At 43.9% G+C, this 68,975-nt stretch overlaps 1 pseudogene; it reads left to right on the top strand.

Moving 5' to 3' along the window:
• Positions 1-9,327: 9,327 nt before the first annotated feature.
• LOC140214429 (venom metalloproteinase antarease TserMP_A-like) lies at positions 9,328-44,524 on the top strand (annotated as a pseudogene).
• Positions 44,525-68,975: the final 24,451 nt, after the last annotated feature.

Raw genomic sequence — 68,975 nt, 5'->3', positions numbered from 1 at the left:
TATGAGGCATGCCCGTAGTGATGGAGTGCGGATTAATTTTGACCACCTGGGGTTCTTTACCGTGCGCCCAATGCACGGTATGTACGCTTCTCCGTCTACGTGTCGTATCTTTGTGGGCTGCTGTTACAATATGCAGCTATGATAGGCAACTTTACCTTTATGTGGTAAGTCATACGATATCGCGAGACGTTACCTCGACGTGCACTATAGCTATAGCGTTGCGATACGTAACGCTTCGAAAGCCTAGCTATTCTCAATATCATTAGTTTAAGTCTATGTACGCGGTGTCTATGTACGCAGTCTATGTCTATAGTACGCGGTGACGCTATGCTCAAACCTTGACTTCTCAGTATATTTACTGCGGTGCCGCGGAGATGTGGCGTATGCGCAGTGGACCTACCGGATCACGTATTAATAAGTATGACGTAACTCGTAACACACAAAGCTAAAGCACTTATACCGGCACTACTCACAGCGTCTCCAATTCTTTAAAACGAATTTTGACTCGTCAGGGAGCCTTCCACTGGCGTCTCGGGTAGCGCAGTAAGAGATAACTTTACTGATAGTAAACTCCGATTCCCTAACTCTGCTGCATGTGAAACGTAGAGATGGTCGACTTTGGCAAACGCTGAAAAAACTTATAAGAAATTTGCTACACTAAAAAAAAAAAAAAAAAAAAAACTGCCAGCTGCCGGAAACAAAGTTTTGACTGACGACCACAAACATGTGTGATTTACGAAAAGTACTGATGTAGTATACTTAATACTCAGTAGCATCGTGCCCATAACTTATACTGTTAGTCTACATCGTATAGTATCTAAAGCGCAAAAAGATAGCACATTATTTTGGCGAAGCAGCGCATACGATGATAGACAAAAAGAAAGATAATATAGACAAAACGATGCGTCGCCAACTAATTTTTTATTCAGTGCCATACAATATACAAGGAAGAGGACACAAAAATGCACAACGCGTTATATGAGTGACTCAGGTACATTACTTAACAAATTACGAGAAATTGTTTTAGTTACATCTATTTGGAAAGGTACATTAAGAAATCACTGGAATATTTCTGAAAAGTGAATATCAAACTTTGTCCACGTTGGTCTTGAAATGGTGCGCTTTCCAGTTATAAACTTCTGGCAGTTTTTTAGAGAACTACAAGTTTTTTTTTTATGTGAACAGTCTTTAAATTCGTTTAGAGGGGACTGCTGGACACACCCACATGTAAAGAAAACGTGTTATACTATTATTGCTTATATCTGTGCAACCGCACTACCCACGCACCTTACATTGGTATCCTTGTTTAGAGGAACGAAGCCATTATTAGATCGTACATGGGTTGTGTGTGCAGATGGCGCCACTGTCGCGTCACGCATAATGCCGTCGAAACTAAATTTATCCTCTCATTCAGCGTTCAGAGAGGCATAGCTCGGCAGTACGCTTGTCGATCCGAGTGGGAATAGTCGTGTTTCAAAGAGCTCACTCAGCCATAGTATGTGTAATCCATCAAACGTAAACCTGTTCTCATCAGGAGTTATATGAAGGCAAGGGGAGAAGAATAAATGAAAGGTAGGGAGGTTAACCTGGACTGAGCCTGATTGATTGACCTCCAATGGGAGAAGGAGAATGAAGAGGAAACGATCAAAAGAAGAGACAGTCCACTGTTGATATGATCAGTGTAGTGACAGTTCTTTATGTTATCTCAAAGACAGTCACTCAGTTCGATAGTCTTGAGAAATCACCGCAGCGTTTTTGTGGCCTTTTGCAGTGGTCACAGGCGAGGCCCCCCATCACTAGAAAATTTTGTTACATGAGCAAGAGCTTTCTGGTTGGTTTAGAACTGTGCGGAGGTGAAGTGCTTCATTTTCAAAGGACAGGCAGCAGTAGCCAGAGAGATGATTTATAGTCTCCTTGACACCACAGGCATGGCACTCGAGACCATCGGTCATGGAAGACGTCATCGAGAGGCACAACCAGGCAGCCTACCAAGCTTAGCGTACTTTACCCTTCACGCCTTCGATTAATAAAGTTCTTACTCGCTCACTGAATCACTCCTATAAAAAATTAACATGCTTTGGCGAATGCAGCGCCCAGGCGTAAGCGACACAGCACTTTTTTTTTACTTCGGGAACGACCAAGTAACAGGCGCAGCTGCGCAGATGGGGCGAGAGTCCGAGGTGCGCCGCTTCTGTAATGTCATAAGGCGCGCCAGCTTGCTTAGGTGCTGGGCTACCACAGCCCTCGATGAAGGCATAGAAAGGAAGATTGTTCCGTCAAGTGCCTTTCTCAAATAAATAAATAAATAAATAAATAAATAAATAAATAAATAAGGAAATGTTATAAATAAGCCTTACAAGTACGGGATGTCTTGCGGAAATTTCACGCTTGTTAGGCTGTGGCTTTCCTGCGTCGAACATAGAAGGTCCAGAAATCCCTACACAGGGATGATCAACCCCTTTTTACCACAGGAGAATGTGTCCGTCTTCTCACGGAGCGCAAACGCCGGAGCCCCAACATTTTACGAGTCCGGCAGGCTCGAGTGGCGCAGAACTCTTTCGGGCTCCACCAGTGCTTGGGTCATTTTTTGTTTCATCCTAGTGCCCAAATACCCTTCTCAAAACAAACGGGTTCACTACGCACAGGGAGCGAGCCTGGTTGCGAAATTTGACCGCAAGACACCCACCATATGTAACATAAGTTAGGCACGGAAGCTTTCTGTTGCTTGAACAAATGTAGCTTGCGTATTTGGTTACATCATTTACGCGCTCCAGCGCCCATATACACCATCTGCAGCACGTATAAGATGCTTCAAGTGCCTCACTGCAGCTGTGCTCATTATGCAGTCTACCCGACTTTTATATCTCGCATACATTAATTATTTGCTCCATATGGACTGCATTCAGAATTCCTTTCTTTTAGGTGCCACGAAGTTCCTAGATTGCTTGTGTGAATACTAAGCGATAAAATTTCTCCGATCCCTTGTATTTTGTGATCCGCTGCCGAGACTTCTTCCACATCTGGGCGTCCGCTCTTCGCCAAAGCTCCCGTTGCCCATGTAACGTCCTGAGATGTCGCCTTTTACAGCGACTGATAGTGAACACAAAACACTTAAAACTAAATACTGAACCCAGCTTTACACGTCTTTATTACCACTGCAACAAAACGAATGCAAAAAGTTTCGCATTTGAATGCACGTTGCTTGACAAGTGCGGTGACATATGTGTTCAGACCACCATGACGAACGCCATGACAGAGGCATGGAGGCAGTGTAGCTCCCGACGTTTCGAAAGAAAACTCTGAACGAGAGTTATACCGAGAATATCCAAGACATTTTCCTTATTTACTTTTCTTTCTGTACGTGTCGGTTGTCGAAAAAATGGCAGTTAGCCTTCTTTTCTGCGCATTTTAGTAGTAATGCTTGTTCTGCTCTTTTTCTATTTTAACGAGCCAATTTTCAGCGAAGATTTTCTGACAAGAGGAGGCATAAAGAACATTTCAGTTATTTTTTATAATTATTTTGTTTTGCGTGCGGCGTTGCCACAGTTCTTGCGTCTGCTTCACTCCTGAATCAATATTTTAAAAGGCGGCCTGTACTGATTGAACAGCCGATTTTACTTAGGGAACTTAAAATCAGCATCTTCAATACGTGAGTAAAAATGAACGACTTCGGCTTAAGCCTTCGCGTTAAAGTTGGAATGGTACCTATTGCGCTGTCTGCTTTTTATGTAAATAAGTAAATGTTAAAGCGTTCTCGATGTCAAGCACCTAACAGGTATGGTAATTAATCATTGACCCCTGGCCATGTGATTTTATTTTTGTTCTTGTCACTTTTTTTCATCACTGAACTGAAAACAGAAAGAAAGGTTTCTGAACTGTGATAAATAACTTTACTTTTGGTAAAGGTAAACGCCATGAAGCACGAGGATTAACCTTTCGTGTCTCAACGTAAGCTGACGGATCGGTAATAACATCCCTTCCTCAAATGACACGCCGTCAAGCGCTCCGCTTGTGGATATAAATAAATTGTTGCTGGTCGGGTACAAGAGTCTGCAGTTTAAGCTCACATTCATGAGATGATAAAGAGAACCATGGGAACATTTTATCGGTCGACGCATTGGAGCATGCTCCGCTTTGTCTATTTCGTGGCTGCAGTGATACCCTGTGTGGAAGGTAAGCTGGTATCTTTATTCGCTCTTACTGAAAAATGACTTTGCTCTATGGAAATCGCTATACTAGTGATGAGGGGCATAGCGACACCCATAGAAGTAGAATAATTTTTGAGTTAGATCGATAGCCTGACTGACTGACCGACTCATTGTTCCGTTCATTTATTAATTAGCTCAATTGATTTCCATTTAATTAACCTTAATGCTGAGTGGCTTAGGGTGGCGTCACAAGGGGATGGGGAGGGGGGGGGGCGACCCGCTCCGGGTGCTGCTGACCTTGCCGCTGGTAGCATACAGCTTATGACCTTTAACCAAGAAGTGTTCGCACTAACGGCATAGCGTCTTCTCGGTAACATAGCGTGACAAGATCAAGATGACGCTCGAAGCAACACTGCCCTTCCAGGATATTTTGCCACATCCGACAAGTTTTTTCAAGATGAATACGCACAACATATATCAACCACGTGGACAATCTACCTGGTTAGATTAGACATTTGCTGAGTGATGCCATCGGGACAGTCGTCTGAAGAGCGAAGAGTATTCGCACCAAAGTGATGCTCCATCATTTGTAGCATGTTCTCGATCCTAATGAGCAATTGTGGTCAACGGCAGTCGTTGCGAGGAAAGAAAGCCGAGGTGTACTCAGCAGCTAAGACATCGGTCAAACATCATGTGACTGCAATAAATGTGACAAACAATCGGAGCACACCACTTCTGTGCCAACGCAAGAGAATCCTACCACGGCAGTCGGGCAAGGTAGTATGACGTCACGGATTGGAGTGCACCGTCCTTGTGCTGTCTAGGAGGCGCTGGGCAAGCGTCTCAATGCGCTCGCTAGCCCGCGAGGAGTGATCTCGAAGGCCCACTCATAAACTTCAAAACATGAAAACGTAAAATTCAAAACTCGTAAGAAGTGCTTATGTTTTCTAGAATTTTTCACAGAGAAGCTGTTAGCCTCTAGTTGGCAGAGATTTTTCGCGGCGCTGCTCTCACGGAAAAAAGAACTTCAGCGATCGAAGCGAAAATTATACACATTGTTTGATATCACGCATACAACATACAGCACAGTATTCATTTCGATAAAGAACAAGCACATAACAAGCATCTAAACCACATAATTGATGAGAAGGTGCTCCTGCTGATAATGCGAGGCAGATATCGCTCCCCGCATTCGTTTCTTGGTAAAGATTATTGTTGGGCAAGCTGCCAGGGCGACGACAGCTTGCGACGTGGGGAGTGACGTCACTAGTCTTTCATATATAAAAGAACCAGCCTAGCCACTGATTTCATTGTTGTTGGAGTACCGATAGGTAGGCAACACAAAGGATTCCCGTGGACCAGCGTGAACATGAGGAGCGGCAAGGGGAAAAGAAAAGGCAATATAACCAGCGACGGCGTGCTGCCGCTGGTCGTATTGCCGTGGAATTCCAGCACAGGGGAAGTCCGCATCCCCACATTCTCCTGTGGCTGAGTAATGCGCAGGAGGAGGAACTGAGCAATAAAGCATTGCATACCCTCCTCAGTAGTTGTGGGGGTGGTTTTCAACAGCTTCGATGGATATCCACTTGTAAAGATTTCACTAGGGTACTGCAGGTAGACCCCATTTATTGCTACTCTTCTCAGGCTAACCTCGTCCTCTTCTCTCTCTCACTACCCCGCTGGCGATGTGGATCCCCACACACTCCCAATCGGCTGTCCTGGCCCCCACGGTGATAATACGGCAGCATATTCCCGATTGAAGCCTTTTCAACGTTTCACTGGAACCTTGGTAGTAAATTGTCTTCAGCAGTCCTTGCTGTCTAGCTGTCTTGATGACGTAGTAAGGTCCTGTAAACGGCGTTTCTGAATCAAGTCCGTTTCGGACCAGAATCCACGAGTCTGGTTCAATCTCCGGCATCTTTGAGCAGTGTCTGTGGTCGAAACTGTTTTTCGTTGTCGCTCTATATTTTTATCGCTGATGAGAAGTCTTGGAATCTTCCTTTTGATCAATATGTTTTACTATGAACAATTCGCGGTCCGCTGGTAGCCTTGAGCTCGTGCCAAATGCTGCAATATGTGGGCTGCATGCCAGGCCCGCTGCATATGATCAGTTGTGAGGTGCAATGGCGGCTTCCCAGGAGCATTTCCAGCCACCTTTGAATTCGGGGTATAATCGTATGTACATTTTTAAGTCCTTTATCCTTCGCTCTGCAAGGAAATTCGCTTTTGTAAGGTAAGGTGCTGGGATGCGAAGGGTGATGTTTCTTTTCTCAGCCCAAATTCGCAGTTTATCGCTTTTAAAGGCTGGGCCTTTGTCTGCGACGACGACTGTGATGTTCTTGAAAGTTTCTTGTTCCAGCAATGATATCCCGCAGTTTGCGTCCTCCTTTCCAGCTTTGACTGCGACATAACGCGTGCACTCGTCCACCGCGACAAGGAATGCTTGCGTCCTCTTAACTCCCTCCCCCTCCTTTTTGATTTCAGCGAAATCAAGATGCAGAACCTCGAAGGGGATATCGCAATACTCTGGCAATACCATACTGTTGCTTCTGGGCTTGTACTTGGCTTTAAGAAGCTGACACATGGTGACAAGTTTTCACATAATTTGTGATGTCTTCTTTCATCTTTTTTCCAAGCGAAACGCTGGGCTATATTGTGGTATGTCTTCCATAATCCGTCGTGCCCTCCTGACTCTGGACTAGTGCGGTAATGCTTCAGGACTGTTGGCACTTTGGTCTCCGGGATGTATAATACACCATTCTTTACTTCGATCTCCTCTGTGCCTTCTCAAAGCTGTAACAGGTTTATATTTCTAGTTGAGGTTTCATGCGGCACGGGGAGTCGAGATAGGGCATCGGCATCTTGATGTTTTGGTCCCGGGGAATGTATGATGTCAACGCTGAATTGTTGTACTTCGCGCGAACCCATCGAAGTATTCTGCCCTTCGGCTACGATAGATCGAAAAAGTACGTCAACGCCTGGTTGTCTGTGAAGAGTTTGAAGTGGTTGCTTTCCAGGTAGCCTCTGCAGTATCTCAAGGCAAACACTACCGCCAGTGCTTCTTTCTACGTAGTTGAATAATTTTCGTGTACCTTCGCAAAAGTGGAAGAGTAGTAACCTACTGCCCTCAGCTCCTTTCCTTGGTGCTTTGTAGCATCCTTTCCTTGGTGCTTTGTAGTATGGCGCCTACTCCATAATAAGATGCGTCGGTATAGAGCTCAAAGGGCGCAGTCGAAAACAGGAACCTGTGGAGAAGAAGATGAACGTCGCGTTCAACGAGCGACGAACTACCATCGAGGGCTACAAAGCAAGTGACAAACATGCCGGACCACTGGAGACTGGAGGATGTCACCCCGCTTGATGTTCCATGGAGCGTTCCAAGTGCCTCCGGTTTACGACCGACAACCCCGTCACTAACGGTACCGTTCCTGCCTACAATAAACAAGACGAGTCTGAAACTTGTTTTGAAGGACCCATCTTAACCCATGAAACTCAGCCAGCTGTAACACCGCCAGAAAGTGATATAACTGTTGTCAACGCACTGCTTGCCCTTCAGAAATGCCCGATGAAGCAGCAGCAGCAGCTGGTAGATCTTGTTACGCTGTCACGATCTGGAATCCTTCCTTAAAACCGAACATATTTGATGGAGATTCGTCCGGTGCACATACCTGGCTTCATTTTTATGAGTATGCTTGCTCCATGAATAAATAGTTGACTGACGAGGATCGCATAAAGAACATGCAGGCATTTCTGTGCGGCAACTCACGGAGATTCATGCTAGCATATAAGGCTAGAGATCGGGCTAGTCGGTGTCGTCTTCACGATAGTTGTGTAGTGTTTTGGCTACTCTGGTCGTCTTTACCTTCACGTGTTGAGTGCCTCCGTGTCCCTCAGACATATAAGCAGTGCGCTTTACATTGTGCTTTATCGATTCATATTTGTGGAAGGCGACCCGGCAGCATAAAAAAAGCGCCGAATGGACCACAAATAAATATGTATACCAGCGCGCACGCATGTATACAAATACATAAGTAAAAAACACATTCTGCCTACCTCAGAATTTTCATGCGTTTACAAATAATTTCGGGAGTACGTTTTAAACAATTCTAACCATTTAGCTGACAACGTAGGTACTGATTTCATTCGTAACGAAGTACTTTAACAAACCACACAGGCCGCACATTGGGCTCATTGGACGGCTCTGAATGCAAGTAAACGTGCGCATAGCGTTCATCTTGCATCTACACATACTTTCATTCCCTATTTGTCAAGGGAAGCGCTCCTGACCCGTATGCCATTTCAGCGTCAGTCGAAGCGCACTCCACTAGTAAGTGGGCTTCTCTGGCGCAAAGCGTATTTCTGCTGTTAACGGATCAGTTCACATATAAACTCATCTAAATCACTTTTGTCTTGCAGCCTGACTGGATGCAGTGCATGTCTAAACCACCCCTTTCATGGTAGCATGGTCATGGTAGCAGATGCCTGCCACATAACACAGACTTGTCCAGCCTTACAACCCGGATAGGCTGGCCTTGTAGACTAAGACACAAGATGATACTACTAAAATCGCCAGTGCGTTCGTTTTGTCCCGATCATGGTGACGCGAAACAGTAATTGTCGGGCTGCCCAGAGCTCTATGACTGACGGGTTTTCCTTGGCGTCCCGGCACTTGGAGTGGCTCCATGTGACCATGAAGGACTTAGTGTTCCCGCAAGAGCAATGCATTTCCTGAAGTTGGATATTTTGGCTCCTGCTTAAGGTTTTCGAGAGAGGTCACATTGTTCAGTACATATTTCAGTACAGTTCAGGAGTACATATTTCTCGTCAGCAGCCACTGAATGTTGTCGGACTGGCCGCTCAGTGGATGTGGGTTGATTTGTCGGAGCAGAGGCTCCGTATCTTCTCTGCGTCTAGTAGAATTCTCAAACAACTTTGCAGCGTCAGTGCTAAGTAACAACCTTTTGCATTTCTTTACTTTACATTTAACTGTGCGGCAAGTTTGTCTATTGCAAGTCGGAACAAGATGCTCGGGCGGAGCAATTATAGTCCTGGTTATCCAAAGCTAAGTTTACCCAGCTAACGCCATTCACCTCCCGCACAGCTTGAGACATATCAGTCACCGATGCGTGATTAGAGCTTTAGGCTGAGTTGAGAATAGTCAATGAATTGCAAATATAGAAGGCTTGGCTGGTTATATTGTCCTTCTTGCACGCAAAGCGGGTGAAACTGTGAAGACTGCCAGGTCTGTTTTCTGAATATGTCAGTGGGGAAACAAGAAAAGGAAATATTTGTTAGCTCAGCGAGGGACATTACATTTTTGTAAAAAAATCGAACGATACAATATTCATGTCGTGGGCGCAGCGAATTTCGTATCACATTTAATATCTACAGAAAATATATATCCGATGTGGACATACCGAGTGGACATACATATATACTCTTTATACAGAGTGGGCCCTTGCAACATCGAACCCCGCACATCATCATCAACACACCGTGACCACAGCCTTTGTCATGCAGGTAAGGGCAGTGCAAGGCTCGTTTACCCAAGGCTCCTTGAGGAGAGGTCTTCCGACGGGAGGATGGTGGTCCACGTGCACGACGACCTCACGCTGAACCTCAGGAAATCCTCGGTAGCAGCCGGTGAAATCCGTGTGCTGACGGAGGAAGACGGGCGCCGGGTCACGCGATTCGTGAGTTGAACACGTAGTGAATGTCAATAAACTATGAAAGTTACTGTAGTGAAATGTTTATTATGATTACTTGCCCCAATCTCACGAGATGTGCACTTGTTTTTGAAACCCCATAAGGAGGCCCTATAACGGCAACTATTCAGAATAAACCAGTATCAGGACTTCTTTATCGTTGTTGGCATATCACCTGGGGCCAAATTCACAAAGCTTTCCGTTCATAAGTGCTATTTTTCATTGGCTGATTGCCTTCGCTCATAATATGTCCTACCTCACTATTGGCTGGCACGAACGCTTTTAGCTCAAGAATGTTTTGTGAATACGGGCCCTGATTCTTATAGAAAGAGCCAGAGATCTTTCACTCAAGAATGTGTAATTATAATAATCGCGTCTTGCCTTACTGCAACGCGATACTAGTGGCAGCAGACATCAGTAACGGTCTGATAGTTACTGGATATTTAAATATCTTATCAAGATTCTCTAATCACTTTGTTTAGAACAAGTAGGACGCGCGCAAAAGTGGCGTCACCAGCCCCCAGCGGCAGCTAGTGGCGCTCCATCTTGGACGGTGGTTTCAATCAAGCCTGAGACATCTTCGTGCTGCAATAGACTGCCATTTATTCATCTATTTTTATTATTTGCAAGTTTTTACAAAGAATTGCTTAAATGTTTATTTACTTTGAGGTGAGGGTGGAGAACAAATTGAATAACAGATATGTGCTCAACACTACCGCCCATCAGTTGCACTAGCTTCCACGAGGCTCTGGTGATGGCACTGAAGAGCTCGTAATTTTCCTTCTTTAGAACTCTTCAAGTCAACATGTTATAGCTGTAGAAGTTTTAGTGGTCATTGCTCAGTACTAAGTAGGAATTGTGAAAATAGCAGCAGATCCTAGATATCCAGCCTTCAGGCTCTCGGAATTGTGAATCGACTTTCAAGATGAGCATCTTAGGAAAAAAAGCTTACCTCTCTTAAGGTGAGACGAACCTAAGCGTAACGCCAATGTATTTGATGAGCGAGTAACAGAAGCAAGCTTATGATTTTTTTTACTAATGATACATCCCGACTGCAATTCGGCAACTGCAAGAAGTGAACTATAGCCTAGGAAGTAAGAAAGTACAATATCTTTTATACTATTGCCTAATTACCGATTACTACTGAATATCTGAGGCGCTTGTTCACCGTTTTCCTTGCCTGAAGGTGTCGTTATTATGTCTACTTATGTTTAAATTTGAAAATGTTGACTCTTCACACAGAGGAGGTAAATGAAGGCATGTCACTATTGAGACCTTTCGTAGTGAAATCGCTTGAAGAATATCTGTATTACTCATTTACTTATTCAGTCATTTCAGTTTTATGTGATTTTGCAGTATAAAAATACAGCTGCCATAGAAGTGTTTTTTCCTAATAACATTCGGCAGGGACCCTTTAACAAATTTGTTGGGTCCCAAAGTTGTGTACTTTGCCATCGTATACGTTAATTAGGTTAAATAAACTTTCGAACTTTCAAACCATTGCAATGTGTGTCTTCGCGCCACTAGCATCAGAAAATTTATTCCGCTTTGTAGACGTGGCTGCGCAAAACTTGTGAAATCAAGTATCACTTTCACAGAAACGATAACTATAATAACCATCCAGCACACAAGAGCAACTGCAAAAGAAAACCTGGATAATGCGATTCATTAAAGATAATAAAGCGAATGGATTCAAAATATATCATTAATTTCAGGAGTTTTAAAGACGCCTACGTTTTACAACAGATATGGCGGGCGCAGCTATAATATGAAACATTGGTTTAAATGTCGCCACGTTGAAGACTCGTGCAGACACAAGAAGTAAATGTCGCTCAAACGTCCACGCGATTAAAAAGTCTAAAGGACACGAGCGCTACTTCAAGCGACATTTTATAGAAAAGACCAGCGAGTATACGATGAACAATGAAAAATGAAAACGGCCAAAAAGATTGCGGAAAACGTCTTATCGTCTTACTCACTTGCCTGCAATCCCTAGATGGTGCAATAGCTGCCTGTAGTTAATACTCCGTGCATGTTCTACTTGGTACCTCCATCATCTTATTTTATTATTGATGGAAAAGGAAATTTTATTCCATCTCAGACTATCCTAGAAAATTGCCCATCCAGCTTTCTGTTGCTCAATACATGCTAACAAAAGATTTTCCAAGCCAATCAGAAAGCCGGGAAAGTACTAAGAAGTGAAGCAACACTTTTTCGTATTTCGCGGGCTTTCTTTCACGTACATGTATATAAATATGTAGCCAATGCCTGTTAAGGCAGCCAATAATATTTGTTTTCAAAGGAAACAACCGTGACGTCTTATGAATGTTTGACTGAGGTATTCGAACAATGCTGTGGGTCACCGCCCGATGCTTCCGTCGGTGGCACAGTAAATTTGAGACCTGGAGACTAAATGAAATCAGATTAGAATAGTTTTGCCTTATACGACTATTGCTGTGTTCAAGTCACAGCTGACCAACAATCACTATAAACGTTTCTTGACCGATTTTTCCGTCGATGTTACGTCGATACAGTGGGACAGAACGAGTAAATTTTATATTTATGATACAAGATCAAATGCATGCGTATTGCCTTCAACTAAAGTAATGTCGTATGTATACAGGTGACAACACTCCTTCAAGCACGGTAGATCAGTTCTGCGGAAGCCTGCAAGGTGGAGGAAGGATTGTGAGTGGGAACAGACATATGGAGAAAACTTTTTCCATTTAGAGACGTTCCTACGGGCTTCGGCGATACTGATATGCCTGTCGTATTCAGTGTCGCTGTTCTTTGAGTTGTCGATCAATGCGGCCTAGCTCTGCGATGCGCTTGGCCTCCTGCTTAGCTCAAATAGTAGAGTGACCTCCTCGGAAACAGGCTGGTCCTGGATTTGATCCCGGGTCCAAGGTAAATTATTCTTAACTGCGAAGAAAGCTGAACTAGTTGGTAAGGATTCATAATGCAAAGAAGGTGTAAAGCGTGCAGACATGGACGCAAAAGAAGTGGCCACGAACGCTGTCAGCGTTCGTGTTGTCCGCATCTCAACTTTTGTGTCCGTGTATGCATGCCTTACCCTTTCTTTGCAGTAAACAGGTTTGCTTTGTAGCTTCGTGATCGATTAGGAATTTTAGGCAGAGAACAGGACAAAGTTAGTCACACTAGCTATAGCTTCGTAACTTGCTGTTTTGGTATTATATTCGTGACACTTTACTACGTTTCTTCCTTTTATTTTCATTGTGATAAATGGTTGTAGGCAAGGCAAATCGCTTGAAACTTTGACACATTTAAGAGGGCCTGATTTTTTTTTTGCTTGCGACAAGTGTCGGATGATGAAGTTGTTACGTCGGCTGCGCTGAAAAATAGCTGTGCTGAAAGGCCTCAGATGCCTACACTTATAACAAAGCTGTCATAGTGACAAGATGTTATTGAGATCGTGCACTCAAAACGGTCATGCAAAATGACGACGGAAGTTTATTGAGAAAATTGTTCGAGCTAGAGCGTTAAGCTTAAAGGGCATGTTGAGAGAGAGAGAGAGAGAGAGAAACAAAAGGCAAAGGTAGGGAGGTTAACCAAAGACTGGCTCGCTTGGCTACCCTACACTTTGGCAGAAGGAAAGGGGAGGGATAGATATGAAGGAGAGAAAAAAAATAATAAAGAGTCAGTCATTCACAGAATCTGTCGCAGAGGAAAGTCAACTGTCACAAGCGCTCGCACAGTCCAGTAGCCTTCAAGATGGGCAGAAGGGCTCTTTTGGCCTTTCGCATGCAAGAATGCACAGACCGTTTTCCGAGGATCTTTTCCTCCGAGAGCACTCTATTATATTACAGGCTGAGTTTAGCTTGTAGAGTACGTCGTTGAGCGTCAGACGATGGGCAATGAAACAGAAGGTGCTCTAGAGTGTCAGCAAATTCGCACAAATTGATCGCCGCACTGTTGGTCATTCCTATAAAGAATTAATAGGCATTTGTGAGTGTGACGTCCAACTACACATGACACAGTGATGTTTCGCGATGGGAGAGTCCCGGTAGCAGCCGAACTCACAAGTTAGGGTGGAGACAGTGCAAGCGCGAGTAAGTGAAACTCGGGGAATTCCATTGTGGAAGTGTAATGTGACGCGCAAGTGATTCAAGTTTCCGCTCAGCATCTGTTGCTGACAGTGGCATAGGCACCCGCTGATGCGTTTGATGAACCGAGTGAACAGCTTCATCTGCGCCGTCGTTGCCGGCGATTCTGCAGAGGCTCGGCAACCACTGAAATAAAATTTTTCCTCTATCGAGCGTGTGGTGATGGACACAGTTGACGCATGTGGGGCAATAGGCGCATGTCCCCGTTTACTTTGCATCAGTAAAAAAAATAAAGCGTTTTGACGCATTGGCGCACTTGTTTATGTCAATGAGTACAGCGGTCGTTTTATAGCATGAGTAATTTGAACGAAGGTGAAAGTATACAGCTGGCTGAAGCCACGCCAATCCACGCCAGTGCCATGACAAGGCTCCTCCCGTGTAACCATAAGCTAAGCTTTCATTTACTGATATTGACAAGCAGTTTCAAGAACACTGTCGAGATAACGCCTGCACATTGCTGCCCGAGGTGAAACGAAGGCTTACTAATATGTACACGACTCACTTTCCGCCAACAGGGCAAATGGGGCAGGAATGGCGGCTGGTTCGCTCTGAAGCAGGGAGGCTGGGGCGTGCTATGCCGACCACGATGACATATAGTTTTCGTGAAGCGGAAGCGACCAATAATGAAAAACAGCTTATGCAGTTAAAATTTACATGTTTAGGACAGTGGAAGTTCAAAAAAGCCATCGGATCATTTAAAATCTGCTTTCGAGGAATGGCACGAATTTTAGAGTTTAGAATTTTGCTGCAAATTAACCGCTCAGCATTATAGCTTCTGAAATTTTCCGCTTTTTGAAACTTTTCAAACGTGAACGCATACAGGAGCGAACCTCTAAGCCGCAAATCAATTGTTGAAAGGGTTTTTATAATTTCAGAACTCTTTATTCGTGAGCCTGAAGCGGTCACGTGTTCAAAAGCCGCCGGCGCAACAGCCGTGGCGTGGCGCAAGTAGACAGTGAAGAAGGTGCACTCAGGCTGCGGAGTATTGTCGCGGGAACTAGAAGGGCGTCTTCGCCGGAAAACACTGAATCGACACTCAAACATACGCCCACTCTCGGCCTTTTGTGGGTTATCACTCGCATACATATATATACATATATATATATATATATATATATATATATATATATATATATATATATATATATATATATATATATATGTATATATATATATATATATATATGTGTGTGTGTGTGTGTGTGTGTGTGTGTGTGTGTGTGTGTGTGTGTGTGTGTGTGTGTGTGTGTGAAAATAGTGATTTTTGAGACCGAATAGTGTGAGACCCGAATCGAGTCGAGTAGTTTTCGAATAGTGATCAGACGTTATAACTATTATTATAAGTAATGTTCACATCCTCATCATTTTAAAGTTAGCAAGTTTCTGTCTTTACAGAGTATGTTATGAAGCGTTGTTTATTAAATTGTCAAATGGAGGATTAGGAGCAAAAAAGTAGTTCCTTTGCATGCACAGAACTCTCCAGCCTCTGAACAGCCTCTGAAGTACGGCTACATAAGCGAAATCGCCTGCTACACTTCGCAAGTTATGATGCTTCATGTGTGTGCTATGCCCACGGGGGTGAAAATGTACCGTACTTTTGTTAACACTTTCCTTAACTTGGCGCAGTGGACGTTATGAAATATTTGAAAAGTATGCGAAAAAGGATTCCTATATACGAATAGAACATTGTCCTATTCAATTCAGGATTCAAATAACATAGGACAATATTCTATTCGTTATTACAAGTTTCGAATGTTCGCGCACTCCTAGAGTTATAACTCAAATAATTTTTCACTGTTGTTCGTACATCTGTACTCTTCGCAGTAAGAAATGAAGGTCAATATGTTATTTTTTTCTTGATGTGGTACGACTGTAGGAATTGCTGGGTTAAGTAACATAATGCCATGTCCACTGTGCAATAAAAACATTAATACACGAGCACACATGAACGTGATTCTTCAAGTAGTCCTGTGAGTAAGCACTCAATTCAAGTTTGCTGGCATTCTTCCAGTATAATCATGCCCCAGCTAGCCGAACAAGCCACTCTTATGAACTCAATGTAAGCTTTTCTGCTATAGACTTGTAACTATGAGTTATCGCTGTGAAAAACTGAATCGGAGTCGTGATTATAACTTTGAAATATTCCGTCTAAAAGCGCAGACACAAAGGTTTCTAAATGGGGAACGAAATAGGTTCTTGTAGATGTGTTTAGGTGTAACACTTGAAACCAGGAATCCTTACGAAGTTTCTCAGTTTTCCGTCTTTACCGTATTCGATTCTCTATTTCTGACAACACCGAAAATCTTCTGTTCATGCTTTCTCTCAACCAAGCTCATGACTGATTTCAGTACAACGGGGAAGATATTGAGAAACATCTTTACGAAGACGAAGAAAAAATTGCTTCTGTCATGCTCACCACAACGGAAAACGGTGTCCGGATGGTAAGAAAAAAAATGCATGCCACAATATATTCTAACATACACGCTTCCTGCGCAATATGCTTATGCTACTGGGAAAAAAGTTCGGGTAAAAAAATTTATATATCGTATGGCTCCGACTGCTACAATTGAGCCAGCGCTGAAATAAAGCGACTATCTGAATTTACGCTCACAAGAAAAGCCTGGTAATTGGTTTGATTTATTACGAGCAGACGTATAAGTGCTAGTTAACTTGTTTTAGCCCGTAAAACACTGATAGCCAATAGCCTCCGCTATATGGTTTGTTCCATCAGTCTAAACTTAAATATCCTGCGGCCTTTGCTTTATCTTGCCCGCCTTGTTATCTCAGTGAATATGTATGGCGTTGTGCTGACGAGCTAGAAGTCGTTGGCTTGAACGCTAACGCAGTGGCCGGATTTCCATAGGGACGAAATGAAAGAACTCTTTTTTTTCTTAGATTTATGCGCATGTTGAAAAAAATCACCAAGGGTCAAAACTTATCCGCGGTCCTCCTGTAGGACGCGCGCCATAATGAGCTGGGAGTTCTTTGCACGTAAAAGCCCTTGAACTTATTAAATGATCGATTCATTATTTGATTTATTCTTTTCCTGCACATTGAAGGAAGGACTAGTGGGACCTAGACACAGGATCCAGCCAACGCAGATTTCTGACAGATCTGAAGATGGCGTGGTGCCTCATGAGATCCACGAAATTGAGCAGAAGGAAATGCTGGATAAAACTCTCACTTACAGACGCGAAGGAGAGGCTTATTTCTAGCGCCATTAGAGAGTTTTAGAATAGGGGCCCCAAAGGGCTTTGCAGGTGTTGGCGTTGGGGCACGTAGGAGTGAAGAGTTTTAGAGTAGGGCTTTGCGTTTGCGTATAGCGTCTTGCGCTGACAACGCCACTACGGCGTCAAAGAAAAGCTATTAGAAATAATTAAATAATATATACCATTTTATGATAGGAATAGCAATTTTGACTTGCGTGTATTCGACTTTAATTACAATTTAGAGGTTATTCTGTAAGCAGCAAACAATTAGTTGCGCTAAGTTTTGAGCAAACCAACTTTACATGCCTCCACCAGCCAAGCTTAGCCGTGTTAGCCCTACGAGTCATAAAATCCACAATCGAATTTGGAACCAGCGGCGTCTAATGAATCAACCTTCGTAACACACACTAGTTGAGGGAAAGCGATAACCACAGTGCTTCTCCTAGCTTGCGAATTTCACGTGTTACCACGAATCGAACCCAGTTTGGTGCTAAGTTAGAGCCGTCGCTTCGATGGGTGCCGCCATGTTTGCTGACGCAAAGATTTTGGGGCCGCTATTTAGGCTCCCGCGAAATCGATGAAATAGCGCACCCAATGCAAAACTCAAACGCCTTTCGTGTATCGCGCATGCGCAGTGGCTTCGACGTTATTTCTTTGGGGCCCCAAATCGTTTGGTGCTCCTATTCTACAACTCTCTATTTTTTAATAAGCGTTCTACGAAGATAAACTTTCCCATGATGCTCTGACGAAAAACTTCTTGTTGTTAGGTTTGGTCTTTGAATGTGGATATAATTTCAATTGAAATTTTCTTGATTGGTTTACCTTTGATAAGACTACGCCGTTCATCAACTTTAATTTACAAGCATGTCCCTGTATAGGAATCATCGGTATACGATATCTAAGGAACTTGTGGAAATGAAAGCGAAACATGACAACTGGGCTGAGAATTTCGCCACACAAAAGTGAGTCAAGTACAAGGAAACACGAGGGCAACATAAGGCACGGTGGGCACACAGGCGCTGCTAATCAGCAACGGTATTTGTTTCCTTCTCCGAGCCGAACTAAAGTACCTTCAGGAAACGAAATTACAAATCACGTGAATGCCCTTGATAATAAAAAGCAAGCTAAACCAGATAGAGCACAAAAAACAAATTCAGACGAGTCGAAAACCGTAAAGAAATGCCTAGAAAGTTTCGCTCGTTTTCAATCATAGAAAGGCAAGATTTACCGATGCATGCGACAAAGAAATGGTCAATTTGCTCAGCTTCAATTATTAGGCTAGTGGCTTCAGACTTATTTCCACCCAAGGTAACTATATTATGTGCTGTAGGCCCTTCGGTTCAATGCATGTACGTAACAAGACTATTTCGCATTACAGCTGCAGATGTTCCTAGTGAGAGAGCATCGTTGTATGGAGGCAACGTTCCGGACTCCGTAACTGTGGAAGTATTCATAGTTTCAGACAAAAAACATCACGGCCACTTCAGACACACGGAGCACCAACTGTGGTATTTGTGCGTTATGATGAATGCTGTAAGTGTTTGCATATTGCGTGTGCCGTGCTCGGACACATTCAGTGTATATGCACGAAATATGAATTAAGCCGTGTGTCGTGTGAAGTGCCGTTTTATTTTCCAATGCGAACTGCATTTGGTTTGGCTGTAATAACCCGGCGACCGGAGGAAGTCCTCATTAAGAGGGTGCCTTTCGTGGACTAAACAAGCCACCTTGTTTATATTTACATTTAGTGGAAGCATGTGGACGCTCATGAATGATGCGTAGGCAAAGTTTTACGTTTGCGGGTATAATGTGGCCTTTGAAGTAAATTATTTAAGCAAGCGTTCCAGATCGTTATAAGTGTGTTAAGGAACTGTGTGAATTTATTGACCTGCAGAGGAAGAGCTAGCTGACACCGAGGTGAAATTTGGTGAAAATGATGGGCAAATTATGGCTCGCTCAACTCAACAGAAGCTAAACGTGCGTGGGTGAATGAAGTGCGGCCTTTTCTAAATATTTCTTAAACAAGGTCTCGTAAGCGTCAGACGCAAGCAACATTTCAAACGGTTGAATCGTTTGGCAAATCGATTAAAGTGCGTTCTAATCACGGGGAACTCAATCTCCCAATGTAACTGCTCGAAGGAAACTGATTCGTCAACGATTGAGCTGTGATCCTGGCTGTGTCGCACTGGTATGCGCTTTATTGTTTTTCCTTGCTCAAACGATTAAAGGGCGCAGTGACTTTCGCGTGGCGCATGCAGTTATTTCTCCACGTCGTTTCTGCAGTTTCTTGCGGGTTCTAGCAAGCGCCTGGAAACTAGTCGATGTACAGTGCCCAACAATTCAAACGCGATAACCAGCCCGCATTGCGGTCTGTGCTTTTTGGGCCATCACTGGGCACTGGGGTGCCAAGTGCAATCACAATCTGTCACAAATGCCTTCGCTTTAATTGTATACCACAATGCACTTGCCCGCTGTCTCTAGCGCCCACTGGAGGTGGAATAAAGCTCTGACCGTTATGCGGACCGATTATTGCATTGCTCAGCACTGCGCGTGCCATATCACCCTTGCCTCTGTCATCTCTTGCTTCATCAATTGCTTCAAAGATAATTCTATAGTGAGTGAGGGGCTAGGAATGTATGAAAGGCTACAACTACAAAAGGGCGCTAGACCTGCTCTGCATCCTTCCATTACATGGAGGGCACACATACGCGATGAGGGAAGATAACCGATTGTCATTGAGGGTTGCGGACTGGATTCCAAGAGAAGGGAAGCGTAGCAGGGGGCGGCAGAAAGTTAGGTGGGCGGATGAGATTAAGAAGTTTGCAGGGACAACATGGCTACAAGTAGCACATGACCGGGGTAGTTGGAGAAGTATGGCAGAGGCGTTTGCCCTGCAGTGGGCGTAGCCAGGCTGATGATTATGACGATGATGATGATGACACATACGCAAAGAGCAGGTGTCAATTGAGAGAGAAACAATATATAAATGGGAAGTGCAAAGAGAGACATTTGCCAGTGGGCATTTCCCATTGGCTGCCATGGTCGAAATGAAACGTGCACTCGCCTAAGGATGGAAAGAAAGCACACACACAATTTACGTTTCGGGAACGCTTCGGATCCCTTGTTCGCAACGAAGAGGAACGTGAGAGTGTTCGATTATTTTTTCGTAAGGTGGCGCAAGAGAGAGAGAGAAAGAAAGTGCACGTGTATACATCGGGAAGGTTACCCATTCCCCGTCGCGATAATCGTGTGTGTTGTCGATAGAATATATAAAGAATAGAGGTGGGCGAATATCAACTTTTAATGCGATAGCATTATACGCCCCATTATGCAAAATGGCATCAAAAACGGGAGACACCGCAATCAGTAAAGACTAAGAACACGTCATAAAACGCTCTGACTGACGTGACATTTCTCCGATAGGCTGCTGTAAACAAAGTAAAGTAATGGCTTTGAAATTTAGTACTTTATGGTCTGAGTGAGAATCAAGCCTGGGCTTCCGTAGTTCGAGACAAGCACGTTTCCCCGACGCCACCATGGCTGATTGGTTCTGGCTTACTGAAGTTGTGCCTAGTGTGTGCGTTCTTGGCGCGTTCATGAACTTTTTTTCGGATAGGAATAGTAAGTATCGAATAGTGAATCAAATATCTAAAGGTCAAACGAAGACGCATGCATTTACCGCAGGAATATTACGAGTGAGCCGTCTAGTGCGAAAAGGACAGCTATCAGGGACAAGGGATCAGTTTTAAACACACCTTCACTAGTTGTCAATAAAAAACTATGCGAAAGGACTCACCACATGTTTAGAGCTTAGTTACCAAGGTGCTTTCCAAGAATGACTCGCCGAAGTGGCTTATCGGATATGGTGTCGCGCTACTAAGCACGAGGTTGCGGGATCCGATCCTGGCCGCTGCGGCTGCATTTTAGAGAGGCGAAATACAAGAACGCCTGTGTCTCGTTCATTTGGGCACGTTCAAGATCCCCTGGTGGTCAAAATTATTCCGGCGTCCCCCACTACGGCATGCTTCATAATCGAATCGTGGTTTCGGCACGTACAACACCAGAACTAAATAATTTCCGAGAATGATCATGGCTGCTCTATTACTCGCTTTCCAAAAAGACGGTGGTCTATTACTCGCTTTCCATGAAGACTGCAGAGAAGGTGGTTTGCGAAAAGAAAAGATGGACGTCGTCGAGAAGAAAAACACTGGTGAAGCACTTGTGTGCCGTAGAAATACTTGAAATGGGCTGTTGCGAGGAAAACATCATTGATAGCAGCATGAAACATAAAACTGCTACATCGTGCGTGACTAGACTGACATTAGTAAATGACAGACTAGCAAAAATCACAGGTTGTCATGTAAGTTCTCACCTCAACACAATACACAAAGCTTGTAATACCATATTTTTGCATTGCTTTGAACATCTTTGTCATTATTTCACTTGCGATAAATTGCGATACTTTGTTTAACAGACAGGGAAGGTAAGCAGCCTTTAAAAATCCTTTATTGCGCAGTATTTTGTTAGTTGCAATTCTTCGAAAACAGCGAATAGTTCTTTTTTGAATACAAGTATAAACTGTTCAAGTGTGGTACTCGAAACCTCGAATACTCGCCCACCCCTAATATATATTTGGAGAATGTCGGCGAAGGTAGACACTTCTAGGTCTCGATTGAGGCAGCAGAATCCCATGCAGTGATGTGGCTAGTAGACATGTCATTTTACGCCAAGGCACTCGAGCTAGGGTCGCCTTTCCTAACGTCGTTACGGTACTGCTGAATCATTCTTGTGAAGTTGGATCATGTCCCGGCCAAAAATTAAAGGGGTAGAATAAACCAGCAACAGCGAATCTGTGAATTCAGGGATTTTACATGCCAAAACCGTGATTTGTTTATGGGGTACGCCATAGTAGGTGGGACTCCGTAATAATTTATACCGCCAGGGAATCATTAACGTACCACCTATGCAAGGTACACGGGTGTTTTTGCGTTTCATCCAGATACAGCTAATACGTGCTCAGCAATCACGAACGACATGAACGGGCAGCTACAATCGGGAAGTGCGAGCAAGCGGAATATGGCCAACACCCTAAACACGCTGGCAGTAATACGGGCTACACTGAAACAGAATCAAGAGCGAAATATCTGATCTCGCCCAGCTTCCAGAGAAACTCCATCCCAACAGCTCGGTCTAGCCTCTTTGCATGCAGGCGAAGGCCGATATTGAACAGGATGCTAAAAAAAAAAGAAACTTGTTAGGCCAATGTACTAATGCTAGGGAAAATATTTACTCCATAAATTACGAATTATACGATTTGCAGAACTACCTATGCAGAGTACAAAATACCGAGAAATGTATTCCGTTATTTTCAAGATACTTTGAAAATGCAAGACACTTCAAAAACAAAATAAATTCTACATCACTGAAGCGCTTTATTTTTTCAAACAAAGTGAAAGGTTAAATGGCGAAAAACTTTTCGTCGCCTGCGGGAAGCATTGCTTTTAAAATTTTGCTTACGTAAATACCCTGGAAAATATCTACAGAGATTTCACAGCCACCTTAATTCTACACAAGAAAAGTAGGAACATACCTATAGAGAAAAGGGTTAGACAAGGAGACACAATCTTTCCAATGCTATTCACTGCGTGCTTAGAAGAAGTATTCAAACTATTAAACTGGGAAAGCTTAGGTGTAAAGATCGACGGTGAATACCTCAACAAGCTTCGGTTTGCCGATGATATTGTTCTATTCAGCAATAATGCAAACGAGTTACAACAAATGATTGAGGACCTTAACAGGGAGAGTATAAGAGTGAGGCTGAATAATAATATGCAGAAGACAAAGATAATAACCTGGCAAGGGAATAAGAGCTCAAGATCGCAAGTCAGCCTCTAGAGTCTGTGGGTGAGTACGTTTACCTAGGTCAACTAATCACTGGGAACCCGAACCATGAGAAGGAACTTCAGGGAATTCAGGCCGACATCGTGAGCTCCTCAATGGGAGCTTACCGTTATCATTGAAAAGGAAAGTATACAATCAGTGCATTTTACCGGTGTTGACATAGGGCGCAGAGACTTCGAAGCTGACAAGAAGCTTGAGAACAGGTTAAGGACCGCGCAAAGAGCGATGGAACGAAGAATGCTAGGCATAACTTTAAGAGACAGAAAGAGAGTGGTTTGTATCAGAGAGCAAATGGGTATAGACGATATTCTAATAGACATTAAGAGAAAAAAATGGCGCTGTGCAGGTCATTGAATGCTTAGACTAGATAACCGTTGGACCATTAGGGTAACAGAATGAGTACCAAGAGAAGGGAAGCGCAGTAGAGGACGGAAGAAGACTACATGGTGCGACGAAATTAGGAAATTTGCAGGTGTTGGTTGGAATCGGTTTGCGCAGGACAGGGGTTATTGGAGATCGCAGGGAGAGGCCTTCGTCCTGCAGTTGACATGAATAGCCTGATGATGATGATGAGACTGGGTTGTTTTTAAATATTGCCACCTACACTGAAAGCCGCTCTCCAGCAGACCAGCGTTGTACTCAATATAAATAAAAGTGCTTGTAGGAGATGTACTTCAATAATGATGTCACACCTTACTCATCCCACAATGTCGCACTAGATTTAGAAGCATACTTGTTGTGCAGCTGCATTTTGAGCGTTGTTCGCTGGCGAGTTCTGAAAGGATAGTCTTTGTCGTGCGCGCGACTTTGTTGCTTCTTTTCGTTTACTGCAGACCAAGTTGGCCGCTAACCTAAATTCACCGAGGCGAAAAAAAAAGTCAAGAACATCATGGAAACACGGTCGCACACAGCCATCATAAAGGTGCAGGGCAGCACACCCGCTATTTCTGCGCTGATTCGTGACATTTTCTCATGGATTAAGACAATCCATTCCCCTATATCTGCAGAGTATGAATCTTAAAAAAGAGAAGAGAAAAAAAGGCACCAGGTTGTAATTAAGTTACTGTACAAAATTCTGCTTTACGAATGTGTATCTGAAATACCAAAATTTCATTTCATTTATTTCCGGAAGTGCCCAAGGACAGCTGTCACAATGCTCACAAAAGTCTATCAAATACTGCATGGATAGAGTATTCCAAATACGTACTAGCCTGGGTGAATGTAGGAACAGCAAGATAGGAGAAGAGAGAAGTAGGAGGCAATTGACTCATTGGTATATGTATACATGTTTCTTGTCGGGCGAAATCCAGAGAAGACTGCCTTTCCACATGCAAATTGAGATTCCAGGTAAATAAGGATCGGCGAAGAAGCAAACGTTCATCCTGAAGCAAACATTTTGACAGAGGCAAAATTACCCTTGGAGCACTTCCTTACCTTTCACGTTAACGGTGATCTCTAATCGCACGGTAAGTCCCATTCTGACGGTGTTGTCTGAACCACTGCTGTTGCAAAAATTATTTTTGCTCAATGCTTTGTGACAAAGGGACACTTCTCGCCAGCGCCATTGAAGCTCGAGCCCGGTGAAGTAAGTCAATTTTCTGACGCACCACACTTATTTTTGCGCATTCTTTATATTTAGGCAAACATAAGGTACCAAGCCACGTCAAATCCAAAGGTGAAGCTCCTGCTTACAGGCCTTGAAAGAAGTCAGGTGAGCCTTTTACGATTGTCTCCGCGTGCTCTACTGCCCAGAATTACTTGCGCTGAACCTGTGTTCACTTTTCATGTGTGAGCAGAAGGAAAACTACATTGTTTCGCCGAAGGACGGTTACCTGTTCGACGACCTAACAATAGGAATGTTCAAATTGCACGCCATAAGAAACAAGAAAGAATATGGCTATCCAGATTGCGTCTATCTCATGACGGGGTACTTTTTTTTCTCTACGCTCTGTCCTACGAACCCATGGCATAGCGTTAGTTACAGTTAAGAAGAAAATGTCTCATATATTTCATGCAGGCTCAACGTGTTTACCATCTATAAAGGCAAACTGACGGACGCCGGTTTAGGTAGGTAAGATTTTATCAATTAGCACGCCATGAGGCACTAGGAAAAACATTTTTTATATTGAGTGAATTCCAGGGACTTCACTCTCTTTTGGCGAAAGCAGGGCACGCAGAGACGCACACGCGTGCACACGCAGAAATATTGTTTTTTTTTTTTGTATTTTATGATCGGCACTTATGAAATTATAGTCGTCATTCTGAATGACTTACTCATTGCGATAAAGAGCTACGTTGACATAAAAGTGGTTTAATTTTGTCAAGCTATGGCAATAACCCTCTTCTCGAAAGTGACGCCTGTAATCACATGTCGAATATATTGCACCCTACCCCCCCGGGCTATGCACTAATATAAGTTGTTCATTGTACAATGTCAACCTTACTACTTCGTCCTCTTGCATCTCAATCATCAGTTCCAGCTTTCTTAGCGTGAACACCGCAAAAAAACTTTAAGAAAACAAAACATAACGTTGACCCATAACGTTATGACGTACAATATGTCAAAAAAAGGCAGAGAGGGAGAGGAGGTGGCGCAAATGTTTTGGACGCTAGCATAGGATAGATTTACAACGAACGGTATGAATTGTCAAGAAACGCGCTAACGAAACAATAATTGTATCAGTTGAACAAATTCAGGCACGTGCACATTTACAACCATTATGTTCTTTCTAGGAATCGGCTTCGTTTCCGGTGTCTGCACAAACCACTTCGTCGCACTCGGGGAAGACAGCCCGGGACTCTTCAGTGGAAGGCACACTTTTGCCCACGAAATTGCTCATCTGTAAGATCGACCTCTCGCATGCACCTCCCTTTAATTAGGACAGGAATGACACAGGACGCATCGTCATCTGCCTTTTAACTGTACTTTTACTGCGAAAACATCCAAAAGCTATGGCATATAGGGATTGTATACAAGAACCTGTTTGCACCCATATATCGTATGTTATTATTGGATATAGGAGTAATTACTAACAGAATACATATATTTAACAGGGATAAGCCGGCTAGTTGGTGGTCGTTATTGGAATGCATCGCGTAACCGCACAAAAACAAGGGACAAAGAAGGAACACACAGGACAGGCGCGCCTGTCCTGTGTGTTCCTTCTTTGTCCCTTGTTTTTGTGCGGTTACGCGATGCATTCCAAGATTACATATATAAAGTAAGCACGCAATGAAGCGAAGGAATGAATAGTGGTAATTTAAATGCCGGAAATAGTGAAGGAAAAGGAAAATGAAAGTTGACGAATAAAGAACTTGTCGCCAGTGGGAGAAAAACCCACACCTCCCCATGCGTTGCACTACCATTTCTGCTACGGCGACGGCCATCAATTCTTTCACTAACTTGGGGCTTTATGTTTACTAGATATAACCCTGCGAGTTTTAGCCAGCGTCACTCGGGCCATGATAGGTGGTTGTGGAACATCCTTTTTTGCCCGATGGCGTCACGTAACACGTGAACATAGGAGAGCCGGCACGTGGATGATAAACCCTCGTACACTACCTAATGGCCGCAAGGCTTCAAGATTCGAGACTCCCAGTACTAATGATCCAGAAGAAGGGAAACAGAGGAGCTCGATTTTTGCTAATCACAACCATATAAAGCCAACAAGCAATGAAGTCAAGGAATGCATAGGGGTAATTAGCTGTCGTTAAAATTGAAATGCTGAAAATATGAAGGGAGGAAGAAAATTAATTTGGAGGGAATGATAACTTGTCACCGGTGAGAGACGAAAGACCTCCATAAACATTATGCGCTCAAACGGTGTCTGGAAGGGCATCATTATTAAACCTATCGAAACTTTTCTACGCCAAACAGAGGGCGAGTAGTCTTGGAGAGCCGCACGCTTGTAAAACAAACCAACAAAAAAATAAATGTTGTGCAAGAACTTCCGTAAAAAAGGCCGAGGAAAAAAAACTGGATGCCAGTACCATGTTTGGCTGGGCATAAGCCTTCAAGAAAGTCCGAAATACTGGATGATGAATGTTTATTTTCTTTAAACTTATACAATAAAGCAAGCAGTAAACAGTATGCAGTAATTTTGTTTTCTTTATTTATTTTTGTTTGTTTTACAAGCGTTGGGCTCTCCAAGACTACTCGCCGTATTTATGGAGGTCTTGTATCGCGCCTTGGCCTATGATACAGCTGCTCGCCTTGAAGGCGTTTATATGAAATTTTCGTCTTCGGCACCCGGCGAACAATGGCAATAAGCGGGGGTACAAGTAAAGTGAGGTGAAATGTCTTAATGCGGTGCAGTGAGCTAGTTGGTTCGGTGACATGTTGAACCACTGCGCTGCGAAGCAGTATTATGGACCAGGACGCGATGGACTAGGACACTAGACCCACATGAAGCGCAGGCTATGAACACTTTGATGAGAACGCCGCAAAGAGTGTATAAATCTAGAGTAAGCAAGATGCACGCCGTCACATGGCGTTTCAAGTCGTATGCGCGCGAATTTGTGTGTTAAGAAATTCGATTTGTGTTTGTCATCTGCTGCTACTGGCGGTGCGCTAGAACACGTGCCTTTTGATCGCGATCCAATTTGGAATGATTGTATAATTTTTCGGTGCATTTGTTTGTGGCGGGTGGTAACGATGGCAGTTCCTTTTAAGTTCTGACTGGTGAAAACGTTGTTTCGCAGTCAAGTGCTCCCCCATGTGACATTGTTCAACTACTGTATTTGTTCTCCTTATGAAGTCCAATGCCTCTCTTTTGAGGCAACATTAAACCTACTGGACAATTCTTTCTTTAAAAAAAACTGGGACCATGGCCACAACCGTGACTGGCACAAAAAGCGAGTGGTGCCCTAGTGTATTACTTAAAGCGCGCCAGCTTGAAAGATCGCTTATGGTGCTCCTGTACATCCTCCCACGTGCGCCCTCACTGCTCGCTCTCTTCCTCTTTCTATTCCTCCTTTCTCTTACCTCCACTGTAGCAAGTAAACAGGACGATTGCCTGGTTGACTTCTCTGCCTTTCCTCTCCCCACTTTCTCTCTACTGTTCATAACTTTGTTCTCGTCTGTGATCCTGTCTTGCTTGGCACGCATTAAAGAAACTGCTTCTACATCTTTTGAGATCTATGAGCAGCTTTGAAGATTTTTTAACAACACAGGGTTATTCTGAGTCTCACGTCTACTGTCATTGCGCATGTTGCAAAGGCTGGGAGCAAAACACGACGGAGACGGCCCAGATCCGGACATCCCAGGACACCCTGGTGCAACAGATTGTCCTTGGAGTGACGGAAATATGATGAGCTACGTCAACAAAGGGCCTGAATTCCACCGTTTTTCGCTGTGCAGTTTGAAGCAAATCCGGCATGTTATCCGGTAAGACCGAAAACAGCTGCGGAAGCCCAGCCTTTAAGCGCTTGAGTTCTCCCCTCAGAAGCTTTTATCTAGATGCGTGTTAATGGAAAAAGCCTTTCTTTATATACAAATTTACAAATCTTATAAGGTTTTTGGCATTTAGATGAAAACATTTGCGGAATGCTAGAAGTAGTTCATTTATTTACAGCTTCAATTTTGTTTACTAATGATTCATAAACCGTAAATTAAAGAGAAAGCATTAGGCTCGTAACTTTTACTCTGCAATAAAGAGAGCAGCAAGAATTCTTATCACTCTCTCAATCAGGAATTTTGACGTTGAACAGATAGATTCAAAGTGTTTTAGCCAACATTGTCAAATAAAAAAATATTTCCTGTGCCAGATAGCACAATTGTAGTCCATAAGCTGATCTACTCGATGAGGGGGACATTACTTGCACAAGTAAATGAAAGGGATAATCGACTTATTGACGGAAATCCACTAATTATCTTTTTATTTAGTTACCTTATGGCACACATTGCAATCTAGCAAACTGGACTCAGTCTGGTTAACCTCCCTGCCTTTCCTTCTTCCCTTCTCTCTCTCTCTCTACAAACCCTAGCGATGCGGATCCACTTGGAACGAATTCTCCGGATGACACGAGTTTCTATATATTTATTCCTGAACTCTGCAGAAATATGCATTGGTGTTCACGTTACTTTAGTGCTTCAATGCATAAAAGGCTGTCTTGTGAAGAAAGTAATTGGAACGACAGTGCATTTTTAGACCAAGTTTGACGGCGCTCATCTCGTAAATGGTGTCATCCACACAGTTATTTTCAAGTGGATGTGGCATGCAGTCCCACCCGCGATAATTTGTGAATTATATGTGCCCCGTTGTAATTAGTTAGACACATAGTGCATTTCAGTTAATTAATCGATTGCGCATTTCATTTTTTTTGCAAGTAATGTCAACTCATGGGCTAGTACATTGCTGTCTGCCACAGACAAGTTTTAACAATTCTCCAAGGTGTTCCCTGAAACTCCATGCATATCATACACTGACCCGCACTGAATTGAATGTTGTGGATTTTAGATTTGACTGCTGATACTTGTTGTCTTTGAAATGCTGTTACTGGACTATTGAAGTCAGAATCTTCTTTTATTCAAATGCCCTAAAGGCCCGGGCAGGCATTACATAGGGGGGAACAACAGTAAGTACAAGGCAACGTAGTACTACGATGTGTACAGAAGTCGTTGCCCGTAACAGCATGTTGAAAAGAACACCTTAATATATAAAGACACACAGCACCAATCATCAACAAACATTCAATTGTTACAGAGAGTAGCGTTATATATACACACATGTATAAGATGGGGAGAGGGGAAGGATGAAGGTTACAGCTCAATGTGACGTTTCAAGCTGCTTACAAACGCTTTGTAATCAATGACAGATGCAGTGGTGCCAGGCACAAGATTCCATTGACGGATAGCTAGGACGAGAGGCGATTGAAAGAAGAGATTAGTGTGAGCAAAGATGGGTTCGACTTTGAGTTGGTGGTCAATGCGCGGGAATATGTGATGCGCTGGCGTGAGACGGGACATAGCAAAAGAATAGCGGCTGTGATATAATTTGTGAATAAAAGGACAGAATGGAAAGCGTTCTTTCAAGAAGAGGTAACTTGAGAGCTTGCTTTATTTCAGTCACACTTGCCGTACGCGAGTAGTTCTTCGACATGAATCCAACGGCTTTATTTTGAAGAGACTCCAATTTTGTTATTAAGTATGCTTGGTACGGGTTCCAAATCAAAGAGGCATAATCCAACTGCGAGCGCACTAATGTGGTGTATGCTAAAATTTTAGTGTCTGCATTAGCTAAACGCAGATTGCGTCTGAGAAATCCGTGTGTTTTAGAAGCCTTGGTAATAACCGTATCTATGTGAATGTTCTATGAAAGGGCGGATGCTGAATGGACCCTTAAATATTTTATGACAGGTACCGATTCTTGACAGGTACCCTCAAGTCTAAATATTTTAAGGCAGTTTTCCTAGCCTCTAAAGCCGCTCGAGTTCGCTCTTCTCCTCGAGCGGCCATTTTTCCTAGAAAGTATGCCTTCCAGCCACTCGGAATCGCGGACAACATGAGTCTCTTTCCACGTAAGTGTGAGGCTCGGAGCAGGAGCTGTGGCGCTTGAAAGTAGCCTGGGGCCTGACGAACCAACCGACTGAGCTATCTTTCCGGGCAACATCGAAGGGTCACGAGTTCAAATCACGTGTTATGTTCCTTTTTTTTTCGCCCCTTTTTATTTCTTTTTTTTTCTTTCTTTTAATGCCTTTTCCTTTATTTTATCACTGTACGGGAACCCTCCTAAAAAAAAAAAAACAAGAAAGATATATATCTTCAAATATGTATGGCCTCACATGTGCAGGTCATAAATACCAGGTTCTCTAGCCGAGTGCCATCCATGCGGTATAACCGAGCTCAGATTGGTCCACCTTGACTGATCAAATAGGGCACCACTGTAGGTTCAATGAGGCGTACAACTCCTGCGGGACCCGCCGTGGTTGCTCAGTGGTTATGGTGTTAGATTGCTGAGCACAAGGTCGCGGGATCGGACCCCGACCACGGCGGCCGCATTTCGATGGGGGCGAAATGCGAAAACACCCGTGTACTTAGAATTAGGTGCACGTTAAAGAACCCCAGGTGGTCGAAATTTTCGGAGTCCTCCACTACGGCGTGCATAATCAGAAAGTGGTTTTGTCACGTAAAACCCCATAAATTAATCTTTAATTTAACTCCTACGGGGACGGTAGAGTATCCGTCTCCATTGCAAGAGGACCGTGATCCAAATCCCGGTGCCGCGCAATTCTCCACCGGAAAATACAAAAAAAAAACCGTGTGTTGAGAAAATTGCACAAACAGGCCTGGAGTGCGGCCTGATCCCAGTGACCAGAACCGGTAACGCACTCTCTCACCAGAGCAGGATTGGCCACCCTGGTGCAGTACTTGGCCACAACCTCCTATATGAATACAACAATCGAACCCCGGCCCTCAGTCCCCAGCAGCCGCGAAGCAACTGACCACGGCGGCGGTCAGATCTGTGACGCTGCAGAGGGTGCTAAGAATACCTGGCTCCAGACAGGCCGCCATTGGAATCTGAACCTGGCAACGTTTCACGCTAGAACGTTATCTAGTGAGGCGAGTCTAGCAGTGCTATTGGAGGAATTAGAGGGCAGTAAATAGGATATAATGGGGCTCAGTGAAGTTAGTAGGCCAAAAGAAGCATATACAGTGCTAAAAAGCGGGCATGTACTGTGTTACCGGGGCTTAGCGGAGAGACGAGAACTAGGAGTCGGATTCCTGATTAATAAGGAAATAGCTGGTAACGGTAATAAGGAAATAGCTGGTCCGCGCAACCTTGAGCGATCGGAAAACGCGTTTCCCCCTCTTGGCCGGCGGAGAGGGAGCTTCGTTCCGGCCGCGAAGCTCTCCACATCTCTGTAAGGTGCCTTGGGGATGTCTCGTGCTGAAGATGCCCTCTCGGTGAGCGCATATTTCACCCCTCATCTTTTAAGAGGTTCAATACATACAAGCATTTGTCTAGCAAACCAGATTTTTTTTCAAGGCAATTTTCCACGTCTCAGTAATTTCTCTCGTCGTATTCGAGTGCTGATTGCCGTGTTATAGTTTGTTAACGAAGCTTCCCCTCAAGTCTAAATATTTTTAAGGCAGTTTTCCTAGCCTCTAAAGCCGCTCGAGTTCGCTCTTCTCCTTGAGCGGCCATTTTTCCTATAAAGTATGCCTTCCAACTACTCCGCCCTTAAACTGGCTCTCTCAACTACTACACGCAGAGACAAAGCAACAGCGCGCGCATTAGATCCCATAGATGAGATGAATATTTACAATTAGTATTAGGGTTATAATTATATTCGAGTGCTGATTGCCGTGCTATCGTTTGCTAACGAAGCTTTCCCTCAAGTATAAATATTTTAAGGCAGTTTGTCGTGTGCGTATCATGGCTACGCACGCTTATATCGCATTCCGTTTCTCTACAACGGGTGCGCTTTAAAACCACGGCGCTGCAGTTTTTTTTTTTTTGCTTTTCTCTTCTTTCTTCTTCTCCGCCCTTAAACTGGCTCTCTTAACTGTACTACACGCGGAGACAAAGAAACAGCGCGCGCATGCGATTCCATAGATGAGATGAATATATATATATATATATATATATATATATATAGAAAACTATCAGTCATAGCTCTCGTAGTATAGCCCTCTGGGCCGTTTCCTTTTTTTTTCGAAAGTAGTCCTATTAGGGTTATTATAATTACACGAAGGTATTTCGCCCTCATCAGCAGCAGTCCTTGGTATAGTTATTCTGGCGGCTAGCTTCCCACGCCATGCGTGCCGCCATCGCACCTGGTTAAGCTTTTCCTAGACGCTAGAATTATGCTTTGTCCGCGCAACCTTGAGCGATCGGAAAACGCGTTTCCCCCTCTTGGCCGGCGGAGAGGGAGCTTCGTTCCGGCCGCGAAGCTCTCCACATCTCTGTAAGGTGCCTTGGGGATGTCTCGTGCTGAAGATGCCCTCTCGGTGAGCGCATATTTCACCCCTCATCTTTTAAGAGGTTCAATACATACAAGCATTTGTCTAGCAAACCAGATTTTTTTTCAAGGCAATTTTCCACGTCTCAGTAATTTCTCTCGTCGTATTCGAGTGCTGATTGCCGTGTTATAGTTTCTTAACGAAGCTTTCCCTCAAGTCTAAATATTTTTAAGGCAGTTTTCCTAGCCTCTAAAGCCGCTCGAGTTCGCTCTTCTCCTTGAGCGGCCATTTTTCCTATAAAGTATGCCTTCCAACTACTCCGCCCTTAAACTGGCTATAGAATAGTGATAGAGAAATGTGCAGAATATAACCAACCCTTATATATAGCTTTCATTGATTACGAGAAAGCGTTTGATTCAGTCGAAACCTCAGCAGTCATGGAGGCATTACGGAATCAGGGTGTAGATGAGCCATATGTAAATATACTGGAAGATATCTATAGCGGCTCCACAGCCACCGTAGTCCTCCACAAAGAAAGCAACAAAATCCCTATAAAGAAAGGCGTCAGACAGGGGGATACGATATCTCTAATGCTATTCACAGCATGTTTACAGGAGGTATTCAGAGGCCTGGAGTGGGAAGAATTGGGGATAAAAGTTGATGGAGAATACCTTAGCAACTTGCGATTCGCTGATGATATTGCCTTGCTTAGTAACTCAGGAGACCAATTGCAATGCATGCTCACTGACCTGGAGAGGCAAAGCAGAAGGGTGAGTCTGAAAATTAATCTGCAGAAAAGTAAAGTACTGTTTAACAGTCTCGGAAGAGAACAGCAGTTTACGATAGGTAGCGAAACACTGGAAGTGGTAAGGGAATACATCTACTTAGGGCAGGTAGTGACCACGGATCCGGATCATGAGACTGAAATAACCAGAAGAATAAGAATGGGTTGGGGTGCGTTTGGCAGGCATTCTCAAATCATGAACAGTAGGTTGCCACTATCCCTCAAAAGGAAAGTGTACAACAGCTGTGTGTTACCAGTACTCACATATGGGGCAGAAACCTGGAGGCTTACGAAAAGGGTTCTGCTGAAATTGAGAACGACGCAACGAGCTATGGAAAGAAGAATGATGGGTGTAACGTTAAGGGATAAGAAAAGAGCAGATTGCGTGAGGCAACAAACGCGGGTAAACGACATCTTAGTTGAAATCAAGAAAAAGAAATGGGCATGGGCCGGACATGTAATGAGGAGGGAAGATAACCGATGGTCACTACGAGCTACGGACTGGATTCCAAGAGAAGGGAAGCGTAGCAGGGGGCGGCAGAAAGTTAGGTGGGCAGATGACATTAAGACGTTTGCAGGGACAACATGGCCACAATTAGTACATGACCGGGGTAGTTGGAGAAGTATGGGAGAGGCCTTTGCCCTGCAGTGGGCGTAACTAGGCTGATGATGATGATGATGAGCTGGTAACATACAGGAATTTTATAGCATTAACGAGAGGGTGGCATGTCTTGTTGTGAAACTTAATAAGAGGTACAAAATGAATGTTGTACAGGTCTACGCTCCTACATCTAGTCATGATGACCAGGAAGTCGAAAGCTTTTATGAAGACGTAGAATCGGCGATGGGTAAAGTCAAAACAAAATACACTATACTGATGGGCGACTTCAATGCCAGGGTAGGCAAGAAGCAGGCTGGAGACAAGTCAGTGGGGGGATATGGCATAGGCTCTAGGAATAGCAGAGGAGAATTATTAGTAGAGTTTGGAGAACAGAATAATATGCGGATAATGAATACCTTTTTCCGCAAGCGGGTTAGTCGAAAGTGGACGTGGAGGAGCCCGAATGGTGAGACTAGAAATGAAATCGACTTCATACTCTGCGCGAACCCTGGCATCATTCAAGATGTAGACGTGCTCGGCAAGGTACGCTGCAGTGACCACAGGATGGTAAGAACTCGAATTAGCCTAGACTTGAGGAGGGAACGAAAGAAACTGGTACACAAGAAGCCAATCAATGAGTTAGCGGTAAGAGGGAAACTAGAGGAATTCCGGATCAAACTACAGAGCAGGTATTCGGCTTTAACTCAGGAAGAGGACCTTAGTGTTGAAGCAATGAAAGACAATCTCATGGGCATCATTAAGGAGTGCGCAATAGAAGTCGGTGGTAACGCCGTTAGACAGGAAACCAGTAAGCTATCGCAGGAGGCGAAAGATCTGATCAAGAAACGCCAATGTATGAAAGCCTCTAATCCTACAGCTAGAATAGAACTGGCAGAACTTTCTAAGTTAATCAACAAGCGTAAGACAGCGGACATCAGGAACTATAATATAGATAGAATTGAACAGGCTCTCAGGAATGGAGGAAGCCTAAAAACAGTGAAGAAGAAACTAGGAATAGGCAAGAATCAGATGTGTGCGTTAAGAGACAAAGCCGGCAATATCGTTACTAATATGGATGAGATAGTTAAAGTGGCTGAGGAGTTCTATAGAGATTTATACAGTACCAGTGGCACGCACGACGATAGTGGAAGAGAGAATAGCCTAGAGGAATTCGAAATCCCACAGGTAACGCCAGAAGAAGTAAAGAAAGCCTTAGGAGCTATGCAAAGGGGGAAGGCAGCTGGGGAGGATCAGGTAACAGCAGATTTGTTGAAGGATGGTGGTCAGACTGTTCTAGAGAAACTGGCCACCCTGTATACGCAATGCCTCATAACCTCGAGCGTACCGGAATCTTGGAAGAACACTAACATAATCCTAATCCATAAGAAAGGGGACGCCAAAAACTTGAAAAATTATAGACCGATCAGCTTACTGCCCGTTGCCTACAAAGTATTTACTAAGGTAATCGCAAATAGAATCAGGAACACCTTAGACTTCTGTCAACCAAAGGACCAGGCAGGATTCCGTAAAGGCTACTCAACAATAGACCATATTCACACTATCAATCAAGTGATAGAGAAATGTGCAGAATATAACCAACCCTTATATATAGCTTTCATTGATTACGAGAAAGCGTTTGATTCAGTCGAAACCTCAGCAGTCATGGAGGCATTACGGAATCAGGGTGTAGATGAGCCATATGTAAAAATGCTGGAAGATATCTATAGCGGCTCCACAGCCACCGTAGTCCTCCACAAAGAAAGCAACAAAATCCCTATAAAGAAAGGCGTCAGACAGGGAGATACGATATCTCCAATGCTATTCACAGCATGTTTACAGGAGGTATTCAGAGGCCTGGAGTGGGAAGAATTGGGGATAAAAGTTGATGGAGAATACCTTAGCAACTTGCGATTCGCTGATGATATTGCCTTGCTTAGTAACTCAGGAGACCAATTGCAATGCATGCTCACTGACCTGGAGAGGCAAAGCAGAAGGGTGGGTCTGAAAATTAATCTGCAGAAAACTAAAGTATTGTTTAACAGTCTCGGAAGAGAACAGCAGTTTACGATAGGTAGCGAAGCACTGGAAGTGGTAAGGGAATACATCTACTTAGGGCAGGTAGTGACCCCGGATCCGGATCATGAGACTGAAATAACCAGAAGAATAAGAATGGGTTGGGGTGCGTTTGGCAGGCATTCTCAAATCATGAACAGCAGGTTGCCACTATCCCTCAAAAGGAAAAGGAAAGTGTACAACAGCTGTGTGTTACCAGTACTCACATATGGGGCAGAAACCTGGAGGCTTACGAAAAGGGTTCTGCTGAAATTGAGGACGACGCAACGAGCTATGGAAAGAAGAATGATGGGTGTAACGTTAAGGGATAAGAAAAGAGCAGATTGGGTGAGGCAACAAACGCGGGTAAACGACATCTTGGTTGAGATCAAGAAAAAGAAATGGGCATGGGCCGGACATGTAATGAGGAGGGAAGATAACCGATGGTCACTAAGAGTTACGGACTGGATTCCAAGGGAAGGGAAGCGTAGCAGGGGGCGGCAGAAAGTTAGGTGGGCGGATGACATTAAGACGTTTGCAGGGACAACATGGCCACAATTAGTACATGACCGGGGTAGTTGGAGAAGTATGGGAGAGGCCTTTGCCCTGCAGTGGGCGTAACTAGGCTGATGATGATGATGATGACCGATTCTATGGTTATGCTGTTTAGAGTGCAATGGCAAGGTTCGGGGTCAGATATTGTGGTAAATGTCACGACTTTTGTTTTCGAGGTATTAATGTCCATGTGTACTAATGTGCGTGCACCAATTGTTAATCTTGTCTAAGTCAGATTGTAACTGAAGTGAGTCAGAAGGCTCATTAATTTGCCTGTATATCACGCAATCATCTGCAACCAATCTGACCGTAGAACTCAGGTTATTGCTTATGTCATTATTATAAACTAAGAATAAGATAGGTCCGAGTGCAGACCCTTGTGGTACTCCAGATTTAACGTGGGAGAGGGTTGATGAATGACCATTAACCAAGACTGATTGGTAGCGATAGGCCAAAAAATGTTTAATCCAAAAAATAATCCTCGAATTAATGTTTAGATTGTCAAGTTTTTTTATTAGACGTTTGTGTGGACCGATATCGAACACTTTGACGAAATCTACAAATACGTCGTCTATTTAAGCGTGAGCATGAACAGTGCAATGAAGGTCAGTAACAAATTGGAACAGTTGTTTCGCAAGATCGACCATGGAGGAAGCCGTGCTGATTCGCAGAAAAGAAGTTATGTTTCGCCAGATAGCTCATGATGGCCGATGAGATTATGTGTTCTAGTAATTTGCAGCTGATGTTGGTTAGCGTAATTGGCCTCTAATTTGACGGGTTAGAAGTATCACCAGATTTGAAAACGGGTATGACACGCGCAATTTTCCAGTCGTTTGGGACACAGTCCGTATCTATTGATCGCTAAAAAATGGCGGCTAAGATGGGGAATATTAGAGGCTTCGCTATGTTGAGCAATTTAGGACATATTCCATCGGGCCCGGGCGCCGAGTTAGTAGGGAGGCGGTCTATGGCAGAATATACGCCTTCTGGCGTGACAGTTATGTCAGGCATAGTTGAGTGCAGCGTTGGGAATTGTAGGTCAGTAGGTAAGGGGCTCTCATGAGTGAATACTGAGCTGAAAAATTGGTTAAATTCCTCTGCTACTTCAAGGGAAGTAAGAAAGATGCCTTCTTTATTTATGAATACTGAAGAGTTTCAACTGTGACTTAGATTAACAACCTGCCAAAATTTTTGATGATTGTTTTTTAACATGTGTGAAAGGTCACTGGTATAAAATTTGTCCTTCGCTGATTCAATTTCACTTTTGCACAGTTCCGAATGTGTGCGGTAGTTGTTCCAATCGTGTTCAGATGCTGTCAGTTTAGCTTTTGCGTACAACCGTTTCTTTTTGTTTATGCATCGTTTCACGCGTCTTGTTAACCATGTACTTTTTGTAGATGTGGTAATGGTGACTTTAGGCACGTGTTTATCTTTCAGCAGTGTTAGTTGATCATGAATTAGGAACCAGTTCTCATTTGCATCCCGCGTATCTTAATTTTTAGTTGAACAAGTTTGATTACGTTTCTAAAAACTTTGCTCAAGATTCAGGGCATTGTACATTTTCATTTATGTACATGTTCTCTTGTCAAATATACTGCCTTGTTTAAAGCGTTGTATGCGTATCCCAGTGTTTTAAATTTTACTGTATTTGCTACGCCTCAGTTCAATTTCTGTCATTTGATTTTAGTTTTCATTCTGAGCTGAATCGGCCGAACATATGATCGATCATTAAAAACGTATGCAAGCCTTTTCTGGCAAATGTTTATATTGCTTCATTCGTGCCCGTTTTGTATTTCGTTATCTTTCAAACCTAGCTGCCATTCACACTGCTACGCTGAAGTCTCACTGCTATCGAAGAAAAAAAAAAAAAAAACGTCGATCCTTAAGGTCCCACTAGCATATGTGCAGCGACTGCAGGATATATAATTGCTGTCTTGAAGAAACATACAAACAGTAGCATGCCTTTGTATGAATTTGGATATGCGCCTTTTTATGCGTACTCGTAATTCTTTCCGCAGTTCACATATCCATTTGAGCAGTGAACCAAACAGCCAGAGTAAAGTCACGATTAAGCGAGCTTACATCCGAGTTGCGAGAGAGAATTTCAGATGATTTTCAAAAGTGCCCGACCAGCATACCTCAACATAGCAAGCGGACACTTATTCTCCGATATGTTCCCATACAATGTACTCGCTCGGATTCATTTGCGTTCATACTTGTCGGCACTTACGCTTACAGTCACTCGAAGGTGCTAACTTGCGCGCATGCTGACATCCACCGAAACTCATGTTGACCTTCAGGCCTTGTAAAACCATCTGTCACCAAATTTCGTTCGTCCTCATGTTAACCAGCCTTCTCTCCCGCTTAAACACCTTGTATTTTACTAACGCCCTTACTTCGCGCGTGTAGAGTAGGCCTGAGTCACTGTACTCGTGAATGTCGGCCTATGCGGATGAGTCTCTTGAGTCGATGGCTGTTAGTATTTATTCACTTTCCGGGAGTTGTTCAGGTAGCGGGGAAGCATGCTAATGTTACTTTCCGAGACTCACCAGGAGCTCTCTTGATCCCATTAGAGTTGGCTCGACATGTTCCAGTATTATACCATAGGGTTTTTTTTTTTCAGGTTCTCCTGGGGCACTGAAAAGAAGTGGAAAATGGGGTCTTGGAACCGTTACTCGCAGTAATTGACATCGAAAGATCATGACTGCTCTACCAGTCTGTTAGCACCTGTGTTCTCAAAATTGCAATGTTCGACTGGTCACTTGGTATTAGTTAAATTTTTATTAGTTGTAAAAGAGTGTCAGGTAAATGGAAGCAAGTTTTGTGTTACTTCAGAAACTCCTCGCTCCAGTGTAACTCACTGGCGTTGCAGGCTACACTTTAGCAATCTCCTCGGCGAAAAGGCGTTTGAGAAGTAATGAACCTATTTGCAGTGTAAAAGATTAAAAGCTACGCATAGACCAGTTTCGGGGGCAGGCTAGTCCAGACCAAGCAACGGTTGACTCAGGGGTGCCTATCAATTTCTACATTTTTCTGTATCGCAGACCGGTGCTGTGATGTTATAGGCTGGGCGAACATTCAGAAATATCGCATACAGAACAGAATATTGCCTTATTTCATTCGGTCTTCGAATTGAATGCTCATTCTTTTTAAACACGAATATTTTTATAGCAGTTCTAGGAATCATTTTAATCGCAAATGTGCGATGAATTGGACCCCTGCGGTCACATAGTAGACATAAAACACAAGAAGTTATAACGCAGTGGAATGTGATGTACTTAGCTCAGGGAGCCAGATTTTTTAGGATTAACAGCCATCATTCACGCCCACCGATATGCTGCGGGTTTACTCCTAATGCTGCGGTCATGGTTTTAAGAAACAACACTTTATGACGTTTAGTGTAATGACAGAAACTTCCTGACGTCCTTAATATGTTGAGATATGATAATCGATGGTGAAAACGGATTTTCGTTGTTGGAAATTTATTATAAATGTCTTCGCTGTTTGAGTCGATTCCATTTGATTCTGGAAGTTTTCGATTCGCATTCGATCGGGCTTCGAAAATTGCTTTCGCACATCTCTCCTGTTACATTCAGGGACTGAATTTTTTTAGCATAGCATACTGTACAGCTCCGAATACACCATGCGTATTTCGTCTGCTGTTGTACTGTCATGACTGCACCGTTACAAGTAAAAGAAGTACTCCCTCCAAAAAAAAAAGAATCTCAACCACTTCTGTCGGTGCAACTGCCTTGCCATTTCTGAATTTCAGCCGTGCAGGACCAGCGTGCTGGAAGGTGTCATCATCGGGCAGCATTGTGAAGCGTGTGTACCCAGGAATGACGGTGACAATTAAAAAATTTTGCAGTGCCTTGCCAACCGACAAGGAAAACTCCACGTATGAATACGTCACTGTAAGAATAAAATGTTTGCCGTATCAATATTTCGTACTCCTAGCGGGAGTATAAACGGCCTCGCGTACAATGCCATCTTAAACAAATATTTTATGAAATTATTCATCTTTATGCTTCTCTTGCAGGTCAATCAAAGCTCCTGTGTTGTGTCTTGTCATTTTTCCAAAATGTACACGTATGTCTGGTCTAATGGAGTACCGGAACATTACAAGATATCCTTTGTCCTAAAACAAGACGCGTTGGACTACATGCAATGTGGCCCCCAACATGTAAGCACCGGCCGAAAGACTTACAACTTCTGCATGCTTAGTACACGTCAGCGTAAAGTACTAGAACATTAAGAAGCTCTCAGGTCACAAACATCAAGACGTGGTGGTATTATTTAGAGAGGAACTGCAAGTAGGAGAGGCGTTGGGCATAGCGCAGAAAATTGTGCATGAGCATTGTAAAAAAAGAGCAGACGCGCGAGATAATTTTATACTGTGGGGGTGGTGGTGGTGGTGGGAAACCTTATTGAAAGGGGGAAGAGGAAAGGGGGAGGTGGCTGAGGGATCGGGCTCAAGTAAGGCCCTGGGCCTGCTTGGCCTTTCGTCGACCGACAGTTCAAGCTGTAAGTCGACGTTCCCGGACCTGAGCCAGGCTGTCCAGTCAGTCTCGCTGCTGACGGGGGGATTGAGAAAGCGGTAGCGAGGTGCATTTCCACATTATGTGTGTGAGTGTCCCTGTTTGTGAACAGAGCCTACATAGGTCGCTTTTGTTAATGTACTTTGGGTGTGGGTATGTGTTTGTCTGCAACTCGCCTAAACGCGACCGCTTGCGTTTTATCGAGTTGCTTGGCCAGTGGTGGGAGCGCGCGAGGTCCATAAGGAGAGAGTGAGAAAAGGATAAATGCAAGGCAGACAGGTTCACTAGCACTGGACTCGTTTAACTACCGTAATAATAGAAGTAAATGTGACGCTCCAATCCTGGCAGTCACATTTGTAGTCTGGCAAATCAGTTCAGCAAAAACCTTCGCTGTGGAGGAAGCTTCAAGAAAGGGTAATATTGTCATCCCTAAAGAGTATTGCCAAAGCAGGAAGGGAAACCCATACAAATTTCTCAGAAATAAAACAGTAGTTGAAGAAAAACAAGCTCTTTTCCTGCCATGACGGAACCTGGAACCAACTCATTTTCGGTGCGCCCGCTCTACAATCTGCGTGAGCTAACCAGGAGGCTAGCAGATCGCAGAATTAGGCTGAAGCGCAAGACACAGAATATGGAAAATATTTTCTTAGGATGCTTGCAAGTGGAGGAAATTTCATATAAGGGAGATGGTGTCACGCACATAAGCGTTTAGCACGAAAGTGAAAACGAAACCTGTACAGGCTTCTCAGAGAAAAAGATACGTTCTTGTACCTTAGTGATACTCCAGAAATGGTGTAATGCTTTCCTTTCACTGTCGTTGTAATGTGTGCGGCGGGGGCCTTTGTATGATTAGGCCTGCCTTTGATCACAAAAAAACAACAACAAAATAACTACTTTTAGTGTTCTCTGCAGTTTAGTTGTACTTCGTGCTTGCCTCGAAACCTTATTCGTTGAGGTTAGGCGTACAAGTGAAGAACTAAAGTAATTTAATTGTGTAGCATCAGCGAATGTGCAGGTACTCGCGATCAATGATATATTTAGAAGTAAAGACAGAAAACGAAGAGAAAACACCTTTCGGATCAGCGCTTGTTTTGAAAAAGGCAGTAAACACATGTTTAATTTTCGAAGAATAGTAATACGAACCTTTTTTAGAAACCATCTCAAGTAATGAAAACACGAAATTACATATCAACTTATCATGCGACGAATTGTATAAAAAAAGGACGTCTTGTTGGGCGAGTTGGTCACAATTCATCTTGGGTACTAGGCGCGAAAACACACACGACACAAGGAAGGAGACGGGACAGAGCGCCACTTACAACTGCTTTATTCGGAGGCACACCACACACTTATATATCAGTCTTAGACGCAAGGAACACAATCACATCAACACTGATATGGAAGCGAACTGCTTAAATATTTCTTTTCAGCCATAGATAAAGATATTGACGGGTCGCTGACGCACATGCTTCCTTTCTTTCCAAAAAAGAAAGCTTCAATTATTTCCCGTGCTTTTTGATCTTTACTCTTTGCTAGGATGTTTTGCAGGGGCGCGGATCCTAGCAAAGAGTAAAGATCAAAAAGCTCGGGAAGTAATTGAAGCTTTCTTTTTCAGTGATCCTTATACAACCTCACCAGAAAAACATGCAGTAGATGAATGTATAAACAATATAGTCTAACGCGAAACATAAGTATAATATATGCCTAATAGAGTTTATGAGTCACTTTTGCAGTATCTGCACGAAACGGACTTACAGGTTTATATTTAATTCCTTTCTGACGTTATTCCGCGTGACAACCGAAGCGAATAAAGAAAAGTTCTAACGATGCACACTTAGCGCACTCAGTATTTCCCAGCATCAACTTGCGGTACATTCCTTCTTAGGGGGTATTTATCACACTCATTTTTTTCCGACCATGGTTAATGTTATCTGGTTTATCTGAGCTGTACTGGCTTCAGAGAGCTTGCGTGTCATTAAGTTATGACTATCAAACACGCCTTTTACCCGGCACAATGTGGTACTTTCGCGAGAGTAAATGTTTATTACTCGCAGCGTAGCTACAGCTATGCTCGACGGGGTCGGCAAACCGCGAAGGTGTGTTTAGCCTTTTCTCTCGATGCTCCTGCACTCTCCTCAGCGGATAAGTAATTTTTATTTATTCATTCGACTAATACCTAAGTTCATGTGTGCTCTACTGTCCCAAAGAGCCAGTTTTAAAGAGAGCCAGGCCGTTTTAAGCGTCATTAGGCTACGAATACTGAGCACATCTATATGTTTGACCAGCATCATCACTTTCGTGATACTCGATCTTAATCACTCACGCTTGCCTAGCTTGATGCGCAAGTAATGTGTTTAGACTTGCGTAAGCGTTATTGCCCGGCTGCAGTAAACAACAGTTGCGCAGGTGGGATACGCCAGACAATACTAAAGTATAGATTTTTCTTCGGTCATATTCGTAATACATGTCATAATTTTTTATCACACTTACCCTTGAGACACAGGTCACCTTACAAGCATGCATAACGAATCAAATCAATTACGCTAGAACCGTTCGTAAGAAAAGGTACGAGTAAGTCACTACATATAGGGAGACTAGTATTGGCCACTGCAAGAGGTAAACAGAAAGCAGTTCTTACAAACGAGAGTTTTAGCGAATTTGGCCCCCATTTTTTGACTAAGAGGACACTAAACCGGTTATTCGTCTTCTCTGCAGGTTTGCATACAAGGAGTGTGCGTGGAAAAATCTTGTGACGTTAAGGGACAGACAGATCGACCGACATCAATTGATGTTGTTGAGACCTCTCATGCAGAAACAAGCCCAACGCCGAGGGCAGAAACTACGAGAAAAAGGATGTTCCCGTGGCGGCACAGGACAAGGAAATATTGACGGATGTGGTGATAACACAAATGTGGAATCAGTGCACGCACTGCTAATGTGAATTGTACACAATCTGTAATGAATGAAATACGGTAATACAACAGCATCGCTTGCGATGCATTCTCCCGCAAGTAGAACCGCTCATGCCTTTTGCTTTAGGTCTGACTATCAGGTTGTCGTCTTTTTTACTCCTTTTCTGACGCTTAGTAAGGTACTCTGGTGACCCGCCGTGGTGGCGTAGGGACTACGACATAGCACTGCTCAGCCCGAGGGCTCGGATTGAAATCCCGACCGATGCCACCGCATTTCGACGGGGGCGAAACGCTAAAACGCCTGTATAGCATGGGTTGGGAGCACGTTAACGGACCCCAGGAGGTCAAAATTAAGCCACCGTCTTCTACTACGGCACGCCTAGTATTGATATGGTGGTTCTGTCACGTAAAACTACAGAATTTAATAAAGACAGTCTCGTATTCTCTTGCGCAAGTTCTTGCCCTCGCTTTAATCTTAGTTCCGTTCTCGCGCAGTTTGTAATATTCCGTTTGGCACGTGACGTATGCGCCAGATGTTTCAAAACCTAATCTCGCCATGAGAGGCACATGCGTGCAACCACGGCCTGATGGTTCACAGTCAGTATTCTACTTAAATAAAGCGTAAAAAAATGGCCTAGTGCTTAGATCGTTGGGCTGCTGTACTGGAAGACAGGTTTGATCCCTCCATTGGTCACGCACATTTTTATAACATTACAGGCATACTTCAGCCGTTTTTGACATAGCCAACAGAAAACTCAAACTTGGCGGAGCCTACGCGAGCCCGTCACGGTACATAGCAATGCCCGCAATAGATACGAAGTACAGAAGCGTCACTTTGATAAATCACAGTGTGCAATGTCACCGACTGTACATGCGGGCGCCGCTGTCGGAAGGTCAAATCATCAAAATCCAGTTACGCTATCGCGTACTTCTGACCTATTTTTTCTGAGAACCGCCTCTTTGTGTACGACACTCTACAAAGACAGCTTTTAGTTGCCGCTGAATATCCGGCGGGCAGTGAAAGGAACGATGAATGACGGCCATGGTTCTGCCAACCTATCTAAAAAAACCTAGAATTAATTGACAAGAAAAAAAGAACCTTAACACGAAATTATTACAAAACAACATGGACTTCATCCTACAACTCGGAAGCCTACAACGAGTGCCCTTGGCAATACAGACTTTTCTTGGCATGTGACACAATATCTTGGCGTGCTTTCGACGGGTCGCAGGGAGCGTCGATTCATTTGTGAAAGGGGTGGAAAAGAGGAGGATTGCAGGTTTCTAATACTTCCAGTATTGATACCCTATTTGTTTTGTGCAACAAGCATTTAGTGCAGCACCTGAACAGCCATCTTGAAATATTTAAACAATTTATTCTTCGACACTTTATATCTCTACGCCGGAGTAACGAAGTATAGTTAAAGTGGTCAGGAAGCTGGGAAAAAGGTAGAATACGCTCAAATCTGGGCGTAAGCAGACACGTGTACCTAGCGGCGAGCACGACAATGCGCTCGTAACGCTAAACGGATGACTATGAACGCATATACCCAAGCTTACCGATAATGGACCATTGGAAGAGCAACCTTGGACTGAGTCCCTGTGGTCACATGTTTGGTCGAGTTGTGCTTTAGCAGAAAAATAAAAATTGGTCGCTTATCTGCGCGTTTCACTGCAAATTATGTATAAGCGTATAATTGTGGTGGTGCTACCGCGTGCAAACACAAAATTGTTCTCCTCTAATACATTGGTGTCGTGAAGTCGCACCAAACTTCCTTACAAACCTGGTAAATTTCCATGCAAAGCAAGCTTGGAGAACAAAAAGCTGCAAGAACACGCGGACCTCTTCTACTGGGAATATGACTTAAGCAAGAGACACTCTTGTTAGTATAAACGTTGTCACTGTGACATTATATCAGCTTGAGTACAGTGACCTCACTTTTCGAATCTCTTAAGATAACCTAAAAAATAAATTTGAACTATTAACCTTGCAGTCTATTTTCATAATGCCAACGAAATATTTATCTTTGGAGAAATCATTAACAAACTGATCAACAAACACATTTTTCACAAATCTAGGGAAATTTGATGAAACATTTTATCCAAGTTAGAAGAAAACTGGCTTCCGAGGTTTCCAACACTGGCGTGCAGTTACTGCCACGGTGTGGCGCACCCGCGCTCGTTGCTCTCGTGTTTTTGTGGAATTCCTTGAATGTCATGATTCACTGAGACCATGGACGTAGCTTTGAAGAAACTCGTGTGCTGCATGCACTTGAATTGTGAACCTAGATGTAAGAAGGCACCTGTTGAGAAACTGGCGAGGGCACCACGTATAACTGGTGTGAAGACCTCGGCGTTGAAGCTGACCTGCGGAGATATGGAAACCAAGGCTGCAGATAGCGTGCAGGACTTGATCAGGACTTGTTACCTTCTGCGAAGTTGCCGAGGTGGATGCAGCCATTTTTATTTGTGGCCACATTTCTCTCAGTTTGCTGATTCTGTGGGGCCTGCTCTGTCTTTCAAGCTAAACTTATCACCTTCACGTTGCACTCAATTTTTGCGGAAAAATGCCTTTATAACGAAGTGCTTGGAATTTCCAAAGTACTTTGCTGTACAGGTCACTTCGTTTTAAGGATCGCACACCGTCTTACTCACAACAGAGCAAGTTCAGCACTTTCAGCAAGTGAAGACTTTTATTGACCATGAATTCGATAGAGACTGAGTGAACTAAGTTACTAATTTCGCTTGCACATATTCTATGATGACATGTGTGACTGCAGCGGACCTTATAGACCGTACTTCCCAATACGCGCCGTGGCGAAATATGGAAGCAACTCCAGCTACAGCTTCACATCGCATCATCTCGCTATCACCTCCCTTGCCGAAACATTCTCGGTTCGTTTACAGACTCCTCATAATTAACTTTTGCTTTTGTTGACGTCCACGTCTTTCCCGCTCTATACAGATTTGAAAATGGCATCGTTCGCTCCATAATCATTACATGATGGCGTCGACATCAACTGCGGCGTAATCCGCAACCGTCGCACCCGCTACTGTGCTACAAGCAGCATACGAACTGAGTGATGCCTGGAGCAGCAAAGCAAAGCTGCAGTGCTCCTTGTCATCGGCCAGATCGTCAAGTGCGTCGCTAGCGCTGCCGTTAGCGCTGCCGTTAGCGCTACCGCGAACCGCACCGCAACGGATTCTGTGGACGGCAGTGACGGCACCTCTACCCGGCGTTCATTGTAAAGCAACAAATCAGCCGCCGGGGACGACTATATTACTTCGTTGTACATGTAAATTTGTTGTAGTGCTCTTTTTTGTAGAAGGGTTCACATTACATGCGGAGGATAGGAATTTGGCCGCAACATAATGAATCCTTTGTTATACACGTCATTTCGTTGTAGAGGTGTTCCAGTGCATTTGAGCACAATGAAATATTTTCCTTGAATTTAATTTTCTTTCTGAAAACACTGGGTGCATATATTGCATGTTGCATGCGCCGTTGTTCGAGCAAATGAATGGACGAGAAAATGATTAGAGTGACAAAGAACTGGTTTGTGGCCAACTGGAGTGCATAACTGTAACCAAAGCCTTGCCGACTAGACGCCGGCCGCCTCTTGTTAACTTGAACTGTGGGGTCTTTCATGATCGGCAATGATATCTCAATAATATTTCAAGGAATGCTCAATGTGCTGTCGATATACCGTGTCAGCATTGACCAATAGTATTACAAAAAGTTCAGAATATTTTAGGGGGCACCCGCTTCAACGCTCAACGTCAGTTTGTTCAGTGCGCGATCAGTGAACTGGATGGTCGACCCTGAACTGCATGGTGGACTCTTGATTGCATGGCCTCCCGCTAAGTGCCACAAATGCAACCCAGGAAACTGACGACTTTCCTAAAATCAACAAATTTGAGAACACTTCAGGAAACCAGAGAAACAATTTAGGCGCAAAACACGACAGTAACGAGAGACACCACAACGCCTGGAAGATGCTCATACCATAGTCTCTCTAGTACTGTACCTCCTTATGCCTTTTCGTTTCCTTAAATCCGTTATTCACTTTATCGCATGCAGGGTAGCCAACTGGACGTCCTCCTGGTTAACACTCGTGCATTTGCTTGATTGTATTTCTCTTAGTTTTGATTGCTAAATCACCTTTGAAAAATATGGAGTCCTCGAGTGCCAGAGATTATGACCAATACGCCAAAAAATTGTATTTTTCTACTAACATGTTGTTGCTCATCTCTGCCTCTGCCATTTGCTATTTAACTACATTATTTGATCACCCTAACTATTACTCAAACGTGTATTTGGCGCCAAAAAATCTAGCTCCTTCACAACGATTGCAAAGATTTAGAGATGCGGGACGACGCAACGCAGTAATCTGAACTGTTTTGTCTTTAGACTGCTAGGAAATTATTAAATTGAACCTCTTATGCAAGGCATGCACATGAAGGTGTCGTTGCAGAATGACAACTTGATCTGGCAAGAGATATATAAGTACTTCTCGTACATCAGATCAGTCTGTCTTTGAAGGGTAAGTCATTAAAAAAACCATTTGCCCTTTGAAGTAGCAGTGGCTGTTGTCGTTGCTCTTGTCAGCCTGGAAAATTAGCTCATTTTTTTTCGGGGCAAATAAATTTACTCCACTGTAGCGTCATTCCTGCCGGAAATGTTAGATAGCCGTGAAGTGCCAGAATGAAAATTCAGTTATGGCGTCGCCGAGCGAATGCGATTTTCTAAAAACGATTTTCTTACCTCACAAGCACATACCATACCATACCATACCATACCATACCATACCATACCTCACAAGCACACTTTCGACAGCAGTCAGTAATGCATTTCTCGGAAAATGTGATTCAATGATCAAGCAATGTCGTTACTCCACTATCGAGTTGACGAATTTCTGCGGTTTGCACTCAAACAAAACATCGACGACACCTTGAAAAGGCTCCATCATTTCATCTCGAACAGAGTGCCGTGTTGAATAAAGCTTACTCTCTCTCTTCTCCGTTGTCTACACTTTTTATGTCGCGTAAAAGAAGCGTCTGCAGATTGTAGTTTCGGTCACATGCAGCGTATTACCGCACGCGCATGTTGTCAACTGCGCAGATATGGGAAAGCAACAGAAATGCATTTGACATTTAACACTTAAACAAAACAATTGGATGCATTGCACTGCATTAAAAGCAGGTAACTTATAGGATTCTTCCCAAAGTTAATGACTTTAATGTCACAGTCTTCGTCTTTGTGCACGTTGTAACTGCTTCCAGAAGAAACCACTCTTCCATGATCTTATAACTACTTCCAAAAGAAAACGACGCCGTCGCGTTTTCAAGGTGTCGTAGAGAGCCACGAAAGGTGTAAAAAAATGTAGTTACCAATGAGACGATAAGCGAGAACTAGTCACGGAGCAAGTAAAATAATATTACGGCCGGGCACAATTGGCAGCACTATAATAAAAAAATAACGACATTACGCTATACCACTGTAAAGGTTGCATCACCGGAAATATAGACCAACTCAGGCGAAGTCACCGTTCAGAACACTTTTGGGAAATCGAGCGAGTTAGCTTGAACTAAGCAGGGCTCTTGCGAGGTAATGGTGCCTGGAAGGCGACTTATGAAATGTCCACAAGGAGCGAGAAGTAGTCGCAGAATAGGTCATATAACAGTACGGGCTTACTTAGCGCGAATATAGCCGAAAGTGAATCACTTTGCACCATAGAGTCTACTATCTCTGGGATTAGCTCCCCTAGTCATTTAGTCAAAAAAGACAAAAGCCACAAGAGTGAATGTTTACAATACAACGGGGCACACTCGGAAGAATAGGGAAGTACATTCACAGATGATATTTAGGCCAACATTTACAGTGTTACTTGAATGCATGCTGCAGATCTCAAGTTAGGAACTACACATGTTTGACAATAAGCAGGGTGATCTAAAATTCATTGCGCACCCATGATTGTATAAAAAAGGGGAACATGCACGAGTATTAAATATGATTCATTTAACCGCAATGTGGCAACTAATTTGTTAAGAAATGAGGTACAAATTCCAACTGGAAGGCTCCAGTGCAACGTCATCTTTTGCGTCAGACAAATGCCTTGTCATCGTTTCGTCGAATACAAAGGCTGACTTGCTACTAACGCTATTTTACTAGATGCACAGACATTACACAATGTGGTGTAACGGCCATAGAAAAAGAAAAAAAAAGAATAAGGAAGTTAGTACTTAAAGTGACAATAACACATGTGGATATTATAAAGAAATCTTGGGTGGCTCCTTATTCGCGAAATTTACTGTTTCGTTTCAGTGTAGCACAACAGTGACCTTAATGTAACGTAACAGTGGTGTGCCCATGAAAACCGTCAGTGCAAAAAAATCCCGACTACGTGTCGCGTTGGCCGCGACGCAGGCTAAGCGCGTCGCGGCCACATGGCTTCCAAGTTAGCTCCTCTGCCAGGGTCTCAACTACTAATCTACAACTCTAATAAAGGTTCATTTTTAACGCGACAGCGTTAAGGAGTTCGTGTCGCAGAAAAGCCGGTGTCGTCGGCGTCAGTGTCGGCGGCGTTGGCCGTGAGCGATAAATCCCAGCAGGCACTTCATGAATAAAAAACAACTTGCAAGATGGGCTGGGTGGGAATCGAACCAGGGTCTCCGGAGTGTGAGACGGAGACGCTGCCACTCAGCCACGAGTTTTTTTTTTTTTTTGCGATGCTTCAAGGAGGTTCAAAAGCGCCTCTAGTGAAGGCGGTGTTGCCTTAGAAACGAGCTGTTTCTAAGGCTCAGGCGTGCGTCGCTTGCTCAGGCGCACATTTCGTTGCCGCGCCGAACGCTGCGTTGCTCGACGCTCAACGCGTCCGATGCGGGGCGCGTAGTCGCTGCGCCGTAGCCCATTGTCTTACACCCCTTGGCGGGTCGACGGGAACGCTGTCGCGTTCCACTCTTGAAGGCGAAGCTTAAGCGTCCTCCAATTTTTCTCTCTCCCTCTATAGACAACGTGTAAAATATGTTCTGTCTTGGTGGGATGGTGCTGCTATCTAGGAGCGGTGAAGCAAAGTGCTTCATAATGACACCATAGAGTTTCTAAATAAACCTAGAGGGAAATGTGGCGCTAGTGTCTACGGGGGTTCTCATGAGCGTTGCCTCAACCTACATGGGAATGATGGGAAGTACAGGCTTCGGATTGACTTCGGTCTTTAGACTAGTGATGTTTGCTTCTGGCGCAGTAAACAAAGCTATACTCAAATATTATCTCGTAAAATTTAATTCTATTTCTGCAGTATGGTATATAATGTACAACACGCTACATAAACTTTGTATGACTTTGAGATGGAAGCACGGTTTACTATGGGGTGTCACCAGGACACACCAGGGTATGCATACTTGTGCGATTCTGTTCTCAATTTAACCCCAAAAGAATAATTATTTATTCATTTTTGCAACAGCAAAACAACCGTGCATGTACTTATATAAGAATACTCATCAAGTATTTCTGGAAATAGAAATGTTGTGTTGTGACAAAGCGTTGCGCGCTTGAGCGGAATGCTACAGGTGTCGTCTGCTACGACGCCTGCTCGCTGCAAACGCGAGACTTTTCTCGCAGACGACAGGCACTTGCGAACTCTCTCGCTCTTTCGAAAGGTTGCGTTGGCTGTCACGATTGCTGAACGTCTTCAAGTACTTTTAAGCACATCTGCTGCAGTGCTAGCTAGGACGCTAGTGGCCTCCTACGAGTATGCTTCATCATATTTTATATTGGCGTACCGCTTCCGAAGCGTTACAGCGTGGCTTTGCGGGTACACATTGTGCGACACTAGACTAGAGCTAGGAAGCAGCTATCTTTCCTACCACAAGTAAGTTTGTGTTCTCAAAGTCCTAAAACACGCATTTCAATGAGCACATAAACGAGCACATAATGAAGCCCTCAATAAAATTTGATTGTCAAGCCACTAGAAGTACAACTGTATATATCTTGTATCAGTAGCGCCTTCCTTGTCCTATTCTGAAGTTTCATAAAGCACGTAACGCTACAGTGCCAACCTAACGCACTTAACAAACCAAGGTCCAAACGCTCAAAACATATTCTTTCGACGTTTACGATGCCGTCGCTTTGTCGTCAGGGCTTCGACGCCACACCGCGACACAAACATCGTCCCAGTCGCTGGCCCAGCGCGGTATTGCCGCTTCGAGCAACATAACAAAGGCAGAGAGCTTTGCGTTGCACTGTCCCACTGCAGGTTATAGCAATTGCGCTTGGAGCGAAACCAAAACTGCCAAAAAAATTCTTGTAGACTAGTTTGCCAGTCAATAGAATGCCAATCCGAAGCCTGTACTTCCCATCATTCCCATGATGGTTGAACGATCGCAGCGCCAGATTTGCCTCTAGGTATACTAATATGAAACTCTATGAATGACACTAACGAACGTCGACAGTTAGCGTTTCGGTAGTCTTAGCGCAGCGCAGGCATAGAGAAAGAAAAAAAAGTTAAGAGCGGACACTCCCATACACCTCCAGCGGCCCAATCGACCCTAGCGCGCCTGGCGGTTGGTGAGAGCAACTGGCCTGCACTTCCTGTTTCGGTTTGGCTGGCGCGAAATTCGGATTACCCCCGCGTAACTGACGTTACGCTGTAGCGGAAGCTCGTCATTTCAGACCACTTTTCGTCACCCAAATGGCAACGCTTTTATTTGTCGTTTTGGTTTAGCGATTCCATATTTTGTCGAGTTCAATATTTGGTGTGAATTGAGGTCATGACGCAATTTTTATTTCGATTAGGTTATAACAGATGGAGATAGAGGTAATCATAATTCACTACGGCTTTATCCATCGCGCTTGTCTTCCGTGTTTTGGTGCAAGCGGTCATATATATCAAAGAGGCAGAGTTTCTGCAATGTCTTTATTCCAAGGCAAGATAGGCTTCTTCTGGGTTCTGCCGTTGTTAAAGCACCACGACACACAGCAGCAGCTGCCGTAGCTTGGATCGCCGGACAGCATGGCATCAGCACGGTCTGAAAATGTCAATAAGTGCACGCTTCGTTAATTACCCAAAACATATGTACACGTCGCAACTGAACCAGGAAACCGCTTTGAATGAATAGCGAACCGATGCACAATATAAAACCACCGACACATTCTGACCTCTGACCCATAAAACTCGTACTTACAAGGATAAATGTTAATTCCCCGTACAGGGGTGCTTAAATGTTCCCAGGCCGCCATCCTATTTAAACCCATGGCATCGCGACCTGTGAACTTTTGGACACCCCTGTACGTACTCAGTATAAGGGGTACATTGGTAGGCAAAATAGCAGTTCACATAGGCGTAGTAAAGATAAATTCGAAACGTCCAAATACGAGGCCTTTGTTCAAATGTGCGCCACTCCACGCCTACGCGACAATACGTTGAGCAATGTATTGCGCCACGAAAAAATGGTAAGCAACCGAAAGTTACTAGAATGCGCAGTACTTCCCAACACGGCCGCCGCAATAAGTACATGCAGTAGTCATTGGGGACTTTTCCCCACCGTTACTTTTCTGTGTAAACAAACCGCACGGACGTATGCACCACCGTCCGTCCGTGCGCCGTAGATACACACCTCGCTGCAGTACAAAACGCAATAAGCTACGCTCGCTGTTTATGTCACATGCCATTGTTTGCAAGCAATATTATCAAAATATTCCGGAGCCCTTAGTCTATAGGGGAGACGCGCAAGCAAAGCTTGGCTATATCGTGCCTAACGTCCTGCTCTTCTTTATTTAGGTAGCACCCGTCCCCGGAACGCCGCTTTCGGTCTGAATCGGCGTGGCGTCTTTTACGTTCTTTCCAGCGTTCGTCAGCCTCTAGAACGGCCCAATGAAAGGACCGTCATTCATCACGCGATCATGTAAACGCGGGTTAAGAATTCAATTTTCTCGAAACCGGAATTTTCCTGAAATGTGCAATTCCTGATATTGACCTTAAGCGTTGTCCAGCAGATCGTTTTTAGTTCCTCAACACGAACTATTTCAATGAAACGCCGATACCGTGGTTATCGCAAACAGCGCTGGACAAGAACGGTTTACCCTCTCAAACCGAGACGCAGCGTCTCGATGGCGTCTGACAAGCTGCGAGTCGCAGCGCAGTGCACAGCTGTGAACCGGTGCAAGTTAATGGCAGTTTCGCGTTGCTTCCCGATTTTCATGGAACGCAACCAACAAATATTATTCCGTTCTCGGTGGGGCTAGCAAGAAAGTACATGGTACATCCCTCTCATTACGCGTTCCTTGAGTGGGCATGCTTTTCGCATTGTTCGCGTCTAGCCGCCTCATATAGAGCCGCGAACTGTTTTTTTTTTAGCGAACCTCGTCGCACTCACAAGCCAGTTACTCGAAGCTTCGCTTGAAAACGTGACTCACCTGTCTCATTAATTATTATTTTGTAGAACGATTGAGCAGAACTCATTAAAACTTTTTTTTTTTTTTGCGCCTGCGTCCTCTGGCGTTTGGTGAGAGCACTAGTTCGTTACGTAACCGTGACGTAGTTCCTGAGGCCAGATTTCTCAGAGTGTCCGCTCTTAGTCTTTTTCTTTCTCGATGGCGCAGGTTTCAACGAGGTGTAGCCTGGTGTAGGTGGCGTAGGCCTTCTGCTGAGGTCGCGACGCAGTTTGCGGACACGGTTTGTCTGTCGCGCCCGATTGGATTGCGACACCTTGTCGCCTACGGAGTGCAGCTTCAACAAGCATCAGCAGTGCTCACACGCCGCCTACTGCTTCGCTTGCAATAACACCAACCAAGGAAACTGCTGCGCTAAGCGGCGCAGAGAGGCAACGACGTTGACGAGCGAATCTCGCCTTGGTCCGGCGTGAGACACGCCAGCGTGAAGCAGGACGCCTTCGTGCGTTCGTGGCAGACGCTGCCAACTCTACCACTCGCATTCTTGACGCTGAGCGCGTCACAACTCAACTGGCTGCCCGAGACACCACGGAGCCGGTTCATGGGTTGCAGAATCAAGCGTCCTTCCTTTCTTTAGATCACTATCATCACGGAGCCGGACCAGAATGCTCGTACCTTCACCGAAGTGACTTAACAGCAGGATGCCGCGCGCTAAGCAAGCCTGCAGTGCGGTCGCCGACCCGCAAATTGTGCGCGTTTCGCTTCAGTGGACCGCGAGTTCACGAAACAACTATGCAACAGCTTCAGTGAAGACACGTTTCCCTGTCATGCTCTAACGATTCCTATGAACGAGAGATTAACGATATTTTCAAAGCTGTATGCTATCTTTTCGCTAGATTACCTGTGAGCCAATATTAAAACCTCATGGTCGTTTTTTTTTTTTTGGGGGGGGGGGGGGCGCATAATGCAAAGGATGGATTAATTCATTTATTTCTGACTCTCACGCATTGCTTGTTTTTCTGTCTTTGAATTCTTATTTTGCTTTTGTTAACATTAAACTGTTGCTTTTCATAAGTGTCGTTCGCTATTTTATGTTTTTCCCCCTATTTGTATTTGTACGTCTTTTTATACCGTGCGCCAGCACACAAATCTCGTGGCTGCTCTTGCGCATGTTAAATAAACATAATTGATTGATTATCAGAGTTCATTTCCTGTGTTTTCTATATATGTACGTTATCGTGTTGTATGATTAAATCCCTTTTACGTCCGCTTCCTCATTTTACGTTTCCCTATTTGTTTCTCGATCTCTCATTCTTTTGTCTACCACATTTGTATTCTCCGTAGATATCGTCTCGCGTATTCGATATTAAGTTCACCAGTACGAAGGATCCGTAGCTCTTCCTGGGCATTAGAATAAGTATTTGGTTGATCGCAACGATAGATGTTCTCGCTTAAATTCATCCGGTTTAACTGCTGACAAATGATAAGTCTTCTATTATTGCCGTTTTAATAGGATTGGACAAGTTCCGCGCATCTAATAACCTAACCTCCCCCCAAGGGAACGCTGTATGGTGTTCAATTTGGCTACGTCCTTGTCCGTTTTTTTTTTTTTTGGGGGGGGGGGATGTTCACTCACTATGATCGATGAACAACAAGACCCAAGGAACCACTTTGCTCAAATGTGCCAGTCATGCGAAATCATCTGTCGATAAGCAGACACTTCTTTTGCGGGTTTAGATTGCGGCAATGAAGGCACTAGCTAACCTCAGGATCATGTGTAAGTCTATTCCTGGACACGCACATTGAAAAGCGGTGTGGCAACTTATCGTAAAAATTGGGCTATCACCTTTATGGGCGATGCACCAAGATATAAGAAAAGCGGTCTAGTTTTTTAGAAAAGAAGTTCTTGCGAATTTTGCAAACGTGCAGGTGATGTTCTTGTTCGTTAATCAAATCGTACGCTATTTGAGCATAAGAACACTTATTTCACAATGAATTAAGTGCCATCATCAAAAATTATCAGAATATTGGCAGAATCAATTGGTGTCTTGTGTTGCTAAATTTAGTAGCGTTAAAAGGACAGACGACACTTTTCACCTTATGCATCCCTCCTTGTCCCTTAATAGCTTTGACTAAATTGGTTATAAATGAGCAGTATTTACCATTGACGCAATCATGATGAAGCCGCAGGTCTAGTAGTTGTCTAGTATTGTAACAGATTTCGAAAGCACGTTAGCAGACGACGCGTGCATTTCACGATGCAATGCACGTTCCAACACATCGCCTCTGAGCTATTCAGTGCGTCGGGGGCATTGTCTAATCTCGGAGATGATATCAAGAAATACTGAGATGTAAAGTATTTATTTCATTCGAGTTCTGCGTATGAACATTGGCTTTTTGGAACACTTTTTACGACGCACCACAATACTTGTAAACCTTTACCTCAATAATATATAAAATCTCAATGTTTGTAGCCACTCGTTTTCGTCTTTACCTTCCACGATGCAGTGTTTGCCGTTCATGGATGTCCATTCATTTAAGAAATTGGTTTTATCTGCGGTCTCCGCACTGACTGCTGCGTTGCCCTTGTAGAAGATACACCAGGCGTGTTCGCGGGAGCGCGGACATACACACACGAAGTGGCTCATGTGTAAGGCTCATTTTGAGTGCTCTTCTATAGTGCATCGGAACTTGTGGCATTGTATTTCTTTTTTTATGCTGTAACCACAGCTCCAAGAGCCATTGAAGTGTGTGAGGGATGTCATTTAAATATACATCATTCATGGATGTGGTGAAAAAAATTTAGACAGGCTATATAGACGCCAGGAACATAGTGCAATTCGTAATTGAATCACTAGGTCATAAGTAAATCTGCAAAACTTGTGAATATGCAACAGAAGTACTCACACGTCTGTATACAGTGCACTCCGAAGTTACACGAACGTCTTTTTTAAATATCTAGAACACCTCGGTCTGCCTTCGTCTCGTTCACTGAGAAGCGAGGGTGTCAATTGTGGCACGGTGGGCTGCCATATGAGGTAGCATAGTAGTGTTTGTTGGCTAGTTGCCTTCTGCTATGTTCTCAGTACTATATACGTGACGTCTGTGGTTTTAAGGATATTGCACGTATGTCCATTGGCCATTTGCTGCGCTTGACAATGCTTACACGATTAAACTTACACTATACTTCTTTCTGTGAATGTCGAGCAATAAAATTTCTGCGTTCCCCTTTATTTTGAGATCCGATGCCGAAGCTTCCTCAACATCTGGGCGTGCGCTCTTCGCTTATGCTCCCGTAGCCCGTGTAACGTCATGAGATGTCGCCTATTACAGTGACTGATAGCGAGTGCAAAGCGCTTAAAGCACTGAACCTAGTTTCGTTCGTTTTGATTACCACTGCGACAAAAATTATGCGTAAATTTCGTATTTGAATGCACGTTTTTGACAAGAGCGGTGATATATGTGTTCAGACTGCCGTGACGAACGCCACGACAGAGTCACGCAGGCAGGCAGATCTCGACGTTTCTAAAGAAGACTCTGAACATGAGTTATTCTGACAATATTAAAGACCTTTTAGTTATTTATTTTTTCTTTCTGTGCTTGTCCGTTGTCGGAAAGAACCAATTGGCATTCTTTCTTGCTTGTATTTTAGTAGTAATGCTAATGCTGCTCATATTCACTTTTAACGAGTCAATTTTCAGGGACGATATTCTGACGAGAGGAGGCATGAAGAACATTTCAGTTAATTATTATTATTATTATTATTATTATTTGGCGTGCAGCGTTGTTACAGTTCTTGCGTCGGCTTCACTTCTGTATCACTACTTAAAGAGGCGACCTGAACTGATTAAACATCAGGTTTTACGTAGGGAGCTTAAAATCAGTATCTTCCTTAAGTGAGTAAAAATACACGACTTCGGCTTGCACGTTGGCGTCTAAGTTCGAGAGGTAGCTATTGCATTGTCTGCGTTTCGTGTAAATAAAAAAATATTAAAATATTCTTGAATTTTATGCATCAAGCGGGTATGATAATGAAACATTTACTGCCACCTTTGGCCACGGGATATTACTTTTCTTCTTGGCACATTTTTTTTATGCGCGACCTGAATATAGGCTGAAAAGTATCTGAACTGTGATAAGTAAATTTACGCTTGATAAAGGTTGTGTTCTGCGCACTCTAGTTTGCGGAAATGTTGACGCACGAGGATCAACCTTTCGTGTCTGAACATAAGCTGACAGATCGGTAAAAGCACCTCTCCCTCAAATGACACGCCATCAAGCTTGCCGCTTGTGGATATAAATAAACTGTTGCGGGCCGGTTACAAGAGTCTACAGTTCAAACTTGTATTCATCAGATGATAAAGAGAACCATGGGAACTTTTTATCGGTCGGCGATTCGGAACATCCAGCGCTTTGTTTATTTTGTGGCTGCCGTGATACTCTGTGTGGAAGGTAAGCTGGTCTCTTTATTCACTGTTGCTCATAAATGATTCTTGCTCTATGGAAATCGCTATACTGGTGCTGAGTAGTGCCAACGTAAAAAGGCTTTATCTATAATCCAGGTTAGGTTATGGTATGTGTTTAAGGTTATGCTATGGGTATATGGTTACATGTATGTACAAATTCGCTTCGTGTATAGGTTATTACTTTCTACCACTCATTTGCTAGGCCATTTAGGCCAGTGAGTCCGCGCTATTCGTTCCAAAGCGTAAAGAGTTTTTCAAGAGAAGCTTTCATTCGCTCACAAGTGGTGCTGTCGTGGTCACGCAAAAGAACCCAGTTGCTTCCAGAGCAGAGAGGATGCCAGAAAGGGCGGTTTGTTGAGTTGACAGCAGCGCCGACTCTCGAGCGTGAGTCCTTAGCAAGGATTCCAGCTGCGTAGGCGCGCACTCACACCACGCGCACAACCAATCAGAGACGTTTCGCTTCCACTGGGGAGAGAAATGGCAGGAAAGGGCATCGCGCGTACTGCGCAGGCTTCGTTTCCGCTCAGTTGAGTCTAGGAAAACGGATGGGACGGCCACGCGTTGTGCGTTCCCCCGAGGAACGGGCAGCCTTCGAAGAACGGCGGCGAGAACTCGCCCGTGAAAGGGCTAGCCGTTGGCACTCCGATATAGCCGTTAGAGCCGCCCGGCCGAAGTACTCCGACAGCAACGAGACGGAGGTCCCGGGCTGAGGGAGCGGGAGGCCGAAGAAATCAGGCACCGTTACCTGTGGGCTACTTAACCGTGACGAAGGCCAGCTGCACGCAGAAAAAGCTTCGCTTACTTCCCTTTTCGGGTAGGGGAAGCGTCGGTAATTTTTTTTTCTATTTTATCGGTGAATATTGGGTGCTGGTGTAGGCATTTATGCTGGAGCTTGCATTCGACGCACGCGCTACGCACGTATACCAGAAGTACAAATATCTCCGGCAAGATATCGACGGACGCAACGCGAAACCGCTGTGGGCTGGGCAAGGAAAAGTGCTATTAAAAAGAAAAAAAAAACGCAACGTGGAACGCAGGAAATAGTCAAGAAGGCGATACAAAGGTAAAATCAAAATTTTACTTTCCGCCGTCATTGGTTTTGAGACACAAAGTTTAAATTACATGTCCCTGCAAAAAAATGTACACTATTCTCTTCAGTTTGGATTTGTGTTCGATTTCTCAACATTTTCTTGCGTTCGCCGTCAAAAGTCTCACATTTCTCGGTAAAGCTTGCTGCTGCTTAAGCTACCGCGGCCACGGCAGCTTGTGACGTCACTAGTCTTTCATTTATAAAAGAACCAGCCTAGCAACTGATTTCATTGTTGTTACAGGATCGGTGGGCAGGCAAAACATAGTTAGGACTCCCGAGGAGCAGCGTGAATACGAGGAGTGGCACAGGAAAAGGCAGGGCAATATGACCCGCGACGGTGGGCTGCCGCTAGTCGTATTTCGTGGTCGTAATTCCAGCACAGGGGAAGTCCGCATCTCCACATTCTCTTGCTGCTGAATAATGCGCTGGAGGAGAAACTGGGCAATGAAGCAGTGCATACCCTCCTCGGAAGTTGTGGTGGTTTTCAACAGCTTCGCTCGATATCCGCTTTTTGCAGCGCCAGGTTGGCAAGTCAATGTTTATTTTACGGGACAGCGCCAGAACCTTGCTTGTTTAGAGGAAACAAGTGGCCTGAGGTTCTCAAGGCTTCCTCGTGATTTGGTTTTCCCACAAATAAGATCATTGCAAAGCACGTCGCCATTTTTCTCTTTCTCATAGGAGGTGAATCAATATAGGCCACGTTGGCAACATTTGTCAGCAGATTGATGCACCTCTGCACTATCAAGGATCACTTGACACCTCGGGGGGCACAAGACGACGCTGTCAGTCTATCAAGGTACGAGGGCCCCTCATAAATCTGCTAATGTTTCCCACTAAAGGATTAAGATTAGACAATGAAGGTTAAACGCTGTTTACTCTTATTGAAGGAGGCCGCAACCTTGTGAAGGTTGTCCTTTTGTACCGTGACATTTTGTGTATAAAGGGCACAAGTACACACGGTCGGCCTTGTTGGCAAGACCGGTCGAAGCATTCAATCCCGCGAACAAGAACGCACAAGAAACTAGTGGACAAACACAAAAAAGTGTGTGGCGATTAAAATTTCTCCTGGCTGCTCGATGCAGTACTCAGCTGAAATTTTTGCAAATGGTGCAGCAATATATATATATATATATATATATATATATATATATATATATATATATATATATATATATATATATATATATATATATATATATATATATATATATATGGCGCTGCATTTTTATGCGATGTCAAAAAAATGTTAGCTAAAGCCGTAACGCATTTTGCCGTTCATTACACTCGTGCACTATTTGAAACCGCCTTTTTCTGCAGGATTTCCACCAGATGGGTATGGTTTGCGCATTTAGTGGCCTTAATTTTATAATTACAACACGTACTTCATAACTAACGAGCATGTTGACTCAGGGGCTAAAGCAATTTCACTTTGCCTCTGTGTCATATTTGTAAAGATTGTAGACTTTCTTGGCCATGATTCCTGTCTGCACATGCTCGGTTTCAGAAGAGGCCCTAATGGGACAGGCAGTAGCTGCATTGTCATAAGTACAACTTCAATAATACTTTAGAAGGGTAGAAAGTTCGCCTTTTTGTTACTACATACTGCAAGTGAAGCGCATGTGTTGTACCCTACATCTGTCCCGTTTTTTCTTCTTTATTTTCGCTTCACTTGCAGGAATTATACTTCTTTCGCAGTCTCTTGAGGAGAGATGACATGATATTTTAGACTGGCCATTTCTTATTGCATTAAGTGATTGTCCAAAATTATCAACTAATGAAAATATAGTCCGGAGTCAGAGTGCCCTAAACATTTGCTACAATACCGATTTCTGCGAACCATGCAGCCTCGGTTTCGGAACCCAGAAGCTGGATGGGTCGTGTCATCGTGACACATTCGCCCGCTCTGTTACTGAAGTCACTGTGCTTTTCCCGGCCAGGTGACCCAAGTGCAGCAAGCTTCTTTAGGCTTTTATTAGCAACGTCATCATATCTCACCTTATGGCGAGACGATAAAGTCGGTGACGTCAGCTCTGGCATATTGAGATGAACTCTAGTATAGAATTAAAATATCTTTTTTCCCCTACACTCTATACTTGACAACTGTAATGCTTTCACATGCGATACACGTGTGACGAAGTCTCTGGAGCAAAATGCCTGTCGCTACTCTTTTAAAAGCCAGGAGACCGGTCCAAGTTATGTAGGGGCCGAATGCTCTGGGTTGGACGATTGTTTTTTCGCGAATGATCTGAAAGTTTCATCGCAGCTTTTCTTACTCGATAAAGGGCGACACTTATTGAAGAACGCCCTAATTAAGATCCATACGTTGTCAGTTTTGCCGAGCCTATACTACGGTCGACAGTATCCACAAGTACTCGACGAGCAGTGTGGTCTTGCTAGATGAATGTAAGATAAACAATGAACCTTATTGTGGGGAAGTTAAACATTATCCTCCTGTGTCTGGTAAGAATCACCTGATGTGTGCTAATACTTCTGTCAGACAGCAACCTTTCAATGGCATTTTTATTGAGTGATGTTTGTTTAATGTAGTTAGTTGGATAATTTTAGGTGACGCTAAATGTCTTGAAAATTGAATTCAGTGCGGAATGGAATCCGGGCCACCTCTCGAAGACATTAAAAAAAATGTATTGCGTTCTGTCCGCCAGTGAGTCGTATCAAACAATAGCAAAAGAGGTAGATAGTAAAACAAATGCTACTATTCATTTCTCTTCAAATAACAATGAACCCTTTTCCACTTTGAACCTCCCATGCTGGCCAGAATGCTAGATGACCCATTTCATTCTCTTTCGCCTCCCCATCAACTTTTCACGGCAATGCCTGAATAACTGTCCCTTTATTCATCTATTTATTAAATGCGAGGCGTTCCTTTGCTCAGTTGGAGTCAAAGTAAGATCATGGTCACTTGCAAGGACGGGCCAATTATTTCTGCGAAAAATTTGGGCCGATTCCAAAGATCGTGCAGCTTGGAAAGCCGCTGGACATAGCGCCAATAAACACAGGTTACAGTGCAAAATAAGGTGGTCTGCGATGGGAGGTGATGCACGTGAGCGCAGGCGTGAAGCTCCTACAGCAATGCACCATCGTTGTCATGCGGTTGTCATATTTTCGTCAGTTTAATCCCATTCCTGCCACTGCGCTGTCATATCGTCGACATGACGCCGTCTTCAAGCAGGTGTCGTTATACCCTCGTCATCATTCCATTGTCTACATGCAATTGTCGACCACGCGTCAACACAATCTCGCCGTCATGGTATCGGAATCATTCTATCACAGGTCATTTTGTCGTCGCGATTGCGCTGTCGTCAACCCATTGTCGGCAAAGTTTTTTCATCACGCCGTCGTGTTTCCATCTTTGTCGTCCCTTTGTCGTCTTGACATCACCGACGCGCCATCGTCGTACTATCGTGACGTACCTTTCCATCGTCATCTCATCGGCATCACTTCTGCATCGGCCCCACGTTGTCGTCACGCCGCTGTCGCCTCCCTATCGTAGAAATGCCATCGTCGTCACTTCAGTCTCATCACCGCTCGTTCGTCACGCAGACACCGTCACACCATCTTCGTCATCTTATGCCTTAAATTATGGGGTTTTACGTGCGAAAACCCCGACCTGATTATGAGCCCCGCCGCAGTGGGGTACTCCGTAATGATTCGGACCACATGGGGGTTCTTTCGCATTACGCCCCCATCGAGATGCGGCCGCCTCGCCGCGATTCAATCCCGCGACCTCGTGCAGCCCAACACCATAGCCACTAAGGAACCACGGCGGCTCATTTTATACCTTCTTTACCTCTGAAAAATGCTTCGCATTACGTAGATAATCATCAAGAATGCTTCCATCCTGATTTTTTTTAAATGACATATTTTAATTATATTATATATGACGTTTTCAAATTGCTTATCTTATTTACTTTTATTTTGTCAGGGTATACAATTTTCATACGGAAGAGTTGTCACAAAGTTCCAAATATATTGAATAATAAGTAGCATGTATAAAAAGGCATAGCAGTCGCACTGTAAAGATTTTGTGAACTTACTCTTATGACAAAAAGTCTCCGTGGCCTTATGCAAATTATATATATATTTTTTCGTATAGCATCACCTTACACCTAATGGCATTTGGCCTTAAGAATTACATTACCTACAAATGGGAGTGTCATGACGAAGAAAATTTCAATTGATGATCAGTCACGTAATGAAAAGCCTCAGCTTCAAACTAATGTTTAGACAAGGAGACTCGCCTCGGTCCAGGCGCAGACATGCTCCATTGCAAAAAACGCTGGCACTGGGCGGAGGCTGCTCTTCACTCACTGCTGATTAAGGAACTGCGAAATTTCACACGTGTATTTAGCTGCATTCTGAAAAATGTTCAGCCTGAGGTGCTTATCTTGCCTCCCAAACAATAATGTGCACCTAAACTGCGTGAATTTCCTATCTGGGAACTTTCGGGCCACTCAAGTCATGCGCTTTTCTTTGTGACATAGCGATCTGGCAGAAAATCAGCGTGGGCAGGGCGCTAAATTAAAGAATTGGGCACAAGGTTGATGGCGATAATTGTTTGGGAACAAGACAAGCCCCATAGGGTGGGAGAATGCTTCGATTGTCTATGTCCAATGAAATTTATTAGTAATAATAAATAAACTTCTGCTCAACACATTCCTCCTCTGCTAAGCCGTTATGAGGTCGGAATACTGCATAACATCATAGATCATCCCACTCGAACACCTCGGCAACTTAAATTATGCGAGAAAAAATATATGTTTTTGAGATGGATTGAAGCATTAGCTCCGCTGACCAGGAGCGAATAAGCCAAGACGCCTAAAACGCTGGCGAAGGCGATATATGGCAATGTATGAAAATGAACATAAATATGAAATGACATGATTTGTTTAAGCCCTCACGAATGTAAAGCAAGCTTATCGAAGTCGAGCTCCAGAATAAACAACTAATCACAGTGGATATTCAATATGCTCTCTCCATTCATTAGGCGCCAGACGGGTGCATCCTTGATTGGTTTGCCATCAGAAAGCACATTGACGGTAGCGGCCAGCGCCTTGTCACGATCAATGCATGCTGTGGTCCTCAAAAGATAGCTCATTGAAGCAGAGGCAGCGTACTCTACTGAACTGCCACTGCGACATATCACATCGAGAAAGCTTCAGTAGCCATGTCGCTGGCAATGCGTGGCCTGTTTGCTGAATCATATAAGTGTTAAATTCAGCTCGAGCGTTGGTGTATACTAGCCAAAACTGAGATTTTAAGCAAAGCACATATCGCATGTCGTATGTTAGGTCTTCCAATCAAAACATGATGCAAGCCCATTTGTGTAGGACGTGGGTTGTTACTAGCCTTCAAGTGATATAACAAGAACTGAACTTTGTGCAAGTTAGTAAGAATTCATACTTGACTGAATAGAACAAAGAGAACTTCACCACAAGCCTAGATTAGTTGAGATTGACTGACAGATGCGTCCTCAGTGGGAAAACTGCAGCTTCCTCATGTTTTCACGGAGCAAGCTGCACTGTGCAATTTACTTGTATAAATTTCACTTTTGAGCTGACGCCAACAGCTTTTTTTTTCACATTTAGGTGAACGTAGCCACTTGCGTCGATCCCATCTTCGTCGCCATCTGTTGTGTACCACGTGCGGACGGGGACGCGCCCAGGCGCGCAGCGTGACGAGCAAGAAGACCAACGGGCTCCGGAACAGAGAATGCTTTATTCGAAACAGCGCGGGCTTCTTATACACGCTGGCGGTTGCTTATCCGCTTCTGATAGCAAACACTGAAGGACGCCTGTCGGCGCTATCACAGTTACATGGGCAACAATCCTATTAAAAGGAAAGCAAAATTATAAAATTACCATCAGCTTAAAGTGCGCGAAAGCAGCAGCTGCAGCTGAACGATGTTCTGCCATTATAACGAAACAATTTGGGATAAATGCTAGCTTTTTGTGTCATTTCTGACTCTAGGACTGAGAGATGCGACCTCAGTGCGAAAACTGCAGCTTCCTCATGTTTTCACGGAGCAAGCTGCACAGTGCGATTTACTTGTATAAATTTCACTTTTGAGCTGACGCCAACAGCTTTTTTTTTCACATTTAGGTGAACGTAGCCACTTGCGTCGATCCCATCTTCGTCGCCATCTGTTGTGTACCACGTGCGGACGGGGACGCGCCCAGGCGCGCAGCGTGACGAGCAAGAAGACCAACGGGCTCCGGAACAGAGAATGCTTTATTCGAAACAGCGCGGGCTTCTTATACACGCTGGCGGTTGCTTATCCGCTTCTGATAGCAAACACTGAAGGACGCCTGTCGGCGCTATCACAGTTACATGGGCAACAATCCTATTAAAAGGAAAGCAAAATTATAAAATTACCATCAGCTTAAAGTGCGCGAAAGCAGCAGCTGCAGCTGAACGATGTTCTGCCATTATAACGAAACAATTTGGGATAAATGCTAGCTTTTTGTGTCATTTCTGACTCTAGGACTGAGAGATGCGACCTCAGTGCGAAAACTGCAGCTTCCTCATGTTTTCACGGAGCAAGCTGCACAGTGCGATTTACTTGTGTAAATTTCACTTTTGAGCTGACGTCAAGAACGTTTTTTTTCACATTTAGGCGATTTGCTGCTTGTGATTGCCTGAATCAGGCGGGTAAACAGTGCAGTTTGGCCTTCACTTTTATGCTCCGTAATAAGTGAGGATCGGTACCTCCATCTTGAATGTCTCCCCCAGTGGTCTTAAAATACTACTTGCCGCACTTGGTATTCTGCTGTCATGAAAGAGAAGCGAAGTATTAACGCAGGCTAAGTATAAAAAACAAAAAAAGTGAACATTTTCACTCTAACTGGCACGCCCAGCAGCGTCTCTTGTATGAAAATATTGCAGCACTTTCACGCACTTGGAAAAATTCGGGCAAGTCTGAGGTCAGTTTTACCAATTTCACACTATTATAGTTGGAAGTAGGACTCACAAGCTAATACTCAAGCACATTTAGGTGTAATGTAGGTGGCCCCACTTTTTGCGGGATGCATATAGTCTTTGTGACTCTTTCTTTACTCGAGGTTGAAGGTAACGTGGTTCTCTTTTTTTGACAGCCTGGTGTATTAATTCATGCTAGCAAATAAGGCTAGAGATCGGGCTTTAGCGTCGTCTTCGCGATAGTCGTGCAGTGTCGCGGCTACTCTGGTCGTCTTTAACTTCACGTGTTGAATGCCTCCGTGTCCCTCAGACACACAGGCAGTGCGCTTGACATTGTGCCTTTTCGATTAATATTTGTGTAAGGCGACCCAGCAGCGCAAATCAAGCGTCTAATAGACCTCAAATAGAAAAGCATACCAGCGTGCGCGCATGCATACAAACAGATAAGTAAAAAAAAAACAGATAAGTAAAAAATTCTGCCTTGTTCAAATTTTTGATGCATGTGCAGATATTCTTGAGAGCACGTTTTAAACAATTCTAACCATTTAGCCCGACACCATAGGTACTGATTTAATTAGTAACGAAGTACTTTAACAAACCACAAAGGCCATTTCTTGGGCTCATTGGACGACTGTGAATGCAATTACACGTGCGTATAACGTTCACCTTGCGTCTAGGCGTACTTTCGTTCCCTATTAGTGAAGGGAGGCGCTGATCTATGCCCCCTGACGCGTATGCGATTTCCGTATCCGTTGAAGCGCACTCCACTGCTAAGTGAGCTTCCCTAGTGCAAAGCGTACCTGCTATTAACGGATTGGTTCACATATATGTTTATCTAAATCATTTTAGTCTTACAGACTGGATGCAGTGTGTCTAAACAGCTCCTTTCCACTCATGGTAGGAGATGCCCGCCACATAATACGGACATGCCCAGGCTTACAACCCGTATATGTTGGCCATGTAACTAACACACAAGATGATAAAGCTAACATCGCCAGTGTGTTCGTTTTGTCACGATCATCGTAACGGGAAACAGTAATAGTCAGGGTGCCCAGAGTTCGTCGGCAATTGACGGGTTTTCGTTGGCGTCCTGAAACTTAAAATGGCTCCGTTTGGCCATGAAGGACTTAAGTTTTCCCGCAGGAGCGAGGCATTTCTGGGAATCAGGTATTTTGCCTCTTACATAAGTTTTTTATTTTAAAAGAAAGGTCACATTGTTCATTCAGTAGGCCCGTTTAGCAGCACTTGTTTCTTGTCACAAGTCGCTGACTGTAGTAGGACTGGCTGCTCAGTGGACGTGGGTTGACATGACGGAGGAGATCGAGGCACCCTATTTTCATTGCATCTAGTAGCATTGCTCAAACCGCTTTGTAGCGTCAGTGCTTAGTGACATACAATTTGCATTCGCATACTTTACATTTAACTGTGCGGCAAGTTTAGTCTATTGCAAGTCGGAAGAAGATGCCCTGGCGGATTAATAATAGGCATGATTTTCCAAGGCGAAATTGGTCCACCTGACACCATTCTCCTCCTGCTCAGTATGAGACATATCAGTGATCGATGCGTGATCACAGCTTTAGGTAAAGGTGATCATGGTTCAATGAATATCAAATATAGAAGACGTGGCTGGTTATTCAGTCCTTTTGGCGTGCAAAGCGGA

This window comes from Dermacentor andersoni, unplaced genomic scaffold (assembly GCF_023375885.2).
Source record: "Dermacentor andersoni unplaced genomic scaffold, qqDerAnde1_hic_scaffold ctg00000044.1, whole genome shotgun sequence".
Taxonomy (NCBI): domain Eukaryota; kingdom Metazoa; phylum Arthropoda; class Arachnida; order Ixodida; family Ixodidae; genus Dermacentor; species Dermacentor andersoni.
This window is presented reverse-complemented; position numbering and strand designations above follow the sequence as displayed.